Below are 72,089 nucleotides of genomic sequence, written 5' to 3' on the forward strand. Positions count from 1 at the left end.
AGTGAGAGGCCCGCGTACCGGAAAAAAAAAAAAGAAAAAAAGAAAAAAAAATCCCTCAGGAAAAGCTAGATTCATACTGGAATAACATGCCTGGCTCATATTAGGTTCTTGATATTCAATATTGATTGAATAAAAAAATGAAAGGTGATGTGGACTAGCTGTCTTCGATCGTCTGGAAGCAAATGCTTTGATTTCATTCTACTAGTGTCACCGAGTAGGTGACCGGAAGCCCTCTATGTTTGGTAGAGGTGGGGAGGGGAACCCCGAGAGCAAGCACTTTAAGTATTGCAGGAATGATGTCACTTGCCTTCCTCCTGGCCCCAGCATTACCGAGGTTGGTACCACTAGATGTGTAGCTTTACGATAAAACAGAGGTTTATAAGCGTTTCCCGAGAATCACAGCACATCTCAGAAATATCACAGCAGCTTAGGGTTACTGATAAAGTGGTGCTCTCTCCCTTCCCGCACAGGCTACCTGTACCTGGCCATCGAGTATGCCCCCCACGGCAACCTCCTTGACTTCCTGCGCAAGAGCCGCGTGCTGGAGACGGACCCCGCGTTCGCCATCGCTAACAGCACCGCCTCCACGCTGTCCTCCCAGCAGCTCCTCCACTTTGCAGCAGATGTGGCCCGGGGAATGGACTACTTGAGCCAAAAACAGGTTCGTACTGAGGACCTTGCTTTGGACATCTTTCCTCTGAAATCCTCTCTGGAATCAGAGTTTAGATAAGTTTGTACATTTGTTTTTGGTCGCTCTCTCTTCCTTAATTCCTTCTTACAGTCTTCTAACTTTCATATCTTTGCTAATATTCCATCTCTTTATATAGAAGTTCATGCCCAACACTGACGGTATGTTTATCTAGTGACTCTCATCATGTATATTTGGTGAGGTGCCTTCACCGATGTTAGCTTGGCGTGGCTCTAAATAACGCACAATAGCAGAGGCCATTCATGGCAACTGGAAGGTTTCATGACCTGGTTTTTCTCCCAGGTTGCTCCTCCAGAGACATGTGGGTCATTCGGCAGAATCCACTCACTGAGCATTTAGGAGAGGAACTTCAAGGGAACTGGATTCTGGTGACTTTTGAAAACCCCTTTTCACACTGACCTCTCTGTTTCCCAAAGCTCTTGCCCCTAGGCAAGAAACAAAATGGAGTGAAAAAGCAAATGCGATGCTGAAAATGCATGATTTTTTTTTTTTTTAATTTCAGTTTATTCACAGGGACCTGGCTGCCAGGAACATTTTAGTTGGTGAAAACTACGTAGCCAAAATAGCCGATTTTGGATTGTCCCGAGGTCAAGAAGTGTATGTGAAAAAGACGATGGTAAGTTCAGAACAGACGCTGATGAGATCCTTTCCGGGGCACCCCTCCCTCTCCTGATGCCGTTTCTCTTAGAATACCATCTTTCTGTGACGACTGAGGCCTCTGACCATTTTCCCCATTGGATAATGCCCTGGCCCAGCAAACATCCTTTCTCATTTTTGATTCCTAAAATGACTGGAGGGTCCACATTTACCAATGAAGAAGGCCCTGTCACACGTGGCCAAGTAATTGAACGCGCAAGCCTAGTGCTGCAGGGACTCAGGTCTCAATCCAGCCCAGACCCTGAGGTCTGGTCTCACTCAGAAACCTCTGGAGAGCTCCCACAGTCCCCTTTTGCACAGCAAACTGAGGAGGGGGAAAAAGACACTTAATATACCTTCTAAAACATCAAGGAAATCAATTAATGAGGTTCCTAAATCACAAGGATGCTCTAGAGAGAAACTCATAACTTCTAAATGCTCATATAAGATTTCCCTCTTTGCCAAAAGTTCTCTGCTCACTCTTCAAGCCCCAATCAAATCCACTTTCACCTAATGATACCTAGTCTCCTAAACATTCATATTTTATCTTCAAATACAAGCTCCCGGGAGAACCTCACCACAGTGTTAGAAGAGAGAAGCTGGACTCATTCTGCTACTTTTGTCCACCCTAGAATCATAAAGCCCGGGACATGCCACATTCCTGGACATTAGTGCTGTGCCGACAACATGCCACCGCCCTCTGCTTTCCCTGAGCGCGTGGGCAATGCAGGGTGTTGGGCGCGACACACCCTGTAGTCTTTGCACGTGTTGGGTAGGTCCAGTCCACTGGCCTGGCTCTCCCAGCATTACCTGGGCTCAGCTTTCTTGGGATGACTCCAGTTCTTATAACATATAGAGGGTCCTTTTACTTTTGTGGGTACCAAATTGCCTCCTAGCAAGGCTCAGGCTTCTGTGTTTATCCTCAAGCTCAGGTTTCCTTTCTCTTCAATATACTTATTTTAGTTACTGACAAGATAACACAGAAATAATACTCAAGAATGCTTTCTAGAGGAAATGGTCCACAGTTCACAAACTGGACACGATTAATTTATTTTATTCTTTACTTATTGCCTTCCACAGGCATACATTCTTTTCCATAGTTACAATCACAGTGAACCTAACCACTTTGGAACTTTCCACTCCCTTTTTGGATGAGGTTTCGAAGTTAGTCTCCTTTGGTTCTTAGAGACCAACATGCCCCTGGTCCTGTATACTTATTAACATCAGTACTTTTTGGAAGCCAGAGATGCCTCCCTGAGGGCTGGTTTCCAGGCAATATTTTTTTTTCCCCTAAACTCTTCAGATTTGCCCCACTCAAAACAGACTTTTCTCTGGGAAGGAGCTGGGCTGGTCTTAAAGAAGCAGGACCTACCACCACTCATCCATCTACTCTGGCTCTCCCCACTCCTCCTGGGAGCATCCTCCTTAGAATCCTCTTATCTCCATCACAGAATCCCTCTCCTTCCTTCACTCTGGCATGGGTGGGGCGGGGGTTTGCCCCATATGAGGGGAAAGAGAGGTTAACACAGTTTAGCCCCGTAATCCACGCATCTTATTTGGTTGCTTTCCTTAGGCCCCCAAAGCTAAGGTTGGTTTGCTCGGCATTTCATCAAGGGTAGGGATTTCTGTATCTTGGGGAGCTTAGGAGGAGTGCTTAGAGGGGCAGAGCACTGGTAGGGCTCAAGTCTATCTCCCAGTGGAAGGGCAAAGTGTGCAGTGGCAGCATGGGGTCTGGGGAGGAAAAGGACAGGGTGAGGGTAGGGGAAGAAAAGAGGAGGAATTGGAGAGGAGCAAGCTCCCTGCAAGAAGGGTGCAGTATAGCAAGACACCACCAGAGGGCAGAGGAGCCACTTTCTTGGGCCCTTTTTTTTTTTTTTTTTTTTGCAGTCCGCGGCCTCTCACTGTTGTGGCCTCTCTCCCGTTGCGGAGCACAGGCTCCGGACGCGCAGGCTCAGCGGCCATGGCTCACGGACCCAGCCGCTCCGCGGCATGTGGGATCTTCCCGAACCGGGGCACGAACCCGCGTCCCCTGCATCGGCAGGCGGACTCTCAACCACTGCGCCACCAGGGAAGCCCTGGCCTATTATTTAAGTCAGAGATTTTCAATTCCTGTTGCGCCTAGAGTCGTCCGGGGAAATTAAAAAAAAATACAGATGCTGAGTCCTACGGCTTAGGTATTCTGATTCAATTATTCTGGGGAGGGCATCCTGCATCAGTTTTTTGTTTTTTTTTTAAATTCCCCCAGGTGATGCTAATACTGGAAGTGTTGCAAACTAACGTACTTAAGTGATTTGGGGTTTTACTATCATTGATTAATATATCGATCCCGTCAGCATGGATTTATTTATTACTATAATGTTTCATGCTTGTGCTAGGTTTGGGGATAATATTCGACACAGTATTCTCCTTCAAAGAGCTCAGAGACACATAATGAACAATCATAAGAGTGGATGAGGCTAAGGAAAGTGCAGGTGCCATGGGAACTCAGAGGAAGCACACTGAAGCTTTACAGTAAATGTCAAATAGATATTGGAGATGTAAGAATGAGGTGGATGACCTGGAGGATGTGGTATATATAAAAATCGAGAGGCAAAGGAAAGCACGGAAATTTTGGCCACTAAGTAATTCAGTATGGCTGGAGTGTGATGCAGAAAAGAGGGAGAGTTAAAATGCAAGGCTGGAACTTTCCAAGGGAGTGGCAAGTTCCAAAACGGTTAGGTTCACTGTGATTGTAACTATGGAAAAGAGTGTATGCTTGTGGAAGGCAATAAGTAAAAACTAAAATGCAAGGTTGGAGTTAAAACACAAGTGGGGATAAGGTCCTGAAGAGCTTTGGATGCCAGCTAAGGATCTGGGGACTCACCTAAGCATTGGGGATCTTGTGACAACAGGGACATTAAAGAACATTAAGGAAAGGAACCACATGGTTGTACTTGCCATTTAGAGTGATTGTGGTGTGGAGAACAGGTCATTAGGGGGCGAAACTAGAGGCTGGGAGGTCCGTGGAGAGGTGGTTTCATCAGGCGGGAGATGATGGTGGCCGGCACCAAGGTGATAGCAGTAGGGACAGACACATGTGGGCAGATCCAAAAGCAGTCAAATAAAAAAAAAAAGGAAGAAGTGTGCATGGAAATCAGTCATTAGGAAGTCCGGGGTCCGAGGTCAGCTGGTTGGGAGTAAATGAAAGCAAAGACCAAACAGGAAACGGAGACAACTCTTTCCATTCCATAGCTGTGAAGGGGAAGGGAGAAAAACAGGTGACAGTTGGGGTGGGGCGGACATAGAGAGAAGGGAGGCGTGGGTGTTGAGGAGAACACTGAAGATGTAGATGTGAGAAAGGATCCTTTTTTAAAAAAAGACTACATTTTTTAGAGCAGTTTTAGGTTCACAACAAAATGGAGAGAAAGGTACAGCGATTTCCCATATACTCCCTACCCGACACATGCATACCCTCCCCCATCATCACATCCTCTGGTACCTTTGTTACAGCCAATGGACCTGCACTGCCATGCCATAATCACCCGAAGTTTATAGTTTACGTCAAAGCTCACTCCCGGTGTTGTACATTCTATGGGTTTGGAGAAATTTATAAGGACATATGTCTTTAATTATGGCATCTTACACATTTTCACTGCCCTAAAAATCCTGTTTTCTGCCTATTCACACCCCAAACCCGACCCCACCCCTAGCAACCATGGATCTTTTTTGAGAAAGGATACTTTTATATGTAAACCTTAAAGTACAGGACAACCATTTGGGATTTATGGTCAGAAAGAGCTTCAAAATAGTGCCAGTAAATAAAGAACTGGGAGAGAATTTCACATTCAGGAATAATCCTTGGGATCCAGGTCAGGGCTGGTCTCATGGAAGGGGAGTCTGGGAGAATGCCTGGTTTGAGGGGGGCTGAGAAAGATCCCCTAAATACTCCTGATTTTGCCCCACCCACTGGCTAATGTAAGCTGAAATGCCACTGTTAGAGCTTGGACAGATCTCTGGGAGGGAGGGATCCATCTCTCAGTAGGGTTCATGTATTCCTGGGGTGGGTCGAGAGGAAAGGAACCCAAATTCATAGCAAATTTGAGGAAACTAGGAATAAAACTCAGAAGTCAAACTTCACATTTTCCAGCCCACATCTCATTTTCCCCAGTCTGGACTCAATAAGCCAAGAAATGGGGCAAAACTGGAGGGAGTTGGGGCCAGGCACCCAAAGGATGGGCAAGTGTCTCTCACCCTGTCTCCAAACCCAATGCACGTGGCACTGGCTAGAAGTCATCACCTCCTCTGTGAGTCACAGGCACACACTTCCCTTTGGCCTGAAATGCTCTTTCCTCCCCCATCCACCTGATGGTGCCTACACATCTTACAGAACCGAACTCATGTGTCCCCTCCTCTGGAAACTCCTGCACAATCCCCTCCAGGCAGACGCGGTCTCCTGGCATCACTTTAGCCTTTCCTGCACTACAGCTTACTTCTCAGTTCCTAGGCCCGTCTCTCCTTTCAGACCTCTGAGTGCCTCTGACAGCCACAAAGGGAATAACTGAGTGACTAGCAAAAGGACACACATGGGCTTCCCTGGTGGCGCAGTGGTTGAGAGTCCGCCTGCCGATGCAGGGGACACAGGTTTGTGCCCCAGTCCGGGAAGATCCCACATGCCGCGGAGCGGCTGTGCCCGTGAGCCATGGCTGCCGAGCTTGTGCGTTCGGAGCCTGTGCTCTGCAACGGGAGAGGCGAAAACAGTGAGAGACCCGCGTACCACAAAAAAAAAAAAAAAAAAAAAAAGGGTGCACACATCATTATTTTTCTTTATATGAAACTGTGGTATTGGCCCCTTGAGGTAAGTGGGACACTCACACAATTTGCAGGTCTTTGAATTCAAAAGCACACTTGTGGGTGGGACATGGGCAAAACAGTTCCTGAGTCTGCCACGCCTTCTGTCTGGGGACCTCCCCGTGGACTTGGGTGAGCCCCAGCTTCAGGCCAGCAGCGAGCCTTGGGAAGGGGCCCTGTCCAGCCTAAGCAGCATCTCACCTCGCTCTCTCCAGGGACGGCTCCCCGTGCGCTGGATGGCGATCGAGTCACTAAATTACAGCGTGTATACAACCAACAGTGACGTGTAAGTAAAGCCTCTCACTGCTGAGGGATTTTTTTTTTTTTTTTTTTTGTCCCAGAAAAATACCCATTCGACAGAGGTTTTAAAGAGAAGCAGGAAGATCGTATCCGTCTGGGGAATAAAGCTAATCACTAATCCCAGGAAATCCCAGACTAAATGAAACCACAGAGGGAACAGTTTTCCCTGGTGGCAGGCTTTGGGTTTCTTTCTGCATGTCGAGGAGTGACCTCAAGTGGTGAATTCCTCACCTCCAGAGGAGCAAGGGGCATCCCAGCCTTCCCATGGCTCCACTCCCCAGACTGGCCTCAACACAAGGACCTAGATCGGAGGTGGCGGCCCACAGTAGCTGCTGGGGGGGTCAGAGGTGGCAGGGATGGAAAGCACACAGAAACAGTGGGCACCATCTCTGCTTGCAGCCTGCGTGACAAGTGTCAGGCTGGCGGGGGATGGAAGGGTTGGGATTGAGGCCTGAGCCCTCTTGCTCAGGTTCCCTCTTTTCAGGAGGAAGCACTGAGGCCCAGAGTGTTACTGTGTCTTCAGTGTGTGCCTTTATATGTTCTCTCACATCATCTCTGCATAACTTTAAGAAATTGGTGTCCTCACTTTTGGAAGAATACACTAAGAGGCCTCAGGCGTTCTAGTCACTTGTCTCAGGTCACACGAGTATCCGGTGGCAGCGATGGGATCCGACACGGGTCTGTCTGGCTTAGAAGCTCCTGCTTTCCACCTTGTGTTCTCTACCTAAAGCGAGTGGGAGCTCTGGCAGAGCTAACACTGTTTTCCCTGTTATAATCCTTCCATTGGCCGAAGAGATAAATGCATGCTGTGTGCAAGGCCCTAGCCTAGGAAACGGACGTGTAACTTTTCCTTTTCTGACCTAGGCTTAGTCGCCCTGGCTTTCTGGGCAGCAAGTTGACTGGGCAGCATGCGTGCTGATTATTGGTTTCTCTTTTGTCCCTCTGCAGATGGTCCTATGGCGTGTTACTATGGGAGATTGTTAGCTTAGGTGAGTATCCATGTCTACCTACCAGGTGAGGCTCTAGGCAAAGGGAGTGGGCCCCTCCCGGACTCCTTTACCATATACTTTCATGGATAACGTGTACTCGGTGCCAACAGACGCCACTTGGGAAAAGAACCTTACGGGTTTCCATGTTTGAGTGTGTTTATTCCCGTGGTTCTCTTTATGAAAGCCCTGTGTCTAATGTCATATTTAATACTAATAACCTGATGGTCAAGAACTTCATTCTGAGTTGTCTCTGCTTGTGTACAGATGTCACAGAGCTGTCGTAAGTTTACTTCTATAACTTGAAGACAGTATATTATGAAAAGACATTTTCTAAGGCCATTTAATACCATGTGAAAATGTGCATGCCAAAAACCAGAAGAAATTCCCATAATCCATTTTATAAATATTACACATGAAAAAAACTGGGAGGACTACACAGGATTTAAAAAATGTAGGTTTTTTTCTGCATTAGTTTTTGTATTTTCCACAATAAACATGTATTGCTTTTCTAATTAACATTGATAGATAAAATAGGAATTGCATAACATAAATACAGACTTCCAATTAGGAAAAAGATCCATGTCATTGGTACAGTAGACGTGCTGTGTGTAGACAGGCTTGGGGAAGAGGAATAGCACGGGAAGGAAGGAGACTGTGGTGGATCCTCTGCACTAAGGAGACGCCGCACGGGAGCACGGTCTGTAGCCGAAGTCCAGCTGTGACGTGCGGTAGGCTTGCTCCGGAGGAAGATCACACCGGGCGCTCAGCAGTGCTTGACACACCCCGTCTTTCTCCCAGCCCCTTGGCTGTATAGCCTCAGGGCAGGAGATGCTGCCTTCTGCATCCGAGGGGGCTTAGGGCGCACCGTTTCCTGTCTTCCAGGTGGCACCCCTTACTGTGGGATGACGTGTGCAGAACTCTACGAGAAGCTGCCCCAGGGCTACAGATTGGAGAAGCCCCTAAACTGTGATGATGAGGTGTAAGTCAGGCCTCACCCGGGGCCATTTTATCCTAACTTTCCCCCTGTACCCTTCTTGGACTGACTCTAATGAAGGAGCTATCTGATACATACACATATGTTTATCTATATGTACACACACACGCGCACACACACGCACACCCCAGATAGTCAGAAACAAGGGGGTTCTTGAAATTAAGACTGTGATGCAATGGGCAGGGAATAACAGCTTTCTAGGCATAGAAATCCAGGAGGAATTTAAGGTGATGATTCTTGGTTGAATCTTAAGGTTGAAATGAGAAAGGGCAACAGAGTCAGAAAAGATCTGAAATAAATTCATGAAATTATCCACGAATAAATGTATGAAACCTTGAGGCTAACTTTGGGGACAGAGATTTCAGAGCCGTTATATTAAGGAAGACAGATTTTTCTTCATAAAATCTTACTTCTATGAGGATTATTTTCCAGGAATAAGTATTCTTCTCAGGGGAATAGTGATTATCTTTAGTGATGTTGCCATTCCCAGAATTAAGCAATGTAGCTGCTGCCTAACTGGCATGATTTGAAGAGTGCAAGGCTCTAGGCTGAGCAAGTAATTTATCATCCAAACCAAGCCACTTCTAAGAGTGAAATCGGGTGTTACTATTGTTATGGTACAAGAGATATAAAACTAGACTTGAACCATCACTGGACAAAGTCCCTAAAATTCCACCTTTTGAGATTCATTCCATAAGGAGGGATATTTTCAGCCCTTATGAAACTTCGGTTAAAGTACAAGCTGTTCTATTGATAGAACATTGATATTGATAGAATCTCTAACACCCCAGGCTGATGGCTGAGAGCACTCTGTGCACTACGGTTCCCCTGAGTCACTTGGTCAGCATGCAGCAGGAATCTGCATTTTAACAGTACAAGTAGTTCTGGCCACATCTGAGAAAGTGCTGACTTAGACCAGCACTCCCTAAACTATGTGGAAAGTGTGAGACGTAAATAAATGACACAAGAGTTCTGTGATCAGTTATGTCTGGGAAGCTTCTAGGTTAAACCTGGTTAAAAAGGTTGTTTGTTTTTAATGGAATGACTTCTCACGATTTTCCTGGGTCGATCCCTAAGAGGAAGATGCGATGGGTGGCATTTTGCAAATTTCTTTGAGCACGGGGCCGTTTAAAAAAAATAAAACACTGATATTTTGAGAGGTGTGGTATTCCACGGGACATGCTGCCCTAGCCATGTAACTCAGTTCTTTCCAGATAATCAGAATAGCTGAGACCAAGATCCTGTGGTAATGGTACCTAAAGCAGGCACTAGATCTACTGGGAGAAGAAAGGGGACTTGGATGGGGAGATGGGAGGCCTAACAGAACCTTCCTAGGTGCCGTACTTTTGTCTTTTACTGGCTAAGCATGATGACCATGCGTTGGGTGGCTACATTCTCTTTTTTGCAATACCCTACACCAGGCTGTGCCCAGGCCTGAAGCACAGTTGTAGACTTAACCCTTTCACTGTTTTCAAAGGTATGATCTCATGAGACAATGCTGGCGGGAGAAGCCTTATGAAAGGCCCTCATTTGCCCAGATCCTGGTGTCCTTAAACAGGATGTTAGAAGAACGAAAGGTGAGTATGGAGATCAAAGCAGGGGTTCTTTAAGTAGAATTCCTCATGTGTTCATTGTGGTTAATAAAAAGTTGATACAAGTCAACAGGTTCCCCTGAGCATGGCCCTAGGTGCTATAGGGACATAAAAGATGTGGACCCAACTTTGAGGAAGTTACAACTTTGGAGGAAATAAGATTCCTATATAAGATACAGTCACACACGGTAGAACAACATATAGAAGTAGCTTATTCGAGCTCGAAGGAATCTTAAATCTCATGAGTCATACAGCCTGACCCTTTAATAATTTTATAGAGGAAGAAACAGACTTAGAAGGGTGAAAAGTGACTTGCCCAAGGACAAACAGCAGGTAGACAACAGAGCGTGGTCTACAGGTTACTATGGGGAGGGTCAGGAATTCTATCATAATTTCTAGAAAGTAGTTGACTCTACAGATCTGAGGTTCGAAAGACAAATCTAGGTTAGGGAAGTAGATGTTGAACGTCATCAAAACCCAGTTGGTAATTAAACCAAAGCTGTGGGTGAGGTCACACAACAGGAGATGAGAAGCAGACAGAGAAAGGGGCCTTAGAGGATGTGGGGCATGTCAGGAGGGACCAGTGAGAGACCATGAGAAAGAGAAGCCAGAGACTGAAACAAGTGAGAGGAAGCAATCTTACTTGCAGAAGTCAAGGGATGCTTTTCGGGAAGAAAGTTGTTAAACACAACGGAGGGAATGAGGATAGAAAACTGCCCCCCAGGTATCTGCATTTGAGTTGAAACAAGCTAAGGTAACTGCCCCTGGCGGAGGCAGGACTGAGCCAGTTTGTCTCTGAACCACTCTTGTTCTTCTAGACCTATGTGAATACCACGCTTTATGAGAAGTTTACCTATGCGGGAATCGACTGTTCTGCTGAAGAAGCCGCCTAGGACAGACCGTCTTCAGCTGTAGATTCTGTTTCCGCTTCACTGGCATGAGAGACCCTTGAGACCTTGATGCCAAGCAAGCCAGCCTCTGTCAAGAGAGGTGACATGGAATAGGGACGTGTATATAGATTGCTGTCTGTCTAGGACGTTCACCGTAAGACCCCTGTGTGTGAATCTATAGTGCCCTCTTTTAGGACTGTATATACTGTTTGGAGTAAGAATGTGCTGGAATCAGAATGCCTGTTTGTGGTTTCATATGCAATAATATATTTTTCTAGAAACATGAACTTTACAGGAAGGTGTGGGCATGCAGTTACTGTAGTGCATGACTCATTGTCCCAGATATTTTTGATATGTACCTATATATTGGATGTTATGTTTTGCTGTGTAGAAGAAAATACTGTAAACCTGACCCTGACAGCAGCACAGGTGAGAAAAGCAGGGGAAGTGTATGAGTTCTTACAGGACATGGATTTACGTCTGTACCTAAGCGATATAAAAGAGCTTCTTCTCTCTCTAAAATTTCCCCCTCACCTGTAGAAGCCACCCCAATTTCATTCCATAATAATTTGACAACTTTGTCAGGTGTTTCCAGAGCCCACAAGTCAGTCCAGAATGCTAACACTGAAAAACAGATTTAAATCTCGTTCCTTAGAAGCCTAAGAACTTTGAGAGAAGGGTAAGGTTGATAAATTAATAGGATTTAGTTTTAGTTTCTTTGATAACACTGATGTGTTTATTAAGAAATGAAAATAGGAAGCTTGGAGTTAGTTATCTTTGGGAGCCATGTGACATCATATCAGATTAACATCCCTACCTGTATCGCACATTGTAAAAAGTTTTAGTTTCGATCATTTGTGAGTTTACCGTTTATACTGTAGGCACATGCTACACTGAGATCATACAGTAAGTGAATAAATGTCTTGCCTACCCATTTTGTCCAGGAATGTGTCTCATAGGTATTGCCAAACGTCTGTATTATTATACTTTCGAGAAAAACACCTTAAACACCTTAAATTATCATCCTCTACCTTGTTGGTAATAAGCAGAGAGCAGTTGGTGGGTATATGCCACCAGACATATCTCAAGCTCACAAGATTAGAAACGTCTTCCAGAAGTATCCTACTGTCTAATCTGTTTTCTTGCACCTCTGTGAACTGAGGGCTTAGAACTAGAATCCCTTTTAATTGTGCTGCAATGTTAATAGTTCACCATACCGCATAATGTTCCATATTCCTGCCATCTGCTCAACTTTTATGCATCAGAAACAATGACCAGGAAACTGTATTTGTCCCAAACGCTCTTCATCCACAACAGCATATGCAGTGGAGACACAACAAAAGCAAGACTGCTGTCGCAGCATTTATTTCATCAACTAAGTAGGGGATCAAATGAAGAGCCATTGAAAGTAGATCCAAATATATATATACATACTATTTTTATATGTATATATATACATACACTATTTATATATATGTATATATATACGTATATATATAAATAGTTCCTTTTTGCTTTTTACCCAAATGTTGAGATACTCCTGACAGCTCTTGGTTTGCATGTACATGGAACTGAACAAGAACAAGGATGATCTGAAAAATGTAGATAATGTCTTCAAATTTTGCGTGTGGCTTTGGAATACACAATAACAGCTGCTTTTTCTATAACAGCCTGACCTTCTTGATTACATATATTTAAAATACTTTAAATTTACATCATTACAAATTTACTTCACGTCAGGTGTAAGAGATGACCAAGGAAGTACTTACGGTATCAAGAAAAAGGAACTGGACTTCCCTGGTGGCACAGTGGATAAGAACATGCCTGCCAATGCAGAGGACACGGGTTCGAGCCCTGGTCTGGGAAGATCCCACGTGCTGTGGAGCAACGAAGCCCATGCGTGACAACTACTGAAGCCTGCGTGCCTAGAGCCCGTGCTCTGCAACAAGAGAAGCCACTGCAATGAGAAGCCCGCACACCGCAAACAACGAAGGGTAGCCCCCGCTCGCTGCAACTAAAGAAAACCCGCACACAGCAACAAAGACCCAATGCAGCCAAAAGTAGATAATTAAAAAGAAAAAAGAGAAAGGAATTCAGTGATACTTAAGATTTACTTGTAAATTCAAAGTACCAGAGCAGCAAACCTGAGGTGTTCTTACCAAGGGCACATCATCACCATCAACTTGAATTTACTCCTGGCACAGAGACCATACGATTGACAGCTCTGGGTCTCATCCCTACCCTTGGCAGAGAAACCTTTGTAGCTTTGTAGCATGTTAACGGCATTAATATTAAAGATTCATACTTACTCAAAGGTCAGTAGTCAAACTGAATAAAGTCATGTCATTTCCATGGGCCAGTTTCCACATTATCAAAAAGCAATTAAGAAGGAAAGAACCAACGCCTTAAAGGAAATGAGACAATTCCAGTACTGGGTATATCGATTAGATTTCAGTGTGTTTAGAAGAGCCATAGGACACTGCCTTAAAAAAAAAAAAAAAAGTGAGTTGTTGATATCAAAATCAAGTAAGAATACACCAGTTAGATTAAAAACACATTACACAATAGCCAAATGACCAGAACTTTTATGTTAACAGTACACTGAAAAGTTTACATTTACTTCCATAGATTTTGTGAGGAAAATCTCCACTTCTATTTCTATATAGATGATCTAAAGAAGACTCACAATTTTGTTAGGTAAAGATGTTTCTATCTCCAAGCGGTATAATGGTTCTAAGTATTTAGAGAGAAAAAGGAATTTAAGTAACCTGAGAAACGACCTTTGTGAAAGTCCTGGACCCATTACTTCAACTTCAAACCATCTTCCGCTGTTATTTGTACATTACCTATGAAGATGAGTCAAATTCCAAAAAAACCTAATTCCTTCCCCCGCTCTTCCCCGGTCACAACTTTAGAAATCACTGTGGAAATTTAACCTTTAAAATGTAATAAATAGACCTCAGCAGTGCTTTTCCTTCTCCTCTTCTCTTTGAAAGTGTGGAGAAACCTCATGTTATTATAGACCAAACTCTACTGCCAGCAGTGGAGGGCAAGTAGTCACGGAAGCAATGCAGAGGTTTAAGATATTCTTGGGCAAAGTGGTTACTTCTTTCCTTTCAGGTCGTCTTTTACCTTCCAGAGTTCCATGCAGGCGGTTGCATTTTCACTTGAATTGTGACCTCCAAATAGTATAGAATATAAAATAGCACATCAGACATAGACAACTCTGTGATGTTACCCACGGATGGTCTCAAAACGAAGTCTTTGAGTTTGAAACAAAATTACCACTGGCCACTTATCAATATTTCATTATTTCATACCTAGAACAACCCCTACTGGTTGCTTTAGAAATGCTTTACATAAATCCAGATGAACAAGCATCTCCCTTTTTCTATGTAACCTGTCCTCAGTCATGTGGTCACTACATTGCTATGACTGGATAGCACATCAGTACCTTCTCCATGAACCTCGTTTCCAGGGAGATACACCAACAAAGTGACAGGTAACACTGAACGACAGAGATCTGACAAGAAGCCAGAAATAAGGGATGCTAGAAAAAGTACACCTCTGTAGACAAAGAGTGACCTTAGATACAAAATGACATGGTTTTAAAAAGTAGATGGGACTTCCCTGGTGGCGCAGTGGTTGAGAGTCCGCCTGCCGATGCAGGGGTCACGGGTTCATGCCCCGGTCCGGGAAGATCCCACATGCCGCGGAGCAGCTGGGCCTGTGAGCCATGGCCGCTGAGCCTGCGCGTCCAGAGCCGGTGCTCTGCAACGGGAGAGGCCACAACAGTGAGAGGCCCGCGTACTGCAAAAAAAAAAAAAAAAAAAAAATGTAGATGGAATTTACCCAAAATATCAAGCCTACAGTTCTGGTGAAAATAATAAATGACGTCCGAGATTAAATGAGAAAAATCATATGGACCACACTTCTAAAATGGTATATTATTGTTTATTTGTGTTATTCTGAGAGAACTGTGGTATTATATAACTTTTCGAAGATTTTGTTTTACATAGGGTATTTTTTGTTGTTAGGTGAAATATTTTTGTGTCCATGGTTCCAGATTGTTTTCAGTAGAACACATTCCAAATTTTATAAGAGCATTTTCTGGGAATTTGAGAGATGAATATTTTTAACAAAGCAGATAATGTAAATTAAAGATTCTCTGCAAGATGGTGTTGGTTAGTGTCTAAGAGACAGAGAATGAAAGAGTAAAGACCATAAAGTAAAATCTGTATTTTGTACAATAAATGACATGATCAGCGGAGAACCTGTAGAAACATACAGCATTATAACATAATTTTAACATACTCAAAATTAACTTCCTTCTCCCTCTTGTGCAAAAGTGGGGCCTATGTGGGTATACATGAAATGTACAGAGTAACTAACCTCCATTCCAAGCCGGACACGTATCTCGTGCATATCACAATGCCACTAACAGGATAGTTGGTGGCTGTACTTGTGGTATTTGATTAACTTGTTTAATGTTGGGTATTTTTCATCAGAAAAACCAGAAAGGAAAAAAGTTCTGAGAGCAAAACCTCTGTACCAATCCACTACAGAGCAAGTGCACGCATGAATCTATTGAATTTGAGCTATACTTCTTACGCAACGCACGCTATTTACCCTGGGTGAGATGACTTGGACCCAATCAATTTTAGAATCTCTTTAGGCTTAACGAAAATCACATATGAAAGGAGGTACAGAGCAAAACTTAGAATGGAATTAGATCTCTACACCAACAAAAGTTTTTTTTTTTTTTGTGGTACGCAGGCCTCTCACTGTTGTGGCCTCTCCTGTCGCGGAGCACAGGCTCCAGACGCGCAGGCTCAGCGGCCATGGCTCACAGGCCCAGCCGTTCCGCGGCATGTGGGACCTTCCCAGACAGGGGCACGAACCCGTGTCCCCTGCATTGGCAGGCGTACTCTCAACCACTGCACCACCAGGGAAGCCCCAACAAAAGTTTTATGCATGAATTCCAAGGTCAGGCAACTTGCTGAACCATGATGCGGTCACCAGTCTCAGTTTAATTGCTGTTTTGATGCCTGTGGAACATCTAGGACCATACCAGGCGGTGAGCATGGAACACTTTTTACTTAAGCAGAAGCTTTAGGATTCTCTACCCAAGAAGAGAACCCACAGGGCAGCATTTCAAACAGTAGACCTTTACCATGAACCTCCTGATTTACTCACGTCAGACTTAGGACCCCGATTTTTATCACGAACAAGCAGGCTCTTACCATCATCCTGAATGATTCTCCGCAGGTAGTCGGCCACTAGACTTTTAAGGGATCTTTTGTGAAGCAAGCCTAGCCGATGAGGAAACATAACTGTCGTGTCCACAACTGAAGTATGAATTAACTGTCAAATGAAAGAGGAAAACTCTTTAGACGTTCTTCCCAAGGAATAAGCAAACTGCTGATGGCAGCAACAGTACTGTAGCAGTAGTAACTATGCTACAAAAGAGCAGTTACAACAGGCCAGTCACTAGGCACTTAACTTGCATCATTTCACTACAACCTGCAGAGTAACCTAGCAAGGTGGGTATGTTATTGTCCCTTTTTACAGCCAAGGAAACTGAGGCTTCGAGAGGTTAAGAAAGTTGCCTAACTGAGTCAGCAGGGTAGAAGGAAATCCAATCTCAGCAGCCTGACTTCCAAGTCCACGTTCCTACCAAGAGAGCACCACCAGGGGGCAGCATGAGCTCAGAGCGGTTCCAATAATTACTGGCGGGGTGAGGGGCAGTAAAGGGTGAGCCAGGCTCCTCCCACATTGTGACTAAGCGGAGCTGCGGGCACACCTCACTCTAGTGCAAGTCCCATTTCAGTGGTTTGTCTGTCCCTGGGGAGGGAGCATGGACAAGGATTAGTCCCATCTAGGTCCAAATCCCCTCTGCTTACACATGGAAGAAGGTAAGTTTTTCCTGATATTTAATAAAGTAGGAAATAGTGATACAATAAGAGAGGGGTCAGATAACAGAGCCTAGACTGTCAGGTACCAGTTTGGATTCCTTGTTAGAAGAGCTGTACTTTGAAAAAGCGTTGAAGAAGATTAGCCTCAGGACAAAAGTAATTTAAAGACTGATGAAGAGAGGGGTTGGGGCTTCCCTGGTGGTGCACTGGTTGGGAGTCTGCCTGCCAATGCAGGGGACACGGGTTCAAGCCCTGGTCCAGGAAGATCCCACATGCCACCGAGCAACTGGGCCTGTGCGCCACAACTACTGAGCCTGCGCACCTAGAGCCCATGCTCCACAACAAGAGAAGCCACCGCAATGAGAAGGCCACGCATCGCAACAAAGAGTAGCCCCCGCTCTCAGCAACTAGAGAAAGCCCGTGTGCAGCAACGAACACCCAGTGCAGCCAAAAATTAAATAAATGAATAAAAAATAAACTTATTTAAAAAAAAGAAGAAGAAAGGGGTTGGAAGATTAATGTTTAGCACCTACTACGCCCCATCCATAAACGCTTTAAATTCTCACTTTTAACGTGTCGGCCACCTCCTGGACACTGGTTCCTGGCTGCAGAATACTGAGCACATAAGAGAAGGTCGGGGGCGGGGGGCGGGCGGAAATAGAGAAAAATAGAGAAATCTACGAGTAATCTGGGTGAAAGAAACAGACTGATTCCAACGAATAAAAAACACAGTGGTTTCACATTTTCTGGTCTGGGAGACAAGTGAAATAGAACTGTTCCTGGAAAATGAGAGACAGGAAAGTCATGGTGAGAAACTGAGTCTGAGACAAGCTGTCGCTGAGGTGACAGAAGGCCATCCCTGTGAAGAGCTTTCTTACAGAAAGCTTACGTCCCCAACTCTCTTTGCTCACACTTGGGTGGGGTCTGGTGGAAGCACATTCCAGTCTCATCTGTCACATGCAGAGACAACAGTGCTGTGTGAAACAACTATCTGTACTACGGTACCAGCTTTGCAGGGAAAGAGGTGGATACTCAGGAAAATTAAATGGCCTTACTTACATTCTTACACTAAAGGAGAACTAGCCCTTCTCGGCATGAAGGTAAGTCCTAGGGGTGGCTGAAACAAATAGTCAAGGTCCCCAAAGTTCTAGAGTTGCACTGTGCGATGTGGTAGCCACCAGCCACATGTAACTATTGAAATTAAGTAAACAAAATGAAAAAATGGTTTTCTCGGTCACATTCGACACATTTTAAGTGCTCACTGGCCACATGTGGCTAGTGTCTACCATATTGGTTAGTGAACACGTAGAACGGAGAGTTCTGTTGCAGAGCACTGTTCTAGATCGGGGGTGGCCACCAAACTCTCTCTTCCGAGTTATAAATAGTTTAGGCTTGCAGGCCATACCACTTCTGTTATAACTACTCAACAATGCCACTGTAGTATGAAAGCAGCGATAGAAAATACATCCATGAGTGGGTGTGGTGGCTCTGTTCCATAAAAATATTTGCAGAAACAGGTGGCTAACATGGACCATAGTGTCCTGACACCTGTTCTAGAACATGGAGCAAAGAACAGACCATTGTAACCTGGAGTATTAAGGGGGAGATTTTCAAGTCTATCATGCCAAGAAAAATGAACATGCCATTTGATTTTGAGCCTACCTTACAGGTAGGCTTTATAAGTCTACCTGACTTAATATGAAAAAGTATCTTCCAGGACGTGACTATAATAACCTATTAGATAAACGTAGTTTTACCCACGTGAATAGTAAAGACAATGATCTAAGACCATGTCAAAAGAACGATTTTGGCTTCATCACAATTGATAATGGACTTTCGTTCTGATCTTGTTTAGCCAAATGACTTGGGCATCTTATACTGCTTCTGGTTTATCAGAGTTGGACAAAGTCATCAGCACAGTGATGCTTATCTTGTTTTGTCTAAAAGGGCAAATCAAGCGTCGGTGATAACACAATGATAATGACTACCGCATTAACACACACAGTTTTATAAGAATATGAGCCTCTAACTCTTTACCTTAAGTGCATAGAGACTACATCCAAAGCTATGTCCAATTAGTACAGCGTCAGCGCTGAACAGGTTCAACAAGGTGGCTTGCACATCACGGACTGAGGTTTTCGTGTCTTTCAAGTCATCTTCAACCACACCAGAAAACCTATCCCAAGAAGACACACAGTGCATGTAAGAGTACAACTAAGTAGATTTCATCAGTTATAGTTAGAACACATTACTGACTCAACGTGACAAACATTGGATGAACAGAACAAAGACCTTATTGTATGTCTGCCAACTATCCCTTTACTAGGTTATATTGATGTAACCTAGTAAAATTTATAATTTGGATCAATCATGTAAGGCAGGGGGAGACATTATTACAAGTTCATAAAGTTCGCTCATCTCTGTATAATCTGAGTTTTGTCAGTTACAGTTAAGTAGTCTATCTCCCATTAAGGCAAAGCTAAAGATGAAATGTGAGAAGCATGGAAAAGCAGATGGAGCCATAAGCAGAGTCTAGACAACCTGAGTTTGAGCTATGCTATGACTCTGCCATTTACTTATTATATTTGATTTTCAACAAGTTGCTTAGCCTTCTGGTTTCAGTCTTCTCATCTGTAAAGTAGGGTCAATTACCAATCTTAATGGCTTATAAGGACCCAATGAAAATACAGGCAAACAGTGAAAATACATGCAGAAAACTGACTATCCTAGTGGTTTTCATGAAGCACATACTAAAAGTAAGTGTTCAGAAATGTGGCTGCTGCTGCGCTTTACCGCAAATTAGGAGAAAAGAGATAAAAATACTGCAAACGTATTTTCAACGTAAGCTGTATGTTCATAGTACTGTCTCCTGTAAGAAACAAAAGATACCTGGCTCCATCATCTGGCTTAGTTAAGGAATGTGATGCATAATCAAATATTTGAATTAAGAGGACATGATCATGGATGGAGTACTTGGGTTCATTTTAAAAGAATGCAATGCATTGAATCCTTTTGACTTTTTTTGTGTGTGTGCGGTACGCGGGGCTCTCACTGTTGTGACCTCTCCCGTTGCGGAGCAACAGGCTCCAGACGCACAGGCTCAGCAGCCATGGCTCACGGGCCCAGCCGCTCCGCGGCATGTGGGATCTTCCCGGACCGGGGCACAAACCCGTGTCCCCTTGCATCGGCAGGCGGACTCTCAACAACTGTGCCACCAGGGAAGCCCCCTTTTGACTTTTTCTTTTAAGATTCAAGTTTTTAATTTTAAAGCAAGACCTTCAGTTCTCATTTTGCTGCTATGAGTATCAGTAATTAGCAAAGCATTTCCTGACTTGTTCCAAAAAGGAGTTAGAAAAGATTCCGCTAAACCCATGGAAGAACGAGAACCAATAAGAGTACAGTAACTTTAAATATAGTACAATTTTGTTTGTCAGTTATAGCTCAATAAAGAAAAAAAAAAAGTAAAATATAAAATAGATGGGGCTATTAGGATATGGCCAAAATGAGTAGGAAAAAAAATCAAATGAGGTCAGGAGAGAGATTAGTAACAAAATGCATTTTCTGATAACAGCAACTTTTACTGAGTTTTTATGTATACAACCGTTTTTATGAACCATGAGGAAATTTAGGTTAAAAAATACTTGTTATCAGAATTCTTTATAATTATTCTCAAAATTTATCACAACAACTTTTAATTAACTTGACCACCTTGCCTTACTGTGCTCCAAAATTATGGACGTACACATATATAATATATATTATGTATACTATATATACTATAATACTATAAACTATGTACTATAGTATATAATGCATATAATATACATGTGTATGTGTATCAAGTCATATTTGTTCATATATACATATACAAATGTATGTATATATGTGTGCATGTATACACACACACACACGTCATATTAAGTACCATTGGAGAATCTGTTAAAGAAAATTGAATAAATACAATCACACCAGTAATTAACACTTCTAAATTTTCATTGTACAATAAGATCAATGTCTTCTATTTTATATTTAAATAGATATATTTAAATAAATATATAAATATGTCATGTCATATGGCTTATGTGCCTTTAGGAAATCCAATTCAATTAATCAATGATATTGTTGGGTATTTTATATGAGGTTTTTAAAAATAAAAGGCACATCTATATCATACTATCTCAAGTTAGCATTGAATTTGGATCAGAAACATGTCCTACTTTAATAATAATAATAATAAAATAGAACTTGCACTGAACCAGTGTTCTGTATGCTATATCAAAGCTATGTATACTCAGTGACTTGTCTACAGGATTATAGAAATTTTCATCTAATGGGAACAGTATGGTATTTTCAGAAGAAACTGATTAATGATTGAATGAATAAATGAATGAATCAATAACTTGTTCAATATTTTTGTCTGTCTCTCTAGCCTCCTACCTACCATTCCAACATGTAAACACCATGAGTGCTGAGGCTGTATCTCTCATTTCGGGTTGTTACTCAGGGCCTAATACAGTGTCTGCATAATTTTAGCAAGGTACTCAACAGAACATGAACAGTTTTGAATAAACAAATTAATTAAAAGCAAACAGTGTTAACTCATGCTCTAAAGTTGAATCAAATAAAAATACCTAGGCTAAAACTCAAAGTACATGTTGAATGTTCTATAATTTCAAAAACAAACCCCTGTGTATAATGCATACCTAGTGTTATAGTCAATGACTTCTTCATCTGGTTTCACAGATGTATCATAGCCCACCTGGAGGCTGGGATCAACCACTGTCACTTGAGTAAGTTCCAAACCTTTGGCTGTATAGCACTATAAAGACGGAAATGTTAAATTTAAACATCATATTGGGCAAACATATTTTAACATCTTAGATATCTTAAAGGAATATTTCTAACTGGAATATACAGTCTAACCCTATCATTCAGTTTTGGTAACAAAAGCCAGTGTGTGGATCTGACGGTCATATAAAAGGTGTTCCAAGCTTTAATTTTTTCCTTAATGTTGGTAATATTTCTGCTAATAAAAATAATTTCATTTTCTCGGCATAGGCTTTACAATTATTTTCATTAGAGATCAGTGCTATCCAAAAGAACCTTCTGTGAAGATGAAATGTTCTATTTCTGTCCTGTCCAATATGGTAGCCACCAGCCACAAGTGGGGATTGAGTATTTGAAATATGGCTAGTATGACTGACGAACTAAAATTTTAATTTAACTTTTTATTGAGGTAACATTGTTTTATAACATCATACAAGTTTCACGTGTATAACATTATATTTTGACTCCTATAAACACTACAGCACGCTGCACCACCAAAAATTTTGTTTTCATTCATCACCATACAGTTGACCCCCTTTACCCATTTTGCCCTCCCCCGCCTCCCCTCTGGTAACTGCTACTCTGTTCTCTATACCGACACGTTTGTTTGCTAGTGGATACCATATTGAACAATGCAGTTATAAACCTTGTTGAATGAAAAAAAAACATTTGATTTCTAAGCCAGAAACAGCTTTCATTGTCTGCAGTTAAAAATCTAAGCTTAGGGCTTACCTGGTGGCGCCAGTGAGAGGCCCGTGTACCGCAAAAAAACAAACAAAACAAAACAACAACAACAAAAATCTAAGCTTAAAAACTGAACACTTCCCTTCTATATCTATTAAAATTCAACTCCACAAACCTGCTTTCCAAATATGCCACAGGGAACAAAAATTTAATTTTATGTTATGTTAAAGATGACTATTCACATGATGTTTGACACAAACAAAGCACTTTGCCATATATTAGTGTATGTGAGTCTCACCATCACCGTCGGGTTATTATTAACCTCATAATTTACATATTGGAGCATCCGGGAGACTTGGCTGATAAGCAGTGGAGCTTCCGAGGTCTCATGATTCCAAGTTCTGTTTTTCCCCTACTGTTTAGTATTGATTCTCATATGGAAGAAGGTAACTCCCTATAAATATTTTACTGTCTCTATAAAAACAATAGCTTATTAAAAATTAAAGCTTTTATGCTGATTTGGGGGATAACAGTAGTATTCATAACATTTTCCACCCGTGTAATTTCAGCAACGTAATGAGTAGGACAAGCAGTGATTATATCTAAATAAAAATTAATAAGTAAAAGAAAGAGGATCGTGGGCCAACTCCTGGCTCCATCACCAAGTGCAGGTATCCCACCAAGTCACTTAACTCTTTTCAGCTTCAGTTGCTTCATCTGAAAATGTGTGAACAACATCGCAGCACTGTGTGGGACTGAGAGAGAGAGCCTGGGAACGTTCCTTACACATGCATAAATAAGGCAAAACATACCACCAACGTACCACCTCACAATTCATGGCAAATACAACCGTGATTCCCGCTGCGGGGTGGGAACTTGACAAAAGTCTTCACAAAGCCTTCTGGGTTTGCTTTTTGGTCCTGAACGTGAAGCTGAAACGAACGCTGCCAAATAAGTTACTGTATGTTTTGGCAAGAGCAACTAAGCTCATAAAAATTTCATCAACTGAAAATTAGTGGATTACACCAAATGCTTATGGATCCCCAAGGTCTGCGCAGGAGGCAGCAACTCTGGTTCTGAAACAAGCAGCATTCTGGGGAACAAGCCCTACCTTGGCGACCTGACACCCGGGGGATCGAAGGACACCTTCACAACAGCTGTACCGCCTTTCTGAGCTACCAAGAACTGCAAACCACACGAAAAGTAAATATCAAAACAAGCAAGCTTGACAAGGCGGAGTGGCTAACTCCCAGAGCGTCTCACGCACAAGGATCTTTAAGACTGCACCATGCAAGCGATCTGATGTAAAGTCTAAAACTCTGCATGGTTGCTTTTCTAGCTATTATGTAACAAACAGGAAACATTGACTCCTAGAAGCCAAGTTCTCAGAGGCTGCACTTGGAAGGTGAATTATAATTACCAGTGTCTTGAATGCCTTTCTCCCCTTCCTCCCTTTGCTTCCCCATAATGTGGCTGGGCCCCTCAGCTCCTCTCCTGATATCACTTCTTTATCCTGCTTTAACTCTACCTCAACCATCCTTTCAAAATATTCTCCTCCCTGACCTGCCCTCTGTGCTGAAGCCCCTGGATGATGGGCTCCGGCTACCACCCTCTCCCTTCCTGCATCTGACCCGAGGAACATCACCCAGTTACGTAGACTGAGACCGTAACAAAGATGTTGTCTCCAACCTTGGCTGGACCTCTGAAATCCCGACACCCTCTTCTTCCACTACCTTGGCCAGACACTTTGCACATTTTCACAGCAACAAGCCTAAGCCTTCATCTCTCTTTTATCTCTCTCACATCTTCCATCTCACCCATACCCTTACCTACCCCAAGCCCTTCTTCCCTCTGGCCCAAGGTAATGTTCTCCCAACTGTTCCCTAAAAACCCCTCTGCCTACAGTAGGTTTTGCACCAGTTTTCCCATAAAATGTGGTTAATCTTCCTCAAGCACATTTTTCATTACATTACTTTCCTCAAATGCTTCACTTCTACATTGCTGATCAAATGCAGATTTCTTAGGCTGGCACTGAAGACTCTTGCTTAACCAACCTTCTATTACCCATCTAATCTTGACATCTCACGACTTTATCTTACCTTCTCCTGTGATGAGAAAGGGAGGCTGAGAACCGGTATTAACAGAGCATCTGTTAGAAGCCAGGAATTGGACACGTCAGCTCATTAAACTGGACACAAAGCTCATTCTATGAATGTGGAAACAAAAGCTCAGAGAGCTTCCGAAACCTGCTCAAGGTCTCAGAGGAAGGAAGTGGTGAAACAGCCCAAAATCTCAGGTCCGCCGGCTCCAAAGTCCCATTCTGTTCATTATGCTGTGTTGTCTAGTCATTCCACACAGTAGTTAATCTACTACTTTTATTCTCCTTCAGTGTCTTCCTATTTTCTTCCCTTTTGGAATTTACAGTCTCCCCACCCACTAAAACTAAGCCCTAAACACTTAAGTCAAACTTGTCTGATTTACTTTACTACTGATCCATTATTCTTACATTTATTCTATAATTCAATCACATTCACTGTTCCTCTCTACTTCCTCTGCTCTGCTTTATTTTCTTCATAGCATTTATTATAATAGCTTTTTCATATTCATTTCCATATCTACATAAATAATTCATCTGTTCACCCATCTATCCACACAGATATTGACAGCCTGTTTGCGTTAGGTACCATGCCAAGTGCTGGGGAAACATTCGGTCCCTCCAAGAGCTTGCAGTCTTTTGAAGATGGCAGATAAACCACTAAATCGTTACAAAATGCAGTTGGGTGCTGTCAAAGGCAGTGACAGTCAAAGGCCCTCAAAGGTTGTGATAGAAGAGGGAGGACCTATTTTAGATCACGGGGTCGCGAAAGAACCTTGAGTAGGTCACATTTAAGCAGAGACCTAAAAGATGAGAAGGAACCAGCTATGTGAAAAGGAGACAGCAGGTTAGAAGACTCCAGAAAGTTGGCCAGTGTGATAGGAAAGAAACTGTGGAAAGGGTACGAGATAGTGGGCAGAGGCCAAATTCGGCAGGGTTGACAAAGTTATTGAAGAATTTTCATTATAGCAGGGGAGTGATGTAAACAGAACTGTGATTTAAAAATTATTCTGGGAGTTGTTGGGTGAGAAGTAGCTTGGGGCGAGGGAGCGTTAAGACTGGAAGGATGCTGCAGTAGCTTGGGAAGGAGATAAGGGTCTTGTGGCCCTGGTGGGGCGCAGCAGAGGTGGAGAAGAGACACTTTGGAGGTAACAGAACAAATGGGACTTGGACACTGCTGAGATGAAAGGGCGCACCAGGGAGTTCCCTGGCGGTCCAGTGGTTAGGACTCGGTGCCCTCAATGCCATGGCCCGGATTCAATCCTTGGTGGGGGAACTAAGGGCGCTGGCATAGGCAGAAAAAAAGAAAAAGGGAAAAACAAAACAAAGGCCTTGAATGGGGGGGTGTGCACCGAGGGGAGAGAGCGATGACTGCACCCAGGTTTTTTGGTCTGAGTAGGGAAAAGAACCATCTGAGTTGACTGTAGAGAATTTACTGTGCTGGAGAAGAAATGGGGGCTGGGCTGGGGGAGAGGAAGCAGTTGTTCATCCTTGCTCAGTGCAGGGCAGGGGCCAAGGAACTGGAGCCGTAAGCAATTATTCTAACGTTGGCCTGTGAAAAGCAGGTGAAGTCAGGAGGTAGCTGATTGACCTGAGGTCTTAAACAGGCGGAAGAATCATCACAGCCATACTTCTTGAGCCAGCGAGCTCCAAAGTTAAGAAGTGATGGTCGGGAGTAAGTGTTTGTAATGGAAACTTTTGAATCAATACAGTTTCCCTTTACTGGACTGTATTTAACAAATACACATTGAACTGAATACTTTATTCCACTTTTCTCCCCACCGCTTTGGCACCAGCTCTTCAAGTAAATGAAATGGAATGACCAGATACCTGCCTTTATGACTCACCAGTCGGCCAAAGTGGTAGTGACATTCCTCTACGCTGCTGTGTTTGCCTGCAGGAGTCACGCCATAGATCTTCCCACATCGAGAGCACATCTTCCTAGAAGCTAAAACAGAACATGAAGTAGAGTTATTCATGAAGAGATGCGGGGCGGGAAATAAGGACCTGCATGCAGAGACTTGCCTTTGCATTCCTGATCCTGTCGTGAGCACAGACTCAGTGTGATCTCCGAGTAACAGGAAAAGGAACAGAATTATGCAAAGGAGTACGTGCAGGTGAGCTGCTTCCTGCATCAGGGCTGCCACTGCTCAAACAGGCATTCTCCCACCTGCTTCCAGAGTCAGCCCAACGCCAGGTAATTGTGGTTTTAGCACCACAAGTTGACTGTCACCAACTTGATCTGTCATCTACTCTAGTGCATAGTAACTCCTGAATTAGGACCCATGTCTTCCTTTTAGATACACAGAGATCTGTTTATTGTCACTGAGAGTGTATCTGGGCTTTTCACTAGCCCCGTTTATGAACACTTGTTTTTATTAATGACCCTCAAACTGGCTCTGATGACGATGATGACAGCAACTCTTTTATTTGGGTGTCTGTTATGCGATGACGAGGCAGGCGCTGCACCAAGCACTTCAGATGCACTATTTTAACGGATTCTCATAGCTACTGCTGGGGCAGCTACCATCATCTCATTGTTCAGAGTGGGGAAGCTGACCCTGGGAGAGTGACTCATGACTTACCCAGCACCCAGACCCAGATTTGCCTTTCTCCTTCAGAGCCCCGGTTCTTAACTGTTAAGTGTACTGCCCTCCAATGAGAGGATTTAAAGGAAGGTAAAGCAAATGGCGAAAATAATCCCAAGAGGGAAGTTCTAAAGATACAAGAGTTTGAAGCTAAATATCTTCTAGCCAATGAAAAATATTTCTATAACTGCATTTCAAACCCTGATGGAACTAACATTTGACAGTTGTGTTAACGTTAAATATCCTCTTGCTATCTCTTTTCTGGGGGGAGAGGGAGTGGGATAAATATATTAACTAACTATGCCCAGTATTCGGAGAAAATGCAAAATGAGAAGACTAATTGGAAGTCTTTTTATAAGAATTCCTAGTGAAAGGGTATGAAGTATACGGAACACAGCACTGCCCACATATGTCTAGGGGTAAAAGCAGAAGCTCCAGAGTCAGACTCCTTGGGTTCAAATCCTGGCTCTACCACTTATTTTCTGAGTGACCTTTGATAAATTATTTGACCTCTCTGAACCTTAGTTTCTTCATTTGTATAAATGGAGGTGGTAACAGTACTTACCTGAAATGGCTGCTAAGATTTAATAAAACTGATTACATAAATAAAGCACTTAGATACTGGGAATAAAATGAAATGGAAAGGGAAAGAAAATGAGATGCAACAATGTTTTTACCTGTAGCCTAATGATGCAGCCATCATTTGTGGCCATGGCTGGCCACAAATCTTGTTTCCGTTAGAAAATGTCAGAACACTGGGACTTTTATTTTTCATATTTATTTTTTTGGCTGTGCTGGGTCTTAGTTGTGGCACATGGGCTCTAGTTCCCTGACCAGGGATCAAACCTGGACCCCCTGCATTGGAAGCGCAGAGTCTTAGCCACTGGACCACCAGGGAAGTCCCAGAACACTGGGACTTTTAGGGCTCCAGTCTTAGCGTGTAGAAAGGCTAATTTTTGGACACATATACTTACGATCATTTACAAGAGTTTTTGTCATGCCTGGGTTTAAAAGAATATTTCCTGGTTTGACAGGGTTGCGTTGGGGGTAGTTATTTTCACAGAACTGTGCTTCAGTTAGAAGGGAGCCTTTAAGACGTCTGTAAAGAATAATTCCTGTGAGCACTAAGAGAAAAAGAAACGCTGTCCAATAAAATTTAAATTGCTTTTTTTCCCTTTTTAAGTAGTGGTAGGGTTAGAGTCTACTAACCCTTTTATGAAATGCTAGGATTCTGATTAACATTAAGTAAGACAGTAGTCTAAAAGAATCCAAGTGTTCGTGTCCTTCAATAACAGCCACAACAAATCAATATTGTTCCCTGGACCACGTGATGTCCTAAGCTTTGGGTGAGAGATGGGAAAGTTAAAATTATATCAGTAATAGCTGGTGCATATTAAGCAGGCCGAAACCTGTTCTAAGCATGTTGATTTAAACTTTACATTAAGCCAGAATGGCAAGTGAACTGACTTCATTTTTACAGATGAGTTAGATGAGACTCAGAAAAGTAAGGACATATGACCAAAGTCACACAGCACAGTTGATACACAAACCCAGGCCTTCTGGCTCGACATCTTGCGTAACAATTCTTAATACTCACTCAGATAAGAAAAGTACAAAAGCTTACAAGCAGGAGACAATGGGAACCCTGATGACTCTCACAAAGGCAAGATAGCTCAAGGATCTCTTCCCAACACCAGTAACCCAGTCCCAGATCCCCTCACTCTAATGAGCTCTCGAGAAAGTTTCTCTAATTTATTACTTTAGCAGAATTTACTAGACATGCTTTAGCAAACTCTTTTGTAAAACGAAAAACTGTGTTATGAGAAGTATTACTAGATTCTAAAAGCATCTACGTTGTTTCAATTCTTACATGAGGCTTTTTTTTTTTTTTTTCTGGTACACGGGCCTCTCACTGTTGTGGCCTCTCCTGTTGCGGAGCACAGGCTCCAGACGCGCAGGCTCAGCGGCCATGGCGCACGGGCCCAGCCGCTCTGCGGCATGTGGGATCCTCCCGGACCGGGGCACGAACCCGCGTCCCCTGCATCAGCAGGCAGACTCTCAACCACTGCGCCACCAGGGAAGCCCAAGGCTTTTTTTTTCTTTAAAGAGAAGCACAACCATCTGGTTTTATTCAAAATACAACCAAATTCTTTTCTCTACCTTCTTTCTTGTTATAAATTCAGACTTTGAGGCTGTACCCAGACCTACTGAATCAGAATCTGCATTTTTAACAAGATTTCCAGGCAATGCCATTGCAGGTAGAGTTTGAAAATTTGAACAGCACTACTCTTGCTGACTAGACATACGTTAACTACCAAAAGAAAAAAAAAGTTGAGAATTCTATCCAAATATTACTTAAATCAAAGCCCATCTTTTCATCTCCAATTTATACAAGTTTTTAAAAAGGACAGCACATGTACAAAGTATGCAGCTGATCCTTCACAAACACAAGAGTTTAATAGCTGCAGTCTACCAAATTTACTTCCCCTTTAAGGTCACAACTGCAAGGCCTATCGTTATCACAGTAAGCTTACCGTTTTTCTTTTCATTCTTTTTCAATCCAGTTGTCTTATTGTTGTTACTGCTTCCAGACACATCTAAAACATATAAGAACTTTTCTCCTGAGATGAACTATTTTTATCTACTTCATGAAAACATACAGAACATAAAAAGGTCTACAGTATAAAAATTTTTTTTAATTTTAAAACATCCACCCAACCTGTGAGGGCAAACATCTTCATAACCAGTTCCAAACTGGGAAAAAGTCATATCTACTCAACTACTAAAAAGATCAGGATTTCACATTTGCTAAAACTAATACATTTTGACTACTGGATAGAGTGTGTCTAAATTTGAGTCACTGAGTTTCATACCATCATTTACCACAACTGTAACAGCTTGCAAACCATTTCTATTTTCTTTGGGAATATTTAAAATATGTACTTAGACCTGCATGTTCTATTTCTACGTGCTATATTTAATATGAGAAAAAGGGGGGGGAAGGTAGAATGCCATGAAAATACTAATCTAAGAGATCTCGTATATTTTAATACATGTATTTAAGTCTACTTAAAGTGCTGTACATTAAAAAAAAAAAATGCCATAAAGGAATCACAGATGAACAGTTTTTACATTCTTGAGAATGGAACAGACTTTCAAAGCAGGACACAAAACCCAGAAACCAATAAAAAAGAGGTTGATTACACTTTGAAAATAACCTCTATATTATTAAAAAAAATTATAAATAAGGCTGATGCACAAGTGACAAACTGAAGAAAATATCTGCAGTATTATTAAAAGAGAATATGTAAAAGGCTGTCCCAAATGAATAGGACAATTTATAAAGGCGGGGGCAGAAGGATACAAAGAGCAAATTTAAAAAGAGAGAGAAATAAACATCTTCAACTTCGTAGCAATCAAAGATATTAAAATAACTTTTTTTTTTTAATATACCTTCACACTCTGAAATAGGATAAATAAGAAAGTTTGGCAGGGTGTGAGAAAAACCACATACTCCACCATTAGTGGGCGATGTAAATGGACAAACCCTTTTTGGGGTAGTTAACAATATTTGCCAGGGCTTCCCTGGTGGCGCAGTGGTTAAGAATCTGCCTGCCAATGCAGGGGACACGGGTTCGAGTCCTGGTCCGGGAAGATCCCACATGCCGCAGAGCAACTAAGCCCGTGTGCCATAATTACTGAGCCTGTGCTCTAGAGCCCGTGAGCCACAACTACTGAGCCTGCGTGCCACAACTATTGAAGCCCATGCACCTGGGGCCTGTGCTCTGCAACAAGAGAAGCCACCGCGATAAGAAGCCCATACACTGCAACGAAGAGTAGCCCCCACTTGCCGCAACTAGAGAAAAGCCCTCGCGCAGCAATGAAGACCCAACGCAGCCAAAAATAAATAAATAAATAAATAAAAATTTAAAAAACAACAATATTTACCAATTTTAAACATGCAGACCCTTTCTGCTAGCTTCTCTGTGTATAGGAATTTATGCTAAAGATACATATGCTCGGGTTTAAGTAAATGTTAATGTGTTAACATCCTCACACATATTTATCACAGAATTTATACTCAAAAAATGTAAGCAATCTAAATACCCAAAGGCATTTAGTTCATCTACATTAGAGATTCCATATAATGGAATATGTATAGTACAGGTTCTATACAACAGAATTTCATGCAGTCTTTAAAAAGTATCATACAGATCTAGATATGAACGTGGATTCCAGGTTAACTGACAAAAGACTTCTATGATACCTTACTGAGTAAAAAAAGTTAGACACACTGTATATAAAATGATTGTATTCATGAATATTACATATATCTCAGTAGTCATGTAAAGGAGGGTCTATATAAGAGATCTGGAAGATAGTTGTCTTTGACTGTTTTTTTAAAAGATGTTTTTCTGGGGCTTCCCTGGTGGTGCAGTGGTTGAGAGTCCGCCTGCCGATGCAGGGGACGCGGGTTCGTGTCCCGGTCCGGGAGGATCCCACATGCCGTGTATTATTTGAACTCATGCCACGTATTCTCAGCTGGGGTGGTACTGCCCCCAGAGTAGTAAAATTGGCTCTTGAAGAGTGAAAAAAATCTTAGATATTACAATAGTATGTGGCTCTACAAAACCCAATTTAACTGATAAAATATTATCCCTCAGTACTTCATTTTACTGGGGGTGAAGGAGGTAGAAAAAATAGGTTTATTAGGGGGACAATACTGATTTTTAAAAAGTTGAGAAGTACTGATACTATTCCACATGGAGGTGAATTACTTTATAACCAGAAATCAAATTTCAATATATCACTGACAACCTCCTTCAGTGAAGTTATATTTACATCTAAGTTCAAGGCTAACTTGTTACTTTCAACAAAAAAATGCCGCCTGCACGTTTGATTCAACAGAACATTTAAAACATACATTTCATTGAATATCTAAAAACAACCCTGTTAATGAAGAAAACACATTCAGTGTCAGGTGTTAATCACAACTTTTTATCTTATCACTTAATTGAAAAGACATTACCTTGGTCTCTCAGCTTCTTCAGAGTATTTCTTGCTATGTTCACATACATATTTCGACGGCTACAGCATTCACAAATGGCCTTTTCTTCTATTTTAGCCTAAATCACAAAGTGAACAATTAAATGAAAATATTAAATCCAAAGCCTATGAACAATAAATGTCATTTGCCACATAATGGATAAATATGGCAAAATACTTATCTAACTCAAAAGATGGGGGGAAATGGTGCCACAAATAATAAGCAACTTATTTTACATTCTATGTTTATGTTTTTTGAGAAGAAAAAAAAAGCAAACTTAATCCCATGAATCTAATCCAAGAACCAGACACTTATCTTCACAAACTAGAGACTACTGTACGTTTGCAGACAGTGCATGGTGCAAAGCCTCCTCATTTGATTCTCAAAGCAAGGCCCTAACATATCAGAGGCACATACTAGTATTCTCATTTAAAAGGTGAGGACGCTAAGGCTCAAAGTGGCTAAATAATTTGCTTAAGATCACACAACAAAGAAAAGACATAATTCTCTTTTCATTATCTTTCTTCTATAAGTTACTTTCCTAAACCCATTAATTACTATTTTTACACCAAAACTCATTAAGATAGGTCAGTAAAAAGGGATGAAATGAGAGAACCGAATAAATAATACATTGTATATTATATTACTAATTTATTGTGCACCTAGTATGTACAGGTCTGGAATAAGCTCATTAAAAGTTTTCTCATTTAATCTTTATTGTGATTCTATGAGTATCACCAATTTATATGAGGAAACTGAGACCGAAGGAAAGTCAGTATCTTGCTTACTGTTGCAGAGCTAGAAATGGAATCCGGGTGTGCTCAAGTTCCGAAGCCAAGACTCTCCTCACTACACTAAACCATCACAGAGAGAACGCCATAGGGAGGTTGGAAGACAGTACAGAAGACAAGACAGGGATACAGAAAAAGACAAAGCTGGAAGGAAAAGGGTAACATTTCTCTTTAAGAGGCTCCTTTTTTGTTTCTTTGCTTTGCCATTATTCTGTAACTTATACAGAATCCTGGAGACAGACTTCCGGAATGGTAGGACAAGAACCTTCACAAACTGTCCCACAAAAACAATACAAATACCGGCAAAACAACTAAAACCAACCATTTCAAAACTCGGAAAATTAACCAAAGCCACAGAAAAAAAACTGAAAATTGTCTAAGAGAAACTACTGAACCTCGGTAAGACAGTGGTGTCTCTAACATTTTAGCTTGAGGCTATTCCCACCCGCCTTTCTCCCCAGCTTAGTGGCACCAGAGCTGCAAAAAATTGGCAGCCTGATAGCCAACAGAAAGGACAGAACTCTTTTAGAGCTACATTAAAGGCATCATCCCCAGAGCACAGTCAGTATTTTGTCCGAACAAGCAGCTTCCCGGAAAAATCTCTATTCCCAGAGTGCCGTAGGTATTTGATTGGACTCAGAGCTCAGCTCATGGGAGGAAAAAAAAAAACACCTATCCCCAGAGTACTATCAAAACAATAGTAAATGGGTGGCAATATGGCAGCTACCTACGGCTATGATTTCAGGTGGGTAAACCAAGAACCTGACTAGGAATTTAAAGGAAATCTTGGAGAACGAGATTTTGAAATTTTGAAAAGCTCTGACATATTCTTAGGGTGTAAAAGGTGACCCAAGAAAGACCTGGGAAAAGAGAAGCTCCCAATAACTCACTAGTGGCTGACCTTGAAACCCTGCACAAACAGGAAGTAAAAGCTAAGGCTGTCTTATAAACTGCAACAAGTTTGAAGGCATGCCTTCTCACATAGATCCTCTCGTGGAAAGGGATAAAAAGGGTGGAAGACATACAGACAAGGCATTTAAGAAACTTTTCTAACCAGTCATTGGCTGACCACTAAATTGTACTGACACAGGATGACTCCTAAAATAAATAATAAAAGAACTGAAAAAAAAAAAATGCCACCAGAGGACTTAAGTGTCCATACACTGGAAACAATACAGAATCTACAGAATTAGCTCAGAAAAGTCAGTAAGCAAGTAAGTAGCAACAAGAAAAACAATTACAAAAACCTAGCAACAAAATAAATACCTATCTGACCCTAGAGTTATTATGATACATTATTTAACTGTATAGTTTTCTACAAAAAGTCATGAGACATGTAAAGAAACAGGAAAGTATGCCACTAACAGGAAGCAAAAAAGCAGCCAAGAGAAAATGCTCCTGAGAAAGCCCAGATTTGGGACTTAGTAGACACAGACTTTAAATTAGCTATTGTAAATATGTTTTAAAAATTAATGGAATGACGTCTAGAGAATTAAAGGAAAGTGTGAAAATGATGTTTCATTAAATAGTACCAATAAAGAGAAATAAAAATAGAAAAAAATTGAAGTTCTGGAGTTAAAAAGGACAAAAATTACATGAACAATTCACCATAGGGGCTCAACCACAGATATGAGCTAGCAGAAGAAATAATCAGTGAACCTAAAGATAGACCAATAGAGATTATTCAGCTTCAGGAGAAGAAAAAAGAACAAGATAAAATGAACAAAGCCTCAGATGCCTGTGAGACACCATCAAACATACCTACATTCACATAATGTGAGTTCCACAGGAAAAGGAGAAAGAGAAAGGAGCAGAAAAAATACTGAAGAAATAATTGCCAAAAACTTCCCAAATATAATGTAAAATATTAACCCATACATCCATGAAGCTCAACAAACTCCAAGTAGAACTTATTCACAGAGAGCCACACTTAGACATGTCACAGTCAAACTGATGAAAGTCAAAGACAAAAAGAAAATCTTGAAAATATCAATAGTAAGAGAAAAATGACATTATGTACAAAGGATCTTTAATAAGATTAAAGCTGATTTCTCATCAGAAACCATGGAAACAGTGGAATGACATCTCAAAGTGTTGAAAGAAAAAGACTGTTAACCAAGAATTCTATACTCAACTAAACTCTTCCTTACAATGGAGGAGAAATGAAGACATTCCCAGATAAACTCTGAGGGAATCTGTCATTAGCAGATCTATCCTGCAAGAATTGCTAAAGGGATTCCTTCAGTCTGAGAAGGACACTAGACGGTAATTTGAATCCACATGAAGAAATAAAGAACACTGGTAAATGTAACCTCACAGGAAAATATACGAGAATAAATATGTATTTGTTTGTAATCTATTTCTTCTTCATCTATTTTAAGAGACAATAACATAAAGCAAGAATTATAAAATTGAATTACAGGTTTTATAATATATAACGATGTAATTTATATGACAGTAATGGTATAAAGGAGGGGTAGAAAGAAATATACTGGAGTAAATTTTTGAATACTATTGAAATTAAGTTAGTTTTAGTTTGAACCAGATTGTCACAAATTAAGATGGTAATTGTAATCCTTGCTATAAACATTAAGAAAATAATTCAAAAGATATAGTCAAAGAAATGACATGGGCATTTAAACGGTATACTAGAAAATATTTAACCCAAAACAAAGCAATAATTGTAGAGGAAATAAAAAGACACAAGACATAAAAATCACATTGCAAAATGGATGATGTATCAATAAATCCTACTTTATTAGTTATAAGTCACTGCATTAAATGTAAATGGATTAAACACTCCATTTACATTTGGAAGAATGGGGGAAAATATGGGTCAACTGTATGCTGTCTACAAGACACACACTAAATTCAAAGACCAAATAGGTTGAAAGCAAAAGGAAGAAAAGAGAGATACTTTGTAAGCACTAATTAAAGATAGTTGGAGTGGCTGCACTAACGTCAGACAGTATAATCTTTAAAAGAGAAATTGTCACTAGAGACAAAGAAAGACATTTTATAATGATAAAAGAGTGTTAATCTATCAGAAAGACATAATGACTATAAACAAATATGCATCTTATACCAGAGCACCAAAATACACAAAACAAAAACTGACAGAATTGGAGAAACAACAATTCAACAATCAGAAACTTCACCACCACACTTTCAAAAATGGATACAAATCAGAATATCAAGAAAAAAATGGAATACTTCAACAAAACTATGAAGCGATTATACCTAATAGACATCTATTGAATACGCCACACAACAAGAACAGAATACATATACTTTTCAAGTACACATGGAACATTTTCTAGGGCAGATCCCATGTTAGGTCATAAAACAATCCTCAATAAATTTAAAAGGGCTGAAATCATACAAAGTATGTTCTCTGACCACAATGGTACTATATTATAAATCAACAGCAGGATATTTTGGAAATTCATTAATATGTGAAGATTGAATTACACATTCCTAAATAATGAACAGGTCAAAGAAGGAATAAAAGGGAAACTTAGGGGAGAGACCTGCCAGATGGCGGAGGAGTAAGACGTGGAGATCACCTTCCTCCCCACAAATACATCAACATGAATCCTGGTAGGGGACCTTAGACTTCCAAAAAGGTGAGAAAATCCCCATGTAACTGGGTAGGGCAAAAGAAAAAAAGAAAAAAAAGAGACAATGAAATTGGGACAGGACCTGCCCCTCTGGAAGGGAGCTATGAAGGATGAAAAGTTTCCATACACTAGGAAGCCCCCTCACTAGTGGGGACGGGACGGGGGAGCTTCAGAGCCTCAGAGGAGAGGCAGCAACAGAGGTGTGGGGTGCCGAGGGAGGATCAGTGCTGACCAGCACTCACCAGCCTGAGACACTTGTCAGCTCACTTGCAGGGGAAGGTGGGAGCTGGGTGCTGAGGCTTGGGCTTCGGAGGTCAGACCCCTGGGAGAGGACTGGGGTTGGCTGCGTGAGGACAGCCTTGGGGGGCTGGTGCACCACAGCTAGCTGGGAGGGAGTCTGGGAAAAAACCCAGGCCTGCCAGAGAGGCAGGAGACCTTTGTTGTGGGGTGTGTGAGGAGAGGGGCAGCCCTGTCAGAAGAGCTTCTCTCTCTGTGTGCTCACAGATGGTAGGGCAATGCCTACATGGGCGCAAGTGTGAGCTGTGGCTGTTATCTCGGACCCCAGAGGCTGCTGCCACTGCCACCAAGGGTCCTGTGTGCAAGGCAGGTACCTGCCCACAACTTCCCGGCAGCTGGTGCAGCCTGCCACTGCTGAGGGTCCTGCGAACCAGGGCCAGCTTCCCCAGGAGAATACATGGCGCACCTCCTTAGGCTCTTGCAACTTCACACGAGCCTCTGCCACTGCAGGCACTCCCCACACATCCCAATTATGACTGCTATATCCCTCTCCCCGCAGCCTGAGCAAGTGAGCCCTAATCAGCTGCTGCTTTCACCCCCTCTTGCCTGGGCGGGGAACAGACGCCTAAGGGCAGCTACATGCAGAGGCGGGGCCAAAACCAAAGCTGAACCTCAGGGGCAGTGCTACCAAAGAAGAGAAAGGGAAGTCTCCCCATGCAGCTCAGGAGCAGTGATCAAATCCCTGCAATCAGCTGGGTAAACGCTGCATCTGTGGAATACCTGAATAGACAATGAGTGTTCCCACAACTGAGGCCGTGGACTTTGGGGACAACTGTGGACTTTGGGGGCAAGTACATGCAGGACTAAGGCCAGGTCAGAGTCTGAGCTGGCCCCACAGTGCCCACAGCAGGTCCAGAGACCCACCTAGAGGTACCAGAGGGCTTCCTGGGGAAGCAGGGATTGTCTGTGGCTCACTATGCGGCCAAGGACACTGACAACTAAGGCCACAGGAAAATATCACTACTTTTTTTTTTGGTTCTGTTCTTCTTTTTTTATTATTTTTTTAATTTAACTTTTTACTTTTTATGCTTTTATTTTTAAAATATATTTTATTTAATTGTTTTACCTAATTCTACTGTACTTTTATATTATATTGTGTTTTTTGCTTGTTTGTTTTTTTCTTTCTTTTGCTTTGTTTTCTTTTTTAACTGTATTCTATATTTTTCTATTTTTACTTTACTACTCTGTCATTTTGTATTTTTTCCTTTTGTTTTCATCTTTCGTCTTTACATTTTATCATTTTTGTATTTGTTTTATGTTTTCAGTGCCTTTTTTTAGTTTGCTTTCTGCATTTGATTTGTTTCTGCTTTTATGTTTTTGTTAGTTTTTAGTGTTGGTTTTGGATTTGTTTATTGGTTTGGTTGCTCTCTTTGTTTTCTCTTTTTCTTCTTTTGTTTTTCTTTTTGTGAGTGCCTGTGTGTATGTTTCTTTGTGTGATTTTGTCTGTTTAGCTTTGCTTTTACCATTTGTCTTGGGGTTTTGTCTGTTTGTTTGTTTGGGTTCTTTTTTGTTTTTTCTTTATGATTTTGTTTTTCTTCTTCCTTTTCTTCCACACTATGTGGCTTGCAGGGTCTTGGTGGTCTGGCTGGGGATCAGGCCAGAGCCTTGGGGGTGGGAGAGCCGAGTCCAGGATGTCAGAGCACCAGAGAATTCCCAGCCCCATGGAATATTAATCAGTGAGTGCTCTCCCAGAGGTCTCTGTCTCAGTACAAAGATCCAGCTCCATCCAACACCCAGCAAGCTCCAGTGCTGGACGCCTCACAGCAAACAACTAGCAAAACAGGAACACAATCCCACCCATTAGCAGACAGTCTACCTAAAGTCATACTAAGCTCAAAGATACCACAAAACACACCACCAGATGCAGCCCTGCCCATCAGAGGAACAAGATCCAGCTTCACCCACCAGAACATAGGCTCCAGTCCCCCCAACCAGGGAGCCTACACAAGCCACTGAACCAAACTCACCCACTAGGCACAGACAACAGAAGTAAGAGGAAGTATGACCCTGCAGCCTGCAGAAAGGAGACCCCAAACACAGTAAGTTAAAATAAGACACAGAAATATGCAGCAGATGAAGGAGCAAGGTAAAAACCCATAAGACCAAACAAATGAAGAAGAGATAGGCAGTTGACCAGAAAAAGAATTCAGAGTGAGGACAGTAAAGATGATCCAAAATCTTGGAAATAGAATGGGGAAAATACAAGATATATTTAACAAGGACCTAGAAGAACTAAAGAACAAACAAGCAGTGATGAACAACACAATAACTGAAATTTAAAATACTCTAGAAGGAATCAATAGCAGAATAACTGAGGCAGAAGAACGGATAAGTGACCTGGAAGATAAAATGGTGGAAATAACTGCCAAGGAGCAGAATAAAGAAAGAAGAATGAAAAAAATTGAGTAAAGTCTCAGAGACCTCTGGGACAACAGTAAATGCACCAACATTACAATTGTAGAGGTCCCAGAAGAAGAAGAGAAAAAGAAGGGGTCTGAGAAAATATTTGAAGAGATTAGAGTTGAAAACTTCCCTAACATGGGGAAGGAAATAGTCAATCAAGTCCATGAAGTGCAGAGAGTCCCATACAGGATAAACCCAAGGAGAAACACACTGAGACAGATATTAATCAAACTATCAAAAATTAAATACAAAGAAAAAATATTAAAAGCAGCAAGGGAAAGGCAACAAATAACACACAAGGGAATCCCCATAAGGTTATCAGCTGATTTTTCAGCAGAAACTCTGTAAGTAAGAAGGGAGTGGCATGATATACTTAAAGTGATGAAAGGGAATAACCTACAACCAAGATTACTCTACTCAGCAAGGATCTCATTCAGATTTGAATGAGAAATCAAAAGCTTTACAGACAAGCAAAAGCTAAGAGAATTCAGCACCACCAAACCAGCTCTACAACAAATGCTAAAGGAACTTCTCTAAGTGGGAAATATAAGAGAAGAAAAGGACCTACAAAAACAAACCCAAAACAATTAAGAAAATGTTAATAGGAACATACATATCAATAATTACCTTAAATGTGAATGGAGTAAATGCTCCAACCAAAAGACACAGGCTTGCTGAATGGATACAAAAACAAGACTCATATATATGCTGTCTACAAGAAACCCACTTCAGACCTAGGGACACATACTAACTGAAAGTGAGTGGATGGAAAAAGATATTCCATTCAAATGGAAATCAAATGAAAGCTGGAGTAGCAATACTCATATTAGATAAAATAGACTTTAAAATAAAGAAAGCTACAAGAGAAAAGGAGGGACACTACATAATGATCAAGGGATCAATCCAAGAAGAAGATGTAACAATTATAAATATATATGCACCCAACATAGGAGCACCTCAATACATAAGGCAACTGTTAACAGCTATAAAAGAGGAAATAGGCAGTAACATAATAATAGTGGGGGACTTTAACACTTCACTTACACCAATGGACAGATCATCCAAACAGAAAATTAATAAGGGAACACAAGCTTTAAATCAGATAGCTTTAAACCAGACACAAGAGATCAGATAGATTTAATTGATATTTATAGGACATTCCATCCAAAAACATCAGATTACACTTTCTTCTCAAGTGTGCATGGAACATTCTCCAGGATAGTTCACATCTTGGGTCACAAATCAAGCCTCAGTAAATTTAAGAAAACTGAAATCATATCAAGCATCTTTTCTGACCACAATGCTGTGAGATTAGAAATTAATTACAGGGAAAAAAACCGTAAAAAACACAAACACATGGAGGCTAAACAATACATTACTAAATAACCAAGAGACCACTGATGACATCAAAGAGGAAATCAAAAAATACCCAGAAACAAATGACAATGAAAACATGATGACCCAAAACCTATGGGATGCAGCAAAAGCAGTTCTAAGAGGGACATGTATAGCAATACAATCCTACCTCAAGAAACAAGAAAAATCTCAAATAAACAACCTAACCTTAAACCTAAAGCAATTAAAGAACCAAAAATACCCCAAAGTTAGCAGAAAGAAAGAAATCATAAAGATCGGATCAGAAATAAATGAAAAAGAAATGAAGGAAACAACAGCAAAGATCAATAAAACTAAAAGCTGGCTGGTTCTTTGAGAAGATAAACAAAATTGATAAACCATTAGCCAGACTCATCAGGAAAAAAAGGGAGAAGACTCAAATCAACAGAATTAGAAACAAAAAAGGAGAAGTAACAACTGACACTGCAGAAATACAAAGGCTCATGAGAGAGACTACTACAAGCAACTCTATGCCAATAAAATGGACAACCTGGAAGACATGGACAAATTCTTAGAAAAGTACAACCTTCTGAGACTGAACCAGGAAGAAATAGCAAATATGAACAGACTGATCACAAGCACTGAAATTGAAACTGTGATTAAAAATCTTCCAACAAACAAGCTCAGGGCCAGATGGCTTCACAGGTGAATTCTATCAAACACTTAAAGAGCTAACATCTATCCTTCTCAAACTCTTCCAAAATATAGCAGAGGGAGGAATTCTCCCAAACTCATTCTATGAGGCCACCATCACCCTGATACCAAAACCAGACAATGATGTCACAAAAAAAGAAAATTACAGGGGCTTCCCTGGTGGTGCAGTGATTGAGAGTCTGCCTGGCGATGCAGGGGACACGGGTTCGTGCCCCAGTCCGGGAAGATCCTACATGCCGCGGAGCGGCTGGGCCCGTGAGCCATGGTGACTAAGCCTGGGTGTCCAGAGCCTGTGCTCCGCAACGGGAGAGGCCACAGCAGTGAGAGGCCCACATACTGAAAAAAAAAAAAAAAAAAAAAAATTACAGGCCAATATCACTGATGAATATGGATGCAAAAATCCTCAACAAAATACCCGCAAACAGAATCCAACAGCACATTAAAAGGATCATGCACCATGATCAAGTGGGGTTTATCCCAGGAATGCAAGGATTCTTCAATATATGCAAATCAATCAATGTGATACAACATATTAACAAACTGAAGAATAAAATCCATATGATCATCTCAATAGATGCAGAAAAACCTTCTGACAAAATTCAACACCCATTTATGATAAAAACTCTCCAGAAAATGCACATAGAGGGAACCTACCTCAACATACTAAAGGCCATATATGACAAACCCAAAGCCAACATCATTCTCAATGGTGGAAAACTGAAACCATTTTCTCTAAGATCAGGAAGAAGACAAGGATTTCCACTCTCACCATTATTTGACATAGTTTTGGAAGTTTTAGCCATGGCCATCAGAGAAGAAAAAGAAATAAAAGGAATCCAAAATGGAAAAGAAGTAAAGTTGTCACTGTTTGCAGATGACATGATACTATACATAGAAAATCCTAAAGGTGCCAGCAGAAAACTATTAGAGCTAACTGATGAATTGGTAAAGTAGCAGGACACAAAATTAATGCATAGTAATCTCTTGCATTCCTACACACTAACAATGGAAAATGAGAAAGAGAAAATAAGGAGACACTCCCATTTACCACTGCAACAAAAAGAATAAAATAAGTAGGAATAAACCCACCTAAGGTGCAAAAAGCCTTTACTCAGAAAACTACAAGACAGTGATGGAAGAAATCAAAGATGATACAAACAGATGGAGATATATACCATGTTCTTGGATTAGAAGAATCCACATTGTGAAAATGACTCTACTACCCAAAGCAATCTACAGATTCAATGCAATCCCTATCAAATTACCAATGACATTTTTCACAGAACTAGAACAAAAGATTTTACAATTTGTATGGAAACACAAAAGACCCCAAATAGCCAAATCAATCTTGAGGGAAAAAAACGGAGCTGGAGTAATCAGGCTCCCAGACTTCAGACTATACTACAAAGCTACAGTAATCAAGACAATATGGTACTGGCACAAAAACAGAAATATAGATCAATGGAACAGGATAGAAAGCCCAGAAATAAATCCACACACATATGGTCACCTTATATTTGATAAAGGAGGCAAGACTATACAATGGAGAAAAGACAGTCTCTTCAATAAGTGGTGCTGAGAAAACTGGACAGTTACATGTAAAAGAATGAAATTAGAACACTCCCTAACATCATACACAAAAATAAACTCAAAATGGATTAAAGACCTAAATATAAGGCCAGACACTATAAAACTCTTAGAAGAAAACATAGGCAGAACACCCTATGACATAAATCACAGCAAGATCCTTTTTCACCCACCTCCTAGAGAAATGGAAATAAAAACAAAAATAAACAAATGGGACCTAATGAAACTTAAAAGCTTTTGCACAGCAAAGGAAACCATAAACAAGAGAAAAGACAACCCTCAGAATGGGAGAAAATATTTGCAAATAAAGCAACTGACAAAGGATTAATCTCCAAACTATACAAGCAGCTCATGCAGCTCAATATCAGAAAAACAACCCAATCCAAAAATGGGCAGAAGACCTAAATAGATATTTCTCCAAAGAAGACATACAGATGGCCAACAAATACATGAAAAGATGCTCAACATCACTAATCATTAGAGAAATGCAAATCAAAACTACAATGAGGTATCACCTCACACCAGTCAGAATGGCCATCATCAAAAAATCTAGAAACAAGAAATGCTGGAGAGGGTGTGGAGAAAAAGGAACCCTCCTGCACTGCTGGTGGGAATATAAATTGATACTGCCACTATGGAGATCAGTATGGTGATTCCTTAAAAAACTAAAAATAGAAGTACCATATGACCCAGTAGGACCATATCCTACTACTGGGCATATACCCTGAGAGAACCATAATTCTAAAAGAGACATGTACCACAATGTTCACTGCAGCACTATTTACAATAGCTAGGACATGGAAACAACCCAAATGTCCATCGACAGACAAATGGATAAAGACGATATGGCACATATATACAATGGAATATTGCTCTGCCATAAAAAGGAATGAAACTGAATTATTTGTAGTGAGGTGGCTGGACCTAGACTCTGCCATACAGAGTGAAGTAAGTCAGAAAGAGAGAAACAAATACCATATGCTAACGCATATATATGGAATCTAGAAAAATGGTACTGATGAACCAAGTGGTAGGGCAGGGATAACAATGCAGACGTTGAGAACAGACTTGAGGATACGGGGGGAACGGGTGGTTGGGATGTAGTGAGAGTATCACTGACATAAATACACTACCAAATGTAAAACGGATGGCTGGTGGGAAGCTGCTGCATAGCACAGGGAGATCAGCTTGGTGCTTTCTGACCACCTAGAGCGGTGGGATAGGGAGGGTGGGAGGGAGGCTCAAGAGGGAGGGGATATGGGGATATGTGTGTGCATATAGCTGATTCACTTTGTTGTATGGCAGAAACTAACACAACATTGTGAAGCAATTATACTGCAATAAAGATGTATAAAAAAATAAAAGGGAAACTTAAAAGTTCTTTGAGATGAATGAAAATGGAAACACAACATAATGAAACATATAGGATGCACCTATAGTGCTTAGAGTAAAATTAATATTGTAAATCGCTATATTAAAAAGATCTCAAATCAGTAAATTTGCCTTCCACCTTAAGCAACTAGAATTTTAATGGGAAACTAAACCCAAAGAATGCAAAAGGAATCAAATAATAAAGATTAGAGTGGAAAGAAGTAAAATAAAGAATTAAAAATGAGATAATCATAAAAACTAAAAGTTCATTCTTTGAAAAGATCAACCAAATAGATAAAACTTTAGCTAGATTGACCAAGAAAAGAGAAGGCTCGAATTATTAAAATAAATGAGGGCTTTCCTGGTGGCACAGTGGTTAAGAATCCACCTGCCAATGCAGGAGACATGGGTTCAAGCCCTGTTCTGGGAAGATCACACATGCTGCAGAGCAACTAAGCCCATGTGCCACAGCTACTGAAGCCCACATGCCCTAGAGCTTGTGCTCTACAACAAGAGATGTCACCGCAATGAGAAGGCTGTGCACCACAATGAAGAGTAGCCCCTGCTCACTGCAACTAGAGAAAGCCCACACACAGCAACGAAGACCCAATGCAGCCATAAATAAATAAATAAATAAATAATAAAATCAATAATGGAAGAAGACATCATTATAGAACTTGCAGAAATAAAAAGAATTATAAAGGAATACTATGAACAACTATATGCCAATAAATTAGAAAATTTAGATGAAACAGAAGGGACACATACAAAAAACCCACAGTTACTATTGCACTTAATGAAAAAAGACTGAAAGTTTTTCTCCTAGGATGAGGAAAGAGATAAGCATGGCCCCTCTTATCACTTCTATTCAATATCATACTGGAGTTTATGCCTAGAGAAATTAGCCAAGAAAATGAAATAAAAGTACCCACATTGGAAAGGAAAAAATAAAACTCTATTTGTAGAAGATATAATCTTTTATACAGAAACTTCCAAGGAGCTCAATAAAAATGATTAGAACTAATAAACAAGTACAGCAAAGTTGCAAGATACAAGATCAGAAATCAACTGTATTTTTACACACTTGTAATGAATAATTTGAAAATAAAATTACAAAAACAATTCCATTTACAATAGCATTAAAAAGGTTAAAACACCTAGGAATAAGTTTAACAAAAGCAGTTCAAGACTTGTACTCTGAAAAACTACAAAAATTGTTGAAAGGATCTAAAGATCTAAATAAATGTAAAAGACATCCCATGTTCATGGCTCACAAGACCTAATATTGTTAAATGGTAATACTCCACAAATTGATCTACTGAGTCAGAACAATCTCTATCAAAATCCTAACTTGATATTTTTGCAGAAAATACAAGCTGATCCTAAAAGTTATATGGATATGCCAGGGACCAAAACGTTCTTGAAAAAGAACAACAAATTTTAAGAACTCACACTTCTAATTTCAATACTTACTACAAAGCTACAGTAATTAAGACTGTGTAGTACTGGCATGAGGACAGAAATAGAGATCAAAGCAAGAGAACCAGAGCTCAGAATTTATGGTCAGTTACTCTTATATTTACAACCGATTTCTGACAAAAATGACACAAAAATTAAATAAGGAAAAATAGTATTTTTAACAAATGGTGGTATAACTGGATATCCACATTCAAAAGAATGAAGTTGGACCCACTACCTCACACATTATGCAAAACTCAACTCAAAACAGATCATACACCTAAGTGTAAAAACTAAAACTTTCAATCTCTTAGGAAAAAAGAAGAAATAACTCTTTGTGACCTAGTTTTCTTACATATGATACCAAAAGCACAAGCAACAGAAGAAAAATAAATTGGAATACATCACGGTGAAAAACTTTGTGCTGCAACCGATACCATCAAGAAAGTGAGAAGACAACCCACAGAAAAGAAAAAATATTTGCCAATGTTTTATCTAAGAGACTTGTATCCAGAATACATAAACAACTCTTATAACTCAACAGTAAGAAGACAAATAACGCAAAATATGGGCAAAGGATTTGAATAGACATTTCTGCAAGAAGATATACAAATGGCCAACAGGTACATGAAAGTATGTTCAACATCGTTAGTTGGTAGGGAAATGCAATTCAAAACTACAAATGAGCTACCACTTCATACACACTAGGATAGCTAGAAAGAAGACAGATAATAACAAGTGTTGGCAAGGATGTGGAGAAACCAGAACCCCTGTATGTTGTTGGTGGGAATGTAGTGATATAGTCACTTTGGAAAACAGTTTGTTAGTTCCACAAAAAGCTAAATGTAGAACTAGCATATAACCCAGGAATTTTACTCCTAGAAATATGCTTAAGGGTAATGTAACTATTTGTCCACACAAAAACTTGTACACAAATACAAATAAACATTCTGTACAAATGTTTGTTATTCATAATAGCCCCAAAGGGAAATAATCCAAATGTCCATCAACTAATGAATGGAGAAATAAAATGTGGATATCCATAAAACAGAATATTACTCAGCAATGACACATGCTATAACGTGGATGGCCCTTGACAACATTATGCTAGGGGAAAACATTACGCCAGTCACAAAAGAACCACATATTATATGATTCCATTTTCATGAAATGTCTAGAATAGGCAAAGAAATAGAAATAGAGAGTAAATTAGTAGTTTCCTAGGGCTGGGAGATATGGAGGAGTGGGGGAATGGCAGATGAAGGGTAAACGGTGTCTTTTGGGGGCGATGGAAATGTATTTAAATTAATTGTGGCAGTGATCGCACAACCCTGTGAATATACTAAAGTTACTGAACTATATATGTTAAATGGATGAACTGTAGGGTATGTGAATCATATCTCAATAAAGTTGTTAATAAAAAGAATTCTTAAATTGATCCTTCCTCACTCCTAATGCATGAATCTCCTGTTGTGATGACAATTTAGCTTATATCCCAAACACTTTTAGCAACTGGCAGCTCACGGTTTTGTGAATCTGTTTTATGGACAGCATATCAGTTACAAAGGTCTTTTTCATGTTGATCTGAAATCTGCCTCTTGTTTCATCCACCCATTGTCTTTTAAAATAACCTCCAGAGCCATCTGAATTCACCTCAGTCAGAGGAAGGGCAGCACAAAGCCCAAATCTAGTGCTCAGACATGTATTTGTCTAACAGTGTTTTAAGTGGAGATTTTAAGATAAAAATTAGTGGAAGATTAGAAATCTGTACATTTTGAACTTGAATTTCCAAACTGCAATAATCAGATGGAGCCGAGAGTATCTGCCCACCTTTAGATGGAACTTATTCTATCTAGTAAGCCACCATCCTCACCACTCCACATTGGAGTTTGAAAATATGCATGGGGTGAGAGCTACAGCTATTGCCACTGATTTGAAAGGTTTCAATTTGGGAAAAAGGTTTTGAGTAGGAACTGCAAATACAGGTGCTGCCAAGAAACCAGGCATGGCTTATAAATGAGTGTAGCAGGTGTGCCTAATAGGGAGTGGTGGGGACTGTGGCTCACTAGACAGTACATAAAGGGGGAGACACAACTCAGATTAATAAACTACTTGCTTTGATATGAAATCTCAGGACTGACTAAGACAGTTTTACCACTAAAAGTAACCAGGGGCTTCCCTGATGGCACAGTGGTTAAGAACCTGCCTGCCAATGCAGGGGACATGGGTTCAATCCCTGGGCTGGGAAGATCCCACATGCTGCAGAGCAACTAAGCCCGTGCACCACAACTACTGAGCCTGTGCTCTAGAGTCCACGAGCCACAACTACTGAGCCCATGTGCCACAACTACTGAAGCCTGTGCACCTAGAGTCCATGCTCCACAACAAGAGAAGCCACCACAATGAGAAGCCCGCGCACTACAACGAAGAGTAGCCACCACTCGCTGCAACTAGAGAAACCCTGTGCATAGCAACAAAGACCCAATGCAACCAAAAATAAATAAATTAATGTTTAAAAAAACCTGATGAATCTCCAATATAAAGAGTTTGATTTAATTATTAAAAAAAAAAAGTAACCAGAGTACTTTTTACAAATTACCAAGACCAGAAAAGTCATTCAAGAGGGAGAAAAAAACTAGGTCCACAGCCTGGCTTCAAAAAAGTAGTGGAGAGAAACTGAATAAAATTGTTTGCTAGTTGTGCCTCATGAGTTCTTTAGTCAAAGTAATAGTTACTAAGAGTGTGTGTGTGTGTGTATGTGTGTGTGTGTGTGTGTGTTTTCAGATAAATTACATTATTTAGTATTGACCTTGTTAAAAGCCTCATCCTGTTTTATAAACTCCGAAATACTTCTCAAAAAAGAGGTTGACATAGCGTTGTCTTACTTCATCAGGTACTTTGGACGAGGACTCCGATTCTCCTATGGCCCTTTTCTGATGAGCCACTTTATGTTTCAACATCTTGTTAAATATAAAATTGATTAGAGAAAAGAAGAATACATGTGTGTTCTGTTTAACATTCCTACTATGTGTATGAAAGTGTAACTATCTTAGCTAAGTTTTATATCCAAAATTAAATTTAAAAATAATTTCAAGTTTTAAATTCATCAGAAGTAGAATAAATGCAAGGCATAAATTATCTACACTCACAAAAGAGAGAAGTGGGACAGCTGCCTGTATGTCCACCATTATTAAGGCTGATCTGATTACTCATCTAATCCCTTTGCTGTTTCCATATCCAGATTCGTAGAACCATGGTTTGGTCCTCTGATCAGCGTATAAGAAGGTGTGTAGTTTACTATTCTTTTTTAAATAAATTTATTTATTTATTTATTTTTGGCTGCGTTGGGTCTTCGTTGCTGCGTGAGGGCTTTCTCTAGTTGCGGCAAGCGGGGGCTACTCTTTGTTGTGGTGCGCAGGCTTCTGATTGCGGCGGCTTCTCTCGTTGTGAGGCACGGGCTCTAGGCACGCGGACTCAGTAGTTGTGGCGCACGGGCCTAGTTGCTCCGCAGCATGTGGGATCTTCCCGGACTAGGGCTCGAACCCGTGTCCCCTGCATTGGCAAGCGGATTCTTAACCACTGCACCACCAGGGAAGTCCCAGTTTACTATTCTTAAAACAAATGTATGTCCCAATGCTTTTCAGTTACCTTTTCATTAAGAAAAATGTTTGGACTTAAATTTATGACAATCTTTGCATGTTCAATATTAAAACGATCCCAGCTAGAAACAAGGTGAGCATTCCTTTTGACGGACTTAAAAAGACTAAGAATTCTAGGATGAGTTAATCTACCTCACTTTTAGGAGGGACAAAGCCTTAAAACTGACCGGTAGTTTTCTGCTAAAGAATATTTGGTAAAAAGAAAAAAAAAAATCATTGCCACAAGTAGGGGAAAATTGACTAAAGAGGAAAGGTTGTACTATCATATTACTAGTGGGCATTATTTTCTAAAGGTCTGTCTCTCTGTCTCCTTGTCTCTCTCACATATGTACACATATACACCCCTCACTGGATGTGGCTTGAAAGGCATATTCCAATGTAAAACTTTTCTCTGGAAAACTCTGAGGCAGCTTAAATTAATCATAGCTACAGATATTTTAGGTCTGAAAAAATGCCTAATGTTTCCAAGGATAGGAAAACCAAATTAACCAAAAGTGACACACAGGCACACATCTCATGATAATATGAAAATAACTATATCTAAGTGTAACCAAAAAAGGTTGAAATTTCTCTTCAATAGGTTTGGCATTTATCTGAATTAGGGGTCTTCGGAGAGAAGAATACACCCACTCTCCAAGGGGCTCTATATATGGGTAGGATATGATGGTAATTAGAAATAAAATGTTTATGTTCAGACTTAGTTTATAGTACCTTTACAGGAAAAGAAGCAATACTTTTCACAGGAATGTGTGATCTGTTTGGCTTTGCAGTTGGATTTTCCTTTGAAAGAACTACATCCACATGAAGGCTGTCTGATGTACATGAATTTTCTAAGAAGTTTAAAATGAACGAGAGAAAAAGGACAAGGTAAATTTTAATGTCATTAGTCTCAGATGATGAGTTTATTTCAATCATCAACTCAAAATTTCACAATGCTTCATTTATAGGCTTGATCTATCTATCTGTATATATATATATATATATATACGTATATATTTTTTTCTTGAAGAAAACAAAATGCAAACACGAAAGGGTCCCAATAACCAACTCCAGTACAACCTAGAACAAATTTAAATAATTTATAAAGCAACTTGCTCCATGTAAGAATGCATGCAAAATACTACCATTTATTGCCTAGCATACAGAGATAAACAATATAAATGATTTAGATATCATGCTAATCGTATTATTTCATGTAAAGCTCTAGGTGATTGACTTAACTATAAGTGGGAATATATGGACTTCATAAGAAACATTTTTAAAATAAGGTAAAACCCCATTGATTAAATAAGTGAGTTAAAAAAAAGATTTTCTCATACCTCCTGAGGCTTTCCTTTGGGTCTGAGAGGCTGGACATGCAAATGTATTTTTTTTCTGTTCTGAAGTGGCAGCAACAAAAGCCTGCCCACCCTTAATGGCAGCCATTATCTGCACTGCCTGTTGCTGGGCCTGAAGGATTCCAGTGTGACTAATTAATGGTGGGACTGGTCCCCTGGATGGGCTAGTGATCTCTTTACAGGTTGGAACCTATAGAGCATCAACATAAAACAAAAAGATCCTGATTTTAAAAATGGATAAGATGGATAATTTTACTTTCCTTTTGCACAAAACCTCTTTGGAATTGACTACATTCACAATACTACATGTAGTCCGATACACACATAATTGGAATATTCCCAGAAATAAAAAAACTGAACAATTTAAGCATATAATTTAAGACATTTTTTCTTGAAATAACAGAAAATTAAACCTTATAAGAAAATGCTTGTATGCAGGTAGAAGTGGTAATAAGACATATCCTAATGAAGTTATTGAAATTCAAAGTTAAGAATCCATCAGGTAACCTGGCAGACGTATCAGGTGACCCATACAGGGAGAAATAGCAGGCTAGCATCAGACTTCTCCACAGCAACGTTCATTATGAGAAAAGAAGGGAACATATGAAAAAGTGTTCAGCTTCACTAGTAATCAAAGAAATGTAATATAAACTAAGGAAATAAAATTTCACTCAGATTTACAGGTTTAAAAAATGGTAATACCCATTTTTTGTAAGGTTTGTGGGAAGGGAACCCTGGAACACTGTGTAGGACTGTAAATTGTCACAACCCTTCTAGAAGGCAATATGGTAACATTTTTGTTTTTTTTTTTTTGGTACGCGGGCCTCTCACTGTTGTGGCCTCTCCCGTTGCGGAGCATAGGCTCCGGACGCGCAGGCTCAGCGGCCATGGTTCACAGGCCCAGCCGCTCCGCGGCTTGTGGGATCTTCCCGAACCGGGGCACGAACCCGTGTCCCCTGCATCGGCAGGCGGACTCTCAACCACTGCGCCACCAGGGAAGCCCGGTAACATATTTTTAAAATCATAAAAATCTTTATCTTCTTTTGCCCAGTTACTTCTATTTGTGAGAATGTATTTTTAAAAAATTGCTGATGAAACCGACAATCATTTAAATATAAGAATTTGGGGGGGAAGTTATATAGCACAGTAATGTGAAAACTAACCACCACATCACTTGCAATTAAAGAGAAACAAGGTTAGCCTCCTAAAAACCTTTTTCATAAGAGAGAAGGGGAGAGAAACTAGTTTAGTAAATATCTATAGTATCTGACCCCGGGATGCGCAGGTATTCACTATCTCCATTTCACGGATATGGAAAATGAAATAGAGAAATTAAATAATTTGCTCAAGCATGTTCAACTATTCTGTAAAGAACTGGAATTCAGGGTCTTATTTGCGACTTGGAAGCGTAAAGTCTTTTTATGCCATGCAGAAGATTCTGCTGTCAGTATGTACCAAGTAAAAATAATACAGAGACTAGAGCAGAGAAATAAAGTTTGTGTTAAATAGCACTTTTTAACACAAAAGTGTTAAAGGAATAATACTCGCTGCAGTGTTTGTACAGTTTCTTTACATGTCATAAAAGAACTTCAGCATTTATAATATAAATTTACAAGAGGTTCAAATTGCTTTGAAAAACTACCGTCAATTCCCCTTACTCACGCTAGTTAAGTTCTATAGAGTCCCGCAAACAATGAATTAGCAAATACTGAACCATTACAGGTGAGTATCTGGTCACAGCAGTTTCATCAACCAATGTTTCATAACCTTGTTATATGCGTGTGTGTTTCTGTTTAAAGATACTTCATTTAGTATATAATGCTGATTCATCAACACTGAATTTGTGGTCAACAGCACTAATAACTCGTGCCTGAACAAAGTTGTTTAACACACATTTTCTCTGTAAGGCACGGCACAGCACAGCCTTCTTGCACCAAGGAACACTAGACAGCACTATACTTGGGGACCATTTTAAATAACAAAATCACCAACAAAACACACAAAAATGCAGAAAACATGGCACCAGACAGACTCAGGTAAGGACCTTGGTTAACAGTATGACAGCTGAACAAGAAGTCAGCGTTGCCTTGTTCAAACTTAGTTGGGAACGTGCATGTTAGGCGATTCAATTCAATTTTTTTGGCCACTGCGCCTGTGTACAGAGGACCACAAAAGCATGAGTCTTGATTTTAAAGTTACAAATTAATTTTACTGAAGAGGCAAATTTGCAAATACAGAATCTGAAAATAATAAGGTTTGACCATATTAATTTATAGTTAAAAGGTTATACAAAAACAACATACCTTCTTTTAATGAAAACGTTAGATAATGGGGGAGAAAAATGAAGGTTTCAGAAAATGCTTACAAGTAGGCAAGAAATTTATTGACTGCCCACTTGTGCCCCCTAGTGGATAATAGGATAACAAGTACTGGAATATACTTAAAGCTTGAAATGACAAGGTAGGTACTTCATAAACTGCTGAGAGAGACCGGGAGGGTGGGAAGTGGGAGAGAAAGAGAAACAAAAGTGACTCACATCAAACTTGGCAGTGTGTGCAATCCTCCTTTTCGGTCCAGAAATGTTTTGGTAATATCGCATATCTAATTCCATTTGCTTTCCTGAAGGCTAACGGGAAAAAGATAAGACTTATCCAATTTCAGGGTAGTAAAAGCAAAGTTATGTTTCCTGAAGAGCCACAGGAATCCAAGCTACAAAATACTAGGCAAATTATTAAAAAATAATTCAGAAAAAAATAATTTAATTTGGATAATCTGACATGCATAGATTCCTATAAAAGACACCTCTAATTTGGGAAATCAACTATAAGTTACTATACATAATACCAGGGTCTCTGGAAAATGTCAAGTCTGCAAGACATGATGGCTGGCCAATTACCAAGGTTTTGCCTTATTTTAATACATTATTAATCATAAGTATAAGAAATATATATAATAGATATTATATATATTCTATAGAGTTTAGAATATAGAGAATATATATTTAAGGGAAACTCCTTTAGATTTAGGAAAAGAATTTTTTAAAAAGTGACCAACCTGCTTAGCAGTCTCTCCCTTATGAGCTTTGCTTCGTGTGAACTTATTGAAAATTCGAAGACATTCCTTCACAGTGTCATCAGCATCAGAGGGAGTGTCATCTTCAGTACATTCCTTATCAAAATCAGATTCAACTAATCTGTTGTCTTCAAAAGTAGTGAAGTCTTGACTGTCGTCTTGTACTCTCAGAACTTTGTCTTTCACACAATTGTCTGAATAAGAGAACTGGAGTTGGCTTGGTGAGTATCGCCATTCAGTTTCTTCTTTTTGAGTATCATCAATTATTTTTACATGTCTTCTGCTCTTTGGATAACTTTCATTATGACTTTCCTTCTGTATTTCTTTGTCACTGAGAGGTGCACAAGTTATACTTTCTCCTGAAATACAGACATGCTTTTCCTCACCATTGAAGCTTTCCATCTTAGAAATGTGGTTTTTGACACCACACAAGCTTATGTTAGTTTTAGTATCTAGTGAGGTTTTCATGTGTGATTTTGGTGGCTCGAACTTGTTACTGTCATCATCTGTTTGTGTGGTTAGCTGGGTTTCATCTATCTTTTCCTCTTCTATACCACCGATCTGAAGATTTCTCTCCTCCAGGGGCGATACTTGTATCTTTTCATCCATATTCTGATATTTAAAGCCTCTAAATGGTTTAGATTTCTTAGAAGTAGGAATGATTAGAGGTACATCCATTACAAGGTCATCTTCATCAGAATCTTGAAGATTTATTTTAATTCGTATTGGTGAAACATAAGGTCTTTGGCTCTCCAGGGACTTGTGGCAATTTCCACCCACAGATTTTTTCCAGAAGTGCTGCCTGTCAGTCTCATCCTGCTTTGCTTTAGATGCCCCAAGCAGCCCTGCAGAATAATTGAGCAAGGGATCATATTCAAGGTCAGTTGCTGGACATCTGTGGTCCATCACATACTTTCTAGGCTGACTCTCTTTGCTCCTTGACGGTTCATTCCACTGTTCTTTTGGGAGCGGGCTATTTTCAGGAAAACCTTGTCTCACATTTGTGTCACTCAAGGAGGCCACAGGGCTTTGCGATAGCTCTTCAAGCGCTAAAGTAAACCTGGAGAGCCTCTTCCGCTTTTCTGCAACCTCAGCCTTGACTGACTCGATTTCTTTGTTGATTCTTTCCAATTCTTCCATAGTTGTGCCTAGTGTTGTTAACGGAAGATGAGTTTATCTTTAAACATCACTTAAGATGAAATGTGGACTCCAGAATATCCTGGACAATGAGTTTCCTATCACAAGGACATTAACTTTTCCAAACCCAGCCTTAAATGCAGGGAATTGTTGACTAACAGGTCAGTTCCTGGAATGAGAATGTCAACGGCTATCACTGATTAAGTCTTTCAAATGTCTAGCTCATTCCCATGACATTAAAGTACATTCGTGTCTTATTACTAGAGTAACGATACATCTGTGAGATAGGCCACGTGTATACATGTTAAACTGTGTCAAACATGACACGGTTTGGATATACACTATTCACCTTATTATTTACCAAGCAGTGACAGTTTGGTAATAGTTCAAATAGCCGAATGCCTCTTACACAGAACTGTACATAGTCTCACACACCAATATATCTCCTCTGTCACAAGAAAGTTTTTTAAAAACATTAGTTTTCTTAATTTAGTGGTTCTTAACATTCTCACTAAGGTCCCTGATATTCTACAGAATGCCTCAAACACCAAATTAAGCAAAACACACCCTTCCACAACCAACCAACCATTAAAAAAACCTTAAACAAAATCAAAAAAATAAAACTCCAGACCAGTTGGATCCACACTCCTGAGGAAACCCAGGATAGCGACAAGAGATTAGGCTGCTAGTCCTGGCTCTTCACAATACCTGGCAGCTCCTTTCCTGACTTTTTACTAAGGAAATCCCCACCTCTTCCCTCTTTCCAAGATATACTTTCCTATGGAAATTATGGGATAATTTACATACATCTCTCTTCTCCCAAACAAGAAATTTCAGATATGAGATGTCCAAATTACACTCGTTAAAACTCTGAATTTATTTTAGATAACCTACATGTTTTGATAACACACATGTGCTTCCTCTTTACACAATGAGCTTTCTCCTGGCTCACTAGCTTTTCAATTTACCATTTGTTTTCTATTAAGAAATCAACTCTATTGAAATCCAAAACAACGTGTGTAACAAAGGTGTAGGGCATTTTGATGGAGTAGGAAAAAGGCGAAGAGCAGGCACAAGAATGAGAACTATTCTATGTTCCAAACATAAACAAATGGCTCTAATTGCTTTTTAAATAAACTTGGAAAGGGGAGTAAACTCTGAGTAACCAGCTAGAACTGCATTTTGGCATAAGCTGGGTTTTATCTGGTTGCCATGATTCAGGAAAGGCTATTTAAGCAGTGCGTTGGGATGCTATTGAAAAAACAAACAAAAAGCTGTACTTTCCCTCCATGTCAGAAGTTTAAAATTTTTTTGCTCCATCAGAAGCTAGATTTGGAGGGCAAATTTTGAAGTCTGAGGCACACTTACAACCTTCGCTCGGGCTACAGGTGATTGGAAACAGCTCCTTCTGACTTGTAAATCCTCTTCGCCACAACCGGGGTCCCACCCCACCCATCACCTTTCCCCAGAGCACAGGAAGCTCCTTAGAGTAATTCCATACTGGGGATGGGTGACAGGAAGCGAGGATAAAACCACACAGGACCACACACGTGCATCTTACTGTGCATGCCTTTCTAGGATCCCGCGTTCCCACGAGCTGGCATCACCGGTCCGCACACGCCGGTCCACAGCACGCTCCTCGCCCTGCCTCCCTGGCCACGTGACTTTGGCCCCGCCCCGCTCCCCCCTCCGGAGCCTTGGGGGCGGGGTGGCCACCCACGTAGAGCCGGCCTGGAAGCTGAGCTCTGTTACTGGGGCGGAGATTCTCTGCGGATGACCAGCCTAAGCCAACCATCTTCCCGAACGTCCCTGGGACGCCCCTGCTCCACGGTTTCAGGAACTGTGTGACCACCCAAAAGGCTCTCGAAGAACGTCCTCAAACAGGATCTTGCATAGCACCCTCACTGCTTGGTATATGTCGAACACACTTGACATGGGAGGGGCGAAGTAAGAGGGACTAAGGACTAGCTCTTAAGGCTCCTGAACCTGGGTGTGCGATGCTGGGAAGATTTACCCTTGGGAACTCTTAACAACTTGGTTCCTCGTTCGAAGGCAAGTGCTTGTTTTCCTCTTGCCCATAATAGCCACTCTATAGGAATTGCCCTTAAGTAGGTAGGTGGAGTAAACAGCCCTTTTTCAGGGCTGGGGAAGAGACAGATTATGGGCATCAGAGAAAGGAAATGCAAGGGTGTTTCGGAATGGGGGGAAACGAGTTAAAAAGGAACTGGTTTTATTTTGTCCTTTAAGAGGAGACAAACACATCAGAGGTCCAGACAACCTGTTTAGGAAATCCAGGTTTAGTCATGGGATGGAGGGTCAGCAGGGGGACAAATGAAAAGACACTCCTCCTCCCAGCACACATACACACCAGCCTGGGCTGTATGACCCTCTCCTCACTTCTAGGCTAGCGGAGGGGGTAGAAGAAAGCGAACTTCAGTTAAGGACTACCTGACATTCTTCATGCCCCGCCCCCAACACCATGACTGCCCTTTACAATGCTACCTACAACGGTATCTGCAAGTTATGCCAACTGAGGATGAGAAACCAATTTAAAAAATATATATAGTTAACATCCCTTTTGGCCCTCTTACGCATAGTAAAGCCATATTGAGTAACTTTCTCAAGGTACAGTACATTAGAACTGGAGACAAAAGCAACCCTTACATCTCTTTCCAAGCAAGAAAATTTGTGGTCCCTTCCAAGGGTGGGTGGGGTAAAAAGGTGGGAACGGTTGGTGGCCAACCCTTCCCCAAGCCCACTTGACATTCTACCCACAAGCCTTTTCTCACCCATGGATTCAACATGGCTCCGCTGCACTCCGAGCACCTCCAAGCTGCTGCCACGAGCTGCCTCACTCAGTTCCCACCGCATTTCCCGGTGCCTGAACTGGCAGCACAAACGCTGGCACCGACCCCCGGGGCTGTCAAAAGGGCATGGAAAATGGCAAAAGTAACCCACGGAGGGCAGCATGGGCTACTGCTCAAGGCCACCTCCTCTGGCTTCGAAAATTGTGTGCACTGATGGCAAAAGCAGGCAAAGCTTAACACACACCCTACTGCCTCTTGTCTAGCCAGGGTACCGCCTTATATAGTCCGTTGCTACTCGAAGGCGGAGCTTCATAGCTTTCCCAGCCAATGGGGAGGTTGGGGCTGGCGTCAGGGGAGAAAATAACGAGGGAGGGAATGACCCAGAGAACAGATGGTAGGGCCGCGTCAGGTGAGTGTAGTGTGTGTCTGTCCTCCATGGGGAAGAAGGTTCATAAAGACCTAACCTACAGGTAGAGAAAACAATTTCCCAAGAGCTGAAAGGACCCTTGGATTAAGGAATCTCCTGCCTTGTGGATGCCTACCTTGTTCCTAAACAACATCCTTTGACTTATAAGTTTGGCTATTAACCTTCATGGATCATGGAGAGAACCTCAGCTGTGAAGCACATCTAAACTTTGCCTCTCTCTAGCAGGTGATCTTAGGCAAGGTATCTGACTTACCCGAGTTCTCCTTTCTTGATCTATAAAATAAACTTGCCTTTCATAGGGTAGTAGGATTCAGTGTGCTGTAATGTACCAAAGTGCCTAGCATAAAGTAGGTGAGAATTTAGGAGGACAAGTTCTTCCCCTTCCCATCATCAACACATACCCACAAAGGACCTGGTACATGTCCCTAAAATCCTTCCAGTTGAAACTGATTCCTAAAAGGGAAACAGTTCCCTATTCCATTGTTCTTCTTTGTAAACTGAAATACTCCTAGGATAGATAGGCTCATAAGTCACTGATGACTTCAATTAGTCTTTGAGATGTTTGCTTTTCTTTCAATAGCACGTACTGAGCCTGGGTGCTTTGGGGAAGAGAGAAGGAAGGGTCCTCCAGCTCTAAAAGATTCAGGGTCCATGGATCCCCCTCTAGGAAATTACATGCTGGGATCCCTCCTTCCTTTCTTTTCTTCTGAAAAACAATGTTATCTCAAATGGTTATGGATACTTTAGAAGGTCCTACATCTTACTGTCCTATGAGAGGACCCTGATGACTTGGAAACAATTGAAGAATGCTAAGAGTCTCTAGTGCTAGTTTTGTCTCTTGATACGGCACACCTGTTTTGCCAGTAAAACATGAACAGGTGTGTTTTTTTGCTTTGGTGGTGGGGAGGGGCGTAGTTAGTAGTGATTACCCTGAAAGTCCTCAAAATGCCCCCAAGTAAGGTAAAAAACTAAATGTTCTCATTTTACAAACAACCAGCCTAGAATGAATACTTTCCTTAAGTCACTGTCCAGGATCCGTTTTACTTGATGAAGTTTTCCACACCTTATTCCTTTCTATTTTTTTCCATTAAATAGTTTTTATAGCTGAGAGATTTTTTATTGAATGTGCCCTCCTTTTAAAACACCAGAAAGTTTGAAGGTCTTAGTAGAGTTTCCAAATCATAACATGAGTGTCACCAAGGTATTTTTTATGACAAAAAATTTAATCAGTGGGTTCCTCTCTCTCTTCCTCACTCTGAAGTCTGACTCATCATTCATGCCTGTCTCATCTGAGCCTGTGGAAACCACGTCCGTTGCCCTAGATTTTGACCTTGTGTCTGATTTCCTAATTCTGAAGAAGTGGTGCCCCAAAATGTGCTGCTCTCAGCAGTCTTAGAGAAAGATGTGTCTGATACGCCTTCTAATGGATGAAAGTAAGAAAGAGTTGCCAGCTCTGGGTTGACAGAGTATTCACCACTCTGACAAGCTTTTTTATATCTGAAAAAAAAAAAATACATACATCAAAAATTGTTTTTAATTGTGTACGTTTGCAGCTTGGCTTAGAAAAGCATCTTAAAGTGATATATGAATTCTATCCAGTGTATTAGCTATGTATTATAACACTATATAAATGAATGAAAAATGTTAGACCCTACACAGATGTGCTATTTAGAACAGAGGTCATAGCCCTTTTGTTTCAAGGCTATTAAAAGAGAATGCATTTCTAGATTCTCTATATCCTTTCCAATTGACTAGGGTTGTTTCTATCTCTAGATGACTATTTAAAATATTGGGAAAAAGTCCAAGTGGGATATTCCCTGAGAGACAGCCCCATGCTCCTTTCCAAATAGGGGAAATGGAGCCAAAATGAATACCTTATGAACTTGGGAGTCACGTTTGCCTAGCACTCTACTAAAGAGAGCAGGTTGGGTGTTTCCTCTCATGTGTTTTTTTGACTCCAGAGGTCTGCAGACTTACTTCATTGTCTTCATTTTGTACAGCACGGCACTACAGATTGCCAAGAGGATGACAAAAAGGAAGAGAGTCATCAACAAGAGGCACAGCATTAACTTTAATTTGGCTTCCTGTAGTTCTGCCAGGTTGTCTTCATCTGTAGCATTCACATCAGAGTCTGAGAGGAAAGAAAGAAAATGCAATGGGAAAGAGTGACTCTGTTCAGCACGTTTTCCTGGAGGAATAAGGATCGCAAAGCAACTGAAGAGAAGCCTTCACCACCCGGAGCCTTCACTGAATTCTCCCCACTACCCTCACGCAATGCAAAGGAGAAGGCTATAGGCCACTCCCTACGGCCAAGTACTCTTAACTTTTTTACCTTTCCCCTTCACAGCAATCTTGGGGGAGCTGTCCTTTGCTCCATTTTCCAGGATCACAGAAGTTTATGGATTTGCCCTTGGTACATAGCTAATAAGTGGCAAAATTTGGTATCAAACCCAGGTTACCAGATGTTAAAATATGTATCAGACTTCCTCCCTGAATAAAAAAAAAAAAACAATTCAAGACTCTGAAGAGATTACTATTAAAAATGTGATGAAATTACACACAAGGGATTAGTCCTTCAAGAGAGAAAGATGCAATTCTACTGTTGGGACATACATTGACTTTCTTTTAAGCTAAAAGGATGACGTACTACAATGCTTTCTCCACAAGGCTTAAGAACTGAATTTGTGGGCTTCCCTGGTGGCGCGGTGGTTAAGAATCTGCCTGCCAACACAGGGGACATGGGTTCAAGCCCTGGTCCCGGAAGATCCCACATGCCATGGAGCCACTAAGCCCGTGCACCACAACTACTGAGCCTGAGCTCTAGAGTCCGCGAGCCACAACTACTGAGCCCGCATGCCACAGCTACTGAAGCCCACGCGCCTAGAGCCCGTGCTCCACAACAGAAGCCACCGCAATGAGAAGCCCGCACACCACGATGAAGAGTAGCCCCCACTCACCGCAACTAGAGAAAGCCCACATGCAGCAACGAAGACCCAACACAGCCAAAAATAAATAAAATAAATAAATTAAAAAAAAAAAAAAGAACTGAATTTGCCATTTTATTACTGTGATCAAATCTAGTGTACTTGATGTTAAAGAAATGGAAATTTAGTTAAATTTCTAAAATACATTATATAATAAAAATCATGTCTGGATCCAGAAATGTCAAAAGTCTTTTTACTAAAGTAATGAAAATATATCTTTACTGCCAAATTTTATATCTTCCTGAATATATGTCTGACTTAACAGGCATTTAATGGTGACTTTAAATAACCATGTTGCTATTTCTCTCCTTTCCCCCAACCTCCTACCACCCAAAAGTTCCAACGGTTTTCATGATTTTCTAGGTAATGATATTTTGGTAATAAGCAATGACAAGCTCCCACGTCTAACTCTCTGATATTTAAAAAACTTGTAATTGTCCAAGTGCAATCCTAGGCCAAGGGGAGTGAAATGTACACAGTTGCCAATGACTGATATCTTGACTTTGAGGGAGATTATTTTGGGAACAAACAAATTAGGTTAAAATGGACTGTGCTCCTGAATTGCTTTGCTATTCCTTAAAAGGGTGTTTGTAAATAGGTGTACTTATAGTACATTTTGTTTATCAAGGTGGTGGTCAAAACTAGAGAAGGGTTTGAAATTCCTAACCATTGGAAATTATAGAAAAGCGAATTACAAGTTTGGACAGCTTTTTTTTTTTTTCTCTAAGCCTCAGTTTCCTCATCGGTAAAATGGAGATAATACCAACTTTCATGGAGTTGCTGTGAGGGCTGACATAATAATGTATGTATAGTGTAGTATGTGCTCAATGTGTAATAGAAAATCAGTGATGCTCATTTTAATTACTTGAAAAGACAAAATATTTCTAAAGCACTTGTCATTACTGTATATCACTTTTCTAAACAGAGAAGACTGAGTCTGTTTTCTTGATGCACTGAAAGGCAAATGGCTGTGCTTGTCAAATAATCCAGTACAGAATTGAGGTGACAGGCCTTAGATGTATTATCAGATGCTATTTCTTTTTCAATGTCTTTTTGTAGGACAGAGGTTTGAGGAAAATTAATATATTGCCTCGTTGTGAAATGGAACACCAATGGAAGATATTTAATAACAGGGGAAACTGAGCAGGGGGAATATATGAGAACTCTGTACTTTCTACTCAATTTTTCTATAAGCCTAAAACTGCTCAAAAAAGTCTGTCAATTTAAGACAACTGCATCCTAAATATTGTTCACTTGCCTACTCCTTCATTTGGTTTACTATTTCAGGAATGTAAGTTACAAAACAGGGAAATGGAAATAGTCATCTGCAATGTGGTCATTGAAGAACACTGTTTAGGAACCATAACTTTCCTAAAACTGTAAATGTCCTCTCTGGTATGATGTCAGCCACCATGCTACCTTCTTACATATTCTATACCTTACTGAGGAAAACAGTATCACCATGTAGACACTAAAATGTGTGAAAGTATTTATGCATTCCTTTAATTGAAGTATTTTGTTCTTACTTGGAATTGGGTGAAAAAATTGATCTTGTTGGTTGTCCTCATTGATGGTTGCATTTATAGCTGTTAAAACAATAAATTGGTGTTATGGTAAACAAACTTCACTTACTTTTGTGTGTGTATATGTGTGTGTGTATACAGCTTATTCTCATTGTTCATGGTAGTCATGGTAGTTAAGCTATGTGAGCACTGAATTAGTGAATACTGAACCATCATTGTTCCTAAGGGAAATACAGGGTTAGGTTCCTGTGAGCCTCTGGTCACTACATTTTCATCAACCAATCAATATCTAACCTTGTTTTATGTGTGTGTTTCTGTTTAGAGACACTTTATTTAGTATATACTGCTGATTCATCAACATTGAGCTCACAATCAACAGCATTATAACTCACACCTACATGAAGCTTATATAATACACACACTTTTCTCCTAAGGTACATCACAGCCTTCTTGTGTTTAGGAACATTAAACAGCATTGTACTACTATACTTGGGGGGCATTTAAAATAGCAAAATAGCCAACAGAAAGCACAAAAATGCGAAACATCCAGCACTAAGTAGACCACAAAAAAGGAACTTGTTTAAAGCATGAGAGCTGAAAAAAGAAGTCCTTTGTTCTACCTCAGCTCGGAACAAGAGCATCAGGCAATTAAATTTTGCTACTCTGTGTGTCCACAAATGACTGTGAAAGTTCTGCAAGTGGAGGGTTCCAGATAAATTTTAGATACAGGTAAATTCACAAATACAGAATCTGCAAGTTAGGATCCATTGAATATGGTATGTATTTCACATTTATAACACATGCATATATGTGTGTGATAAATGAATTCTATTTATACATGTATGTATATATAGATGCTATGCATGTTACATTTATACATGCATACATACAAATGCTATGCATGTTCCATTTATACATGCATGATTGTGCATTTATGATTTATATGTTACTTTCAGGCATGCATATATTTTGATATATACTTTGCATTCATCCGTGCCTGTCCATGTGCATACTGTTCCAAATACAAAGAGGGGTTATAGTGAGCAAGAGCCTTATTTAACATTTTTAATCATAAATTAAATGACTAGATTGCAACATTTGTAGGAAAATAAGAGTTTTGGGGAGAGAATCAGAAAATGTGTGACACTGATCAGCTTTCTGGGTTTGTTTTGCATTTGCTATTACGTGTGATGATGGCAGCAAAATGTTAACTTATTAATTCTTAGTATTAGAACAATTTACACTGATCTTGGCTTTCTTACAGAAGACTTTAGAAAACCAAAACATTTTCCCAGCTACCTAACTACTATGAGTTTACCTTTAGCTAACATTGTCCAAAATGCAGGCTCATTTGGTCTCTGGGTTGGTTCTGTTTAAAAAACAAAATAGAACATGATAACAAAATAAGGTAATTTGGCTTCAGTAAATTTTTGATAGAACCTTCATTCGTTTGTTACTTTAGTCATCTAAAAGTTATACCTTGAGTTCCTATCATGTGCCAGACCCTGTGGTTGGCATTAAAGTTACAGAAATGAACAAGGTCTTATGCTCAAGGAACACACTCTCAATTTGGGAGACAGACAAGAATCACTGTTAATTACGTTGCAGGGTAATGAGGGCTTTCATAGAGATGCACAGGTGGTATGCACAGAGGGATCTAATTCAACTTCCAAAAGCCAGAAACACTTTGAGAGGGAGCCGATGCTCCCATATAGGCTCAGAGGACTAGAAATTGTTTGCCAGACAAACTATGTAAGAGAGAGATCATTCCACTGTGAGCCAACTCAGGTGTCATAAGCAGGTTCGGTAAGCTCTGAGAGCTTCAGGTATTCTGGAGTGGGGAATGTGGGTGAGGAATATGACCAGAGATGAGACCGGCAAGTTCTTCAAAGGTCAGATCATTTCAGACTTGAATGCCTGGTTAAGAACTTATAATATGACCCCAAACCTAGTAGAAAATTACTGAGGGTATTTAAGAAGGGGCCAACCAGGATGATCAGATTTCTATATTTAAATATATCAAGAAAGTGAATAATATTAGAGTAATCATATGAGAAACATACTTGGATTGCATGAACTGGAGAACATAGGGTTTCATGTAATAACAGTCCACTGTCTTCAATTAGACCACTCCTCTTTCAAGACCTGAGAGGAGAGCCATCCTGGGTTGTTATGTTTTCACAAGTATTTTATAAGGAACAATATTCTTGTCAGAAAAAGTAAAATGATAATTTTGATTTTGTAAACTCTCACTCTGAACTTTCCCCCATTAATAATCTTAGGAAACACCAACAATTGACTCTAAGCAGAGGCAAGTTTATTTCTCAAGCATGTGATTGTTATATCATTATTTTAAAATTATATAAAAATGTATTAAATATATTTATATAAATACATATTTATACACACATGATATTTTAGATAAATATATATTAAATATAAATGTAATACATTTTACTAAAATAAAGTTGTATTTTGAAAAGAGCTCACTTCCTATCACTTGTCAAGTAAATCTGAAAATTGAGTCTTAGATTTTTTTACCATTTAAAAGATTTTAGGATGACTTTAAATTGTAGTAGTACAAATTCTTTAAGCATGTTATTACTTTACGAAATACTCAGATTAATGAAAGTTAAATTTTTAAGTCATATAATGATAAGCTCCAGGTCTGACTACAGTATTGTAACTTTAATACCGTGAATAGTTTTTTCAATAGGTTCTTTACTTTCTTCTTCATTGCTGACTGTTTCAGGAGGTGGTAATGTCATTGTTTCATTGAAGAGTTCATCTATGAAAAGGCATAATGGATTATCAGCATATAAAAATAATGACTCAACATTTGTGATTAGGCATTTTTTAAGCTAAAAAAAATAGAAGAAAAGGAGACAAAAAATATCAAAACAAAAAAAAAACAAAGAGAAAGATGTTGACATTTTCCTGAGATACCTTAAAGGAGGGGAAAGAAGAAGGCTTTGAAGAATGATGTTTGTGTGATAATGGGTTGCTTGAGGAGAGGTTAATATGCCTCTAATTTGCAAGAGTGAGGAAAAACTGGGAGCGTGGAGCCACAGGCTTCCTTTGACCGTATGGAAGATCTATTGGATGAGAGACATTGGCTTCACATGGCTCCCTGAACAGGCCTTGAAGTGATACTGTCACTTCAGGACAAGTTGGTTGCTGGTCAGGGTGGTGACATGAAAGAGTTGTAACATCAATGTCCTTGCAAACTGGAAACACATGCATGTTAACTACTCAAAACAGAGTTTTGGCCCTAAAGATTTGGGGCTACAAATCAAGGATTTTCAGGCCTGATTTAGTATATATCTCAGTCTACGATGTGTCCATCTGGAGGTATGTCAGCAAGAGTGTATCTGGGAACAATTGTGACTGAAGGACCATTGTTCTCCCCACGAAGTTGGCAATTTCAGTTAAATTGCTTCATACAGGAGTCAATAAAGTTCCATATGAAGTACAGGCAACCCCACTTCTAGGAAGATTTCTACTGAGCCTACAAACAGCACAGGTATCTTGTTGGCAAGGAAGGATGGAAAAAAGAATCCGTTACCAGAGTTGACACAGATTCAGGCAGGGCTGGAACAATTGGTAAGTAATCCTTTAACTCTGCTATGCAACCTTCAGACTTGATTTTGGAAAAAAACGTCTGGACTGTCTCACTACTGCCTTGCTCTCATCGTTTTAGGGACTAAAAGAATTGTTAGTCAAAATTTTTCTGGAGATTTCCATCTCCTTGGGGAGCTTGCTCCTTCAGAATGTCCCCGCCATGTCAACATGTCTCCCTCTGTTAGGGCCCCTTTTAAAATGGCAAAAATTTCTTATCCCAATACAGCTTTGACAATCCTTTGGGGACCTGAATTGTAGGAAGAGAAGTTAGGGTTTTGGAATCTTTTCCATGGGTCCTGTGGTCTTCAATAATCCATTTCCTAAGGGAATTTGAGGTACCTGGTCTGTTTAAGAATTGGCTCTGTGTGTCTGATCCCAAACAGCTCAAGGTGTTGTCTGCTGTGTGCAAGCAAAATTCCCATGAGAGGTTTGTCTAATTAATGTATGCCCTTGAAATGTCCCTATCCATTTATGCCACAAATTTTGGAATTGCTAAAAATATTTCATTATTGTCAAGTAGCTTTATTAATAATTAGGCATTGCTGAGTCTGGCTTTTCCCAATATTGAATATTGTCATAGCCAGAAATATGCTCTCTTGCCTTACTTATTTTCATCCCCTTTTCCTTGTCTTTCATAGATATGAGCTATTGACACTTCAAGGTGAAAGATGTGGTATATGTACTTTACAGACTTTTAATGGCCTCCAGAGTCACATGCTGGCAACAGTTTTATCTATCAATAGTTACACTTGGTGGAAAGATGCAAAAAAGAAATAACATTTGAAGCTGAAAGTGCAAAGCAGAAAGAAGTAAAAATGTGGGTTTAAGAAAAAACAATTTTCTAGAGTCCTAAATTTAGTTATGTCATTTTTCTTTCCACACCAACCAAAAATATGAGGCTAAGGAATATAAGAACATCCTTGTCTTCTGAATTTATCAATGCAATGGCTATGGTGGAGTCTCCCTATTTTAGGAACTAAGACTCCCTGACGATATTAGCTCCACTAAGACCTTTTTCCTACCAACACTCTGCAGTGCTATTTTGAAATCTTGCTTTAAGCGTTCTTCATATTTGCAATGGTGTCTTTCAGTACTCACAGTTTCTTAGAGAAAAATTCAGGTCAGTTGCTGCTCTCACAGATATTTCAGACTGTGTGTCATTTGGATTTTGTGTTGTAAACACATCTTAAAAACATAAGATCAAAAATTTTCAGCAGCTTGCTAAGTCACTTCTTGTTCCTTTCACATTTTTCCTCACCAGATTTTTTTTTCTTAAAACATATGCACTAACTAATTCCAAGAAAAGAATAATAAAGTATTTGAGACATTCTTCAGCTACAAAATAACAAGTGGGGCAAGGGTCAAAAATAAAATTCATGGGGAAAAAAGCCAAACCAGTATCCTTATGCTAACTGACTCTTTCTGAAAAGAAATTATTAAGGAAATTACAAAAAAAAATATAGATGCATAATAGGTGCCAAAGGATTCATAGATGTGTAATATTATCACTGTTTGTATTAACATTGTCAAACTTTAGCCAAGTAAGAAGCATTCACTTGCCCTTGAACCTTCTGTTAGACTGTAATAGTTCAGCTTAAAAAGCACATACTTCAATAACAATCAAGATCTCCCCAATACATTCACATTTACATATGCACATAAAGAATCCTGCTCTTAAGAGGTGTCAGTGAGGCTGGCTGTAATTCAAAAATAATGGACATACCCACCCAACCAGAGTCAAAGTAAATTGGATCAAGATGCCAGACTGAACATTCATATGCATGTCTCCCCTTTCTAAAATCTCATGAAATGACAGAAAATTTTACACACATGAATGTATATATGTGTTTAGTATATAAATATATATATTCATTTCCCCAACACACACACACACACACACACACACACACACACACACACACACACACACAGCCATTAATTTTGAAGAATTTCTGGGCTAGATCTATGGAGAAATAAAAGGAAATCACAGCTCAATATTCATGTTATGAGTTATGAAAGTATGAAAATTAAAACACTGTGGTATTTTTGTAGGGAAAGACAGATCAAAGAAACAATAAAAAGGTAGCAACTGACCAATTTCAAATGGAATTTAGATTATATTAAATGTGAGTTTCATATCAGTAGGGAACTAGTGTTAGACAACTGGCAATCCTCCTTGAAAAATGTAAAGTTTTATGCATATTTTATGCCATCTACAAAAATAATTGGATTTAAGACTGGTGGTGCAGTAGTTGAGAGTCCGCCTGCCGATGCAGGGGACACAGGTTCATGCCACAAAATATAAAATTATCCAAAAATTGGAAAATAATTTAATATCTTGGATTGGATAAGGCCTACCTAAATAAGATACAAAATGAAGAAGAAATTAATCAAGAATTGATCTCATAAAATTTAAAATTTTCTCTGTGATTAAGATACCTAAATAAGTTTAAAGATACGCAACAGCTTGGGAGAAAATACTTGTTACTTTTACCATAGAGAAAAGATTAATATACTAAATATAAAAAGAGCCCCTACAAACAAATGAAAATACAACCTAATAGAAAAATGGGCCAAGGATATGAACAGGTAAATCACAGAAGTAGAAATAAAAATGCCCAATAAATACAGAGAAAAATTCTCAGGTTCAAAAGTAATCAGAGTGCAAATTAAAACAGTAATGAAAAATTCTCACTTATTCACAAAATATGATTAACAATATTCATTGTATGTGATGTGATATTGTGGCGCATTCTTGGGGGATATAAATTGGTAGATAAGTTTTGGAGTACAATTTGTGGTATCTATCAATATTTTAAAAGATTTATCCTTGATTCAAAAATACCAGTATTAGGTATCTATCCAAAGAGAGATACACCCAAGTGTACATGAGAAGAATGTACAAGGGAAAAAACTGCACATAATCTAATTCTTTAAAAAGATAGTGGATAAATTATGGAACATATCATTTTATGGAATAGTATATATCCATTAAAAATAATGAGGTAGATGTGAAAAGAGCTCTGGAGTTGTGAAATGAAAAAAGCAAGTCATAATACAATCCTTTAGTATAATCCCATTTATGTTTTATATATATATATGTGTGTGTGTGTAAGAAAGATTTTTTTCTTTAATCAAAGTAATCATCAGGCTCTTGATTTATTTTCCCTCTGGTAATTCAAAATAGAGGTACATCCTGAAAAGGAAATAACTGCATCATTTTGCATACAGTAGAGGCAGCCTGTGGTGAACAGACTGGACACCACTCCTGACTGCTTCTTCGTAGCTATGAAACCTGGCAATTGACCTCTCTGAGCATCAGGGATTTTTTTAACCTACAAAAGAGGACAGTGATTCACCAAAGAACATACAGAAATACAACTTACATATTATAATTTTTGAAGTACTTGAGTGTATGTGTATGTGTATATCTTAATTGTATTTCTATTGTTTTCTTTGATTAATATTATTAAAAATTCCAGGATAATTAGATTTAATCTCAATTATATTTAATTTTTAGCAAGAGTTTCTTATGAATTTTTCACATTTTACAATGGTGGACCTTGTAAGGACATGGAAAGAAAGCCCATACAATGAATGGTGAATAATTTGAAGTTCAGTGGACCTTCCAAACATCTCAAAGTCATCTTGTTATGGGTTGAATTTTGTTTGCCCCAAAAAGCTATGTTGAAGTCTTAACCTTCAGTACCTCAGAATGTGACCTAATTTGGAATTTAAGTCATTGAAGATTTAATTAGTTAAGACAAAGTCACATGCGAGTAGGTGGGCTCCTAATCCAAAACAGTGTCCTTATTGAGAAGAGGGAAATTTGGACATGGAAACACAGAAAGAACTTGTGAAGACAGATGCAGCGATTGGAGTTCTGCTGCTACAAGCCAAGGAACTCCTGGGGCTACCAGAAGCTGGAAGATGCAAGGGAAGATAGTCTCCTAGAGGCTTTGGAGAGAGGTTGGCATGGCCAAAGCTTTGATTTTGCATTTCTGGCTTCTGTGAGAACTGTGAGAGAACAAATTTCTTTTGCTTTGAGCCCCAGTTTGTGGTACTTTGTTTCAAGAAGCCCTAGAAAGCTGACACACACCTCCAAATAAATTTTGGTTAACTCACCATAAAATTAGGTCAATTGTTACTAAAGTGAATAAATAACCATACTGCTAATGATAAACCCTATGTTAATTATAGACAATTACCAAGAGAATCTTATTAAACTTCATAACACCTCATGGAAAAAGTTGTAGGAGATAAGGATTTCATCTCATACGCTGAAACGTCTATAAGGTAAGTTAAAATTTAAGTGGGAAATAAAATGATTATAGGAGTTTTAGAGTTAAAATAAATCCAACCAATCAAAAATAAATCAAACCAGTCTAATCAGCTTTTGTATATGTATTGCTATTAACTTGAAAAGCTTACATTGGTTTATACCTTCATAGTAATCGTCAGTTTTCTCATTAGCAGGAACGTTCTCCTTATTTTCTTCTTCCACTTTATGTGGCTGTTCAGCCACAGGCTGCTCAGGTAAGGGCATCATCTCAGGCCCTGAAAAAAAGTATGACCAGAGATCAGAAATATGTTGATTTCTTTGACTACTTTCTTTTTCTAACTGCATTTTTTCACAAAGGATTTGAGTCAGAGATTTAAAATCTAAGTTATACCATATTTCCAACAATAAACTTTATATCATCCTATAGGAAATTGCCGCGGATTGTTGGAGAGGGTGTGGAGGAAAGGGAACCCTCCTACACTGTTGGTGGGAATGTAAATTGGTGAAACTGCTATGGAGAACAGTATGGAGGTTCCTCAAAAAACTAAAAATAGAGTTGCCATATGATCCAGCAATCCCACTCCTGGGCATATACCAAGACAAAACTCTAATTCAAAAAGATGAATGCACCCCTATGTTCACAGCAGCACTATTTACAATAGCCAAGACATGGAAACAACCTAAATGTCCACTGATATATGAATGGATAAAGAAGATGTGGTATATATATATATATATATATACAATAGAATATTACTCAGCCATAAAAAAGCATGAAATAATGCCATTTGCAGCAACATGGATGGACCTAGAGATTATCATACTAAGTGAAGTAAGTCAGACAAAGACAAGTACCAGATGATATCACTTACATGTGGAATCTAAAATATGCCACAAATGAACATATCTATGAAACAGAAACGGACTCACAGACATAGAGAACAGACTGTGGTTGCCAAGCAGGTGGAGAGGGAAGGATTGGGAGTTTGGGAGTAGCAGATGCAAACTAGTGTATATAGGATGGATAAACAACAAGGTCCTACTGTATAGCACAGGGAACTATATTTAATATCCTATGATAAACCATAATGGAAAAGGATATGAAAAAGAATATATATGTGTATAACTGAGTCACTTTGCTGTACAGCAGAAATTAACACCACATTGTAAATCAACGATACTTCAATAAAATTTTTTTAAAAATTGCTATGGACCAATTTTCTAGGATAATGGATCATGTTTCTTGTCTGCTATTTTGATGAAAGTTTTAAATGCTCACCTTCATCGGCGGGATCCGTACCACTAATCTCTGGGTGAAAAACCCCGCATAAAATAATGAACAATATAAAATTCATTGGGAAAATGACGTGATTTATCCAGTGACCTACTGTGTCTCAGAGTTTCCTTTTTGTTGCCCAGGAGCTCCTATAACTAGCAGGGACATTATGATGTCACTGCCAAATGGAGATCAGAATGCTGGGGAGGAATTTCCAAAAGCTTTGTGACTCAGTCTGATGTCTTTATCTTTGGTCCTACAATAGTTTTTAGGTGTTTTTTTTTTTAAATAAACC

At 39.9% G+C, this 72,089-nt stretch overlaps 3 protein-coding genes and 1 long non-coding RNA gene across 6 annotated transcripts in view; 1 reads left to right on the forward strand and 3 right to left on the reverse strand.

Annotated features, from left to right (window-relative positions):
* TEK (TEK receptor tyrosine kinase) overlaps positions 1-11,869 on the forward strand; it is a 102,649-nt gene extending 90,780 nt beyond the window's left edge. For both annotated transcript variants that reach the window (XM_024754646.1, XM_024754653.1), the window contains 7 exons: positions 471-661; positions 1,212-1,325; positions 6,388-6,458; positions 7,421-7,461; positions 8,344-8,440; positions 9,933-10,032; positions 10,866-11,869. In XM_024754646.1, the coding sequence (XP_024610414.1) occupies positions 471-661; positions 1,212-1,325; positions 6,388-6,458; positions 7,421-7,461; positions 8,344-8,440; positions 9,933-10,032; positions 10,866-10,940 (689 nt within the window). In that variant the 3' untranslated portion in view covers positions 10,941-11,869. The remainder of the gene's footprint in view (positions 1-470; positions 662-1,211; positions 1,326-6,387; positions 6,459-7,420; positions 7,462-8,343; positions 8,441-9,932; positions 10,033-10,865) is intronic.
* LOC112406024 (uncharacterized) lies at positions 7,903-11,034 on the reverse strand. The gene is made up of 2 exons (XR_003004474.1): positions 10,901-11,034; positions 7,903-8,425 (listed from the first exon to the last, which is right to left on the reverse strand). It is a non-coding gene; the product is annotated as an uncharacterized LOC112406024 (long non-coding RNA).
* Positions 11,870-15,920: 4,051 nt separating the features above from the next.
* On the reverse strand, positions 15,921-54,353 carry LOC112405917 (uncharacterized). 2 transcript variants are annotated; one of them, XM_024754547.1, is made up of 10 exons: positions 53,720-54,353; positions 53,202-53,291; positions 50,648-50,855; positions 50,040-50,158; positions 32,076-32,172; positions 29,581-29,643; positions 26,306-26,406; positions 21,556-21,671; positions 18,890-19,028; positions 15,921-16,301 (listed from the first exon to the last, which is right to left on the reverse strand). In XM_024754547.1, the coding sequence occupies exons 1-10, from the start codon at positions 54,344-54,346 to the stop codon at positions 16,107-16,109; spliced, it is 1,755 nt and encodes a 584-aa protein (XP_024610315.1). In that variant the 5' UTR covers positions 54,347-54,353; the 3' UTR covers positions 15,921-16,106. The 2 variants fall into 2 exon arrangements, with proteins under 2 accessions (XP_024610315.1, XP_024610313.1); XM_024754545.1 differs by lacking the exon at positions 18,890-19,028 and having other exon boundaries at positions 16,174-16,301.
* A 3,376-nt stretch (positions 54,354-57,729) lies between these two features.
* EQTN (equatorin) lies at positions 57,730-70,782 on the reverse strand. Its single transcript, XM_024754553.1, is given in 8 exon segments — positions 57,730-57,891; positions 59,363-59,457; positions 59,460-59,605; positions 60,086-60,239; positions 62,619-62,678; positions 63,934-63,984; positions 67,335-67,421; positions 70,668-70,782. Coding segments are annotated over 8 exon segments (870 nt in total).
* Positions 70,783-72,089: the final 1,307 nt, after the last annotated feature.

The sequence above is a fragment of the Neophocaena asiaeorientalis genome, unplaced genomic scaffold (genome assembly GCF_003031525.2).
Source record: "Neophocaena asiaeorientalis asiaeorientalis breed wild unplaced genomic scaffold, Neophocaena_asiaeorientalis_V1.1 scaffold379, whole genome shotgun sequence".
Lineage (NCBI taxonomy): Eukaryota > Metazoa > Chordata > Mammalia > Artiodactyla > Phocoenidae > Neophocaena > Neophocaena asiaeorientalis.

Excerpts from the sequence above, each read along its gene's own strand:
- LOC112405917 (XM_024754547.1), bottom strand. The coding sequence starts at position 54,346 with ATGGATGAAAAGATACAAGTATCGCCCCTGGAGGAGAGAAATCTTCAG. Across the intron at positions 32,173-50,039 it reads TTGCTTCTTTTCCTGTAAAG|GCTAAAATAGAAGAAAAGGC; the intron begins GTACTATAAACT and ends TTTGTGATTTAG. Across the intron at positions 21,672-26,305 it reads ACTACCACTTTGGCCGACTG|TGCTATACAGCCAAAGGTTT; the intron begins GTGAGTCATAAA and ends CCGTCTTTATAG.